The sequence below is a fragment of the Malania oleifera genome, chromosome 10, assembly GCF_029873635.1.
Source record: "Malania oleifera isolate guangnan ecotype guangnan chromosome 10, ASM2987363v1, whole genome shotgun sequence".
Lineage (NCBI taxonomy): Eukaryota > Viridiplantae > Streptophyta > Magnoliopsida > Santalales > Ximeniaceae > Malania > Malania oleifera.
In genome coordinates this window covers 73,143,366-73,215,454 of record NC_080426.1, presented here as the reverse complement: position 1 = coordinate 73,215,454, position 72,089 = coordinate 73,143,366, and the positions used below count along the sequence as shown (strand labels likewise).

Below are 72,089 nucleotides of genomic sequence, written 5' to 3'. Positions count from 1 at the left end.
ATGCCAAGTTCAGTAAATGTGAATTCTGGCTCGAGAAGGTTGTGTTTTTAGGGCATGTCATCTCAGGGGATGGAATTTTTGTGGATCCTAGTAAATTTGAGGCGATAGTGAATTGGGCTAGACCGAGGAACGTCTAGGAGATCAAGGGTTTCTTAGGGCTAGTTGGGTATTACCTTCATTTTGTTGAGGGATTCTCAGTGTTATCAGGGCCTCTGACACAACTTACTAGAAACATAAAGTTTGAATGGGATGACAGTTGTGAACATAGCTTTCAAGAATTGAAGTAAAGGGTTGTCACGGCACCTGTACTGATCATCTCGTCAGGGGTTAAGGGTTATGTTATCTACAGTGATGCGTCCTTGGAGGGACTTGGTTGTATATTGATGCAGTATAGTAGGGTGGTAGCGTATGCTTTCAGATAGTTGAAAGAATATGAAAAGAACTACCCTACCCATGATCTTGAATTGGCTGCAGTAGTACATGCATTGAAGATTTGGAGGCATTACTTGTATGGCGAGCGATGCGAAATCTTCTTCGACCATAAGAGTCTAAAGTACTTTTTTTACTTAGAAGGAACTGAACATGAGGCAGAGAAGGTGGTTAGAACTTATTAAAGATTTTAATTTTACTATTAGTTACCACCCAGGAAAAGCAAACGTCATAGTTGATGCGTTGAGCAAGAAGTATGTGGGACCAGCACTGGCAGTTATGGAGATTCAGTATCCAATCATGATGGATCTGGAGAAACTCGGCATAGAGTTGGTCAAAAGTGGTTCTCAAGTATGTATTTCCAGTTTAGTGGGGCAACCTACTCTTCAGGAAATGATTAAAGCTACTTAGAAAAATGATCCAAAATTAGCAGAGGTGATGGTTAGAGTGCAGAGTGGTCAAGGAGAGGAGTTTAGTATCACAGATGGCGAGGCTTTGCGGTTCCATTCTAGATTATGTGTTCTTGCTGATGGTGATATCAAAAAGACCATCTTAGAAAAGCTCACAAATCTTTATACACAGTTCATCCTGGTAGCACGAAAATGTATAGGGATCTGCAAGAGTCTTATTAGTGGAGTGGTATGAAGAAAGAGATTATGAAATATGTAGCACAATGTTTGACGTGCCAGCTGGTAAAGGTTGAGCACCAGAGGCCGACAAGCCAATTGCAGCCACTTTTTATCCTAGAGTGGAAATGGGATCACATATCTATGGATTTTGTTTCAGGACTTCCATTAGCATTGCATGGCTAGAATGTATTTTAGGTGATAACAGATCGTTTGACTAAGACTGCCCAATTCCTTCCCATCAAGATTAGCCACTCCATTCACAGACTGGCAGATATTTATATTCAGGAAATAGTTCGTTCTCATGGTGTGCTCATGTCTATAGTGTCAGATCAGGACCCGCATTTCACATTACGATTTTGGAGGAGCTTGTAGGAAGCTTTAGGGTCTCAGTTATCTTTTAGCATGACATTCCATCCTTAGTCAGACGGGCAGACTGAGAGGACAATTTAGATATTAGAAGATATGTTTCGAGCATGCGTGTTGGATTTTGGGGGTAGTTGGATTCAGTTCATGCCAGCATTGGCATGGCACCATTTGAGGCTCTCTATGGTAGGAGATGTCGATCTCCTTTATATTGGGATGAGGTGGGTGAGCAGCGAGTTATGGGGCCAGAGTTGGTACAACAAGCATATGATAAGGTTCGACTCATTAGAGATAGAATCAGTGCAGCTAAAAGCCGACAGAAGAGTTATGTCGATAATTGCCAGGACGTTGGAGTTTGATATCGGTGACCATGTGTTTTTGAAAATAGCTCTGTTAAAAGGGGTTCTGAGATTTGGGAAGAAAGGTAAGCTTAGCCCTAGGTTCATTGGCCCGTTTGAGATTTTGGAGAAAGTGGGGCTGGTTGCATACATGCTAACTTTACCACCTGTGTTGTCTAGGATACACAGCGTGTTCCACATTTCCTTGTTGAGGAAAAACATTCCATAATCTTCTCATGTGATCAATTATGGTGAATTAGAGCTCAGTGATTCACTATTTTATGAGGAGGTACCAATACATATTTTGGACAGAAAAGAGTAGGAATTACGTAATAAGAAGATTCCTCTAGTGAAAATTGTGTGGAGAAATCACGTAATAAAAGAAGTTTCTTAGGAACTTGAGGACAAGATAAGATAGAAATACCTGCAATTGTTACATGGGGTTCAGTTATAACCAAGTAAAGTGTGCGTAAATTATATAATGTTTCTTTTGCAGGTTAGTCAGTGTATGTACTAGTTTAGTTAGTAAGTAGTCTTTTGGTTTTGGGAGAATTTTATTTTATATATGTAATCTCCCATAACTCTGAATATAACCACGATATTCCTCTGCCATAAGTGAGGGTAAGTAATTAAATAAGTAGACTGTTTTCTTTAGTGGGATGATGAATCGTATGGCTAGTAAATTTCGAGGACGAAATTTTTATAAAGAGGGGAGAATGTAATGACCCAAAGAATTATAGTATTTAAATAATAAATAAGGGAGGAAAGGAAATTATAAAGGGGGTCACAGCAGGTCCTCGTTGATGAATGCAAAGAGTTCATCGACGAAGTGGCTTATTGGGATCATCAAGAGGGACACGTGTCTCGTCGACGAGAAGATACAGAGAGGTTATATTTAGTTCTAAATTTCATCAACGAGGAATAGGTATTTATTGACGTACTTCCTTCATGGCATCGTCGACGAAGTGACATGTCTCGTCGACGAAGGCTAGTGTATATATAGCCCTAAATCTAGATTTCAACGTAAATTTTTCATGCAAATAGTGTTTCTCTCTCTCCTCTTCGGTTTTTCCTCCTTCTCTCTAAAATTTTGGGCCGGATTCTTACTAGTTCGACGATCTGAGGCCACCACGACACTCTTGGGAAAGTTCTCTTCAAGTCTACTAGAGTGGATCGTTGGTGGGGCTATCTTGAACTTCATCCCAAATTCAGGGTAAGGTTTTTTATTCAATTTTTGGTTTTCCTATAGTTGTAGAAAATATAGTACTCGAAGAAATACTAAAGTTTTGTTCTGGGAGATATTGTTTTCAGGGTGTTGAACGGAGAACCTTGCGGATGTAAGACTAGACATTGTAGGGGTTTTTTAGAAATCAGGTAAGGGAATAAACTAAGTCAGTCTTTTTATGAAAATGTATTTATTATTTACAGAATTTAATTTCAGGAAAATATGTATATTGTAGAATTATATTGGGAGATACTACTATAAATAGGGATATGATTTAAATATGTTTAATGCCTCTTCTGTGTGGCATGATTAATATTTACCATGGAAATTGTGATGATAAAATATTATGTTTATAGAGTAAGCAAGTTTTACTGTTTCTAGAAAAATGTTAAAATGGTTCAGGGATTTTTCAAATTGAGGGTTTTTATATGACATATCGGCGTACGGGTCGAGGTTTTTATATGATATAACGGTGTATGGGCCGAGGTTTTTATATGATATGTCGGCGTACGGGCCGAGGGTTATATATGAAATACCGGAACACGGGCCGAAGGTTTTATGATGTGTAGTACCGGCGTACGGGCTGTGATTTATAAAATACAAAATGCCGGTGTAAGGACCGTAAATTTTTATATGATATGTTATGTAAAGATGTATGAAGATATCATCATGACAAATATGTTTATGTATAGCCATGTATCATTGTTTGGGAATATGTTCTATGTTATCAGAACTTGGTTGGTTTGATTTCAACTTTCATGAAGCACAATACCATTGCTGTATGATCACGATCATGATTATTTTAGTGCTACCGCTTTCCGTACAGGGCAGTGGGAGATTGGCAGTTGATGTGGCTTATTGTAGTACAAGCGTCCCTTTGGTGTCCGGACCAGGAGGGGTAGGCCCATCATACTTACAAACTTTTTATTTGACTCGGCAGTGGTCGGCCAGCCATTGTCAGGTCTCGCCTTTGGGCCGCACAACCCAGTAATGTGGGGGTAAGACATGACACCAGCCAATTAACCATCTATGATGTTTTCTATGTATTGTATATGAGATAATTTGTACATATGGAAATTCTATATGTTATACCATGACGTGATTATATATATGTTTTTCCAAATATGATACAGAAAGTTTTATTAAGTATGTTCATGTAATGTTATATGTATAACACGAAAATACTCATGTTGCCACACACTGATATTAGTTTATTTCCCTTATTGAGAGGTGTCTCACCCCAAATTATATAAACATTTCAGGAGCCCCAGATAGGAGAGCAGAGAAATCTCCGCAACACTTGAGTTTCGTTGTTTTACCCTATCTGAAAGGTAAGTTTTATTACTAGGGTCAGAAGGATTTTTGGGTGACGACCCTAGGACTTGTTTTTGGATGTTTTGGGTTATGTATATGTATATGACAATTATAGTAAACTCTGGTATTGTTTTATATGGTAGTTTGATATGTATATGATTTCACGTTTCCTACTGATTAGGTACTGGTATTGTACTTCAGGTATACCCCTGGTACCCTTGGGTCCAGGTTGATTACGATTTTCCAGGATTATTATGGATATTATTATTTAAAAAATATATGGTAAAATAAGGAGGTCGTTATAGTTTGGTATCAGAGCCTAGGTTGCTAGGTTCTGTAGACTTTAGTGTGTAGCGGAAACGATACCATAGTATAGGAAAAGAATTTTGAGGTGTTGTTCTATAGTCTAGAGGCTGGACTTCCGTGGTGGTTTCTATGTTTTTCTTGGGGTGACAATTTCCGAAAAACCATAGTAAACTATTGTCGGGTTGTGTTCCTAGAATGTAGGACTGGATCTAGAAATAAGATAAAGGATGTTAAGATAGGTAATTACGTTAGACAGGTAAGTTATAAGGATGGGGTCTCTAAATCATGTTTATTGTTTTTCAGAATGGACCCTGGAGGAGGTAGTGCCCATGTGAGCGGTAGTGATGGAGTAGGGTCCTCAAGTGCAGGCGAGACTGATTCTGATGCGGTACTACGCAACGTGGCTCAGTAGGTTATGGCTGAGATCGCCAGTAGCTCTAGAGAGCAGGAAGGCCCATATGCAGGCCAAGGTTGTACGATTGAGAAGTTTACCAAGAATGAATCCTCCGTTATTTTCAGGTGCTGTTGATCCTGCAACTGTCGAGAATTGGATGCAAGAGATCGAGAAACTGTCGACGGTTTGATCTTGTGCCAAACGGATTTCCTTCTTTTCTTTTTCTTTTTCTTTTTCTTTCTATTTTTTGGTCTAGGTTCCTACAACTCAATTTCTTCCATTGAAGTTAATTATACAACCAACATTACCATCCATGATTTACGCAAACCTAATGAGTTCAAAGAACACGACTTTGATACCACTTGTTGGGAAAATTTGATATGAACAATTCCCATAAGTAAATCAATGGAGTAATGCAAATAATAAATAAAATGAGACATGCGAAATTTAACGTGGTTCCCTCAAATATTGAGGTGCATCCACACGGCACGGTAGTCCGAATCCACTATCACCAAAATTGTACAAAATGGGTACAAAAAGCACAAGCCTTACAAATACATGAAACTATATAACAAATAGAGCAAGATGAAAAGATGTCACCAATGTTGTGAACAAAGCTCCCAAGCAACCAACAAAAAGAGCAAATCAGAGATATTACTATATGCTGAAAATAATACGTAGTCGGAGTCACGGGTAGGAGAGACAAGCAGCAGCAGGTTGCTGCTATGGAGAAGACGACCAGTGCTGCAAGCGTGAGGAGCTGGGCGAGGTGCTTCTGTGAGTGGAAAATCAGAATGGAGATTGAAACTCTGGAGCAGCTTACTGCTAATGGTCGAAAATCCGAATAAAGAAAAAAGATTGGGAGGGGCGGCCACTTTCTGCTTTGTTGTGCGCATGATGCACCGCCTGGGAGAAGGAACAGCTGGGCAAGCTTCTGGAGAAGCCAAAACAACAATTAAATATTAACCCACATTTAATGCATTCCCCTACAAAAGGAGGGAAACCCAACAACTTTCACAGGTTTGTCACATGGTAGTGGTAACTACAATGGCGTTAATTATCCTACCAATGTTAGATTTCCATCTTGTGAGTACACCAGATCAAGATTTCTAGCCGTGGGCCAAAGAACAACTTCTGCTTTCCGCTGGAGGCTGTATTCACAACTTTGTTTCTTACATGCAGCCTGGCCTCTTGTGGCTAGCATGTCCAAGTGAGTCGCCATTGATCAGATGTTATCATCTATGGTATCTTATTCCTCATATAATCTGACAGGATATGTTATCAGATTTCTATGCATGGCTTTACATGAACACAGAAAAAGTAGTAGTTTTTGACCTGTTTACTGGGCTACTGAAAGGTGTGCTCATGCCTGTATGTTGCTTGCAATTGTTAATGTTGTTTTCATACCCAAGTATCTATTAATATGCATATTGAATTATTTTTCCTTTTTTTCCTTTTCCCGTGGCAACCGGTTGATTATATATGCTCAAGATAGGCTTCCTGATTGCTATTTCCTTTAGTAAATATTCCCATACCCATGGCTCCTAGGCATTCACACTCAAGAGGTGGACAGGCTGACAGTAAGATATCCTGTATCATCCACGTCAAAATCCTAGTTTGATGCGAAGTATAAACATTATGGATATTCTATTGTGGTCTCTTTTTTTTTTTTTTATCAGTAAAAGGTAAATTATATTGATCAAAGGAATATGTACAGATAAATCCTACACCGAGAAAGGAGGTCAAAGCTCCCAATCAAGAATAAGCAGCAAAAAACTAGGAAGAACCTAGAAACAAGAACAGTCAAACCTTGACATATCCAGGGCACAAAGCTTACAATCAAGTAGCAACAAAATTAGGAAAAAGGAAAAAATGTGCATAAATTTTATAAGATATTGGTTATTTTTATTATAACACGTGAAAAAGATGTTATTTAGTAGGCATCACCATATTATTTATGTAGTTTATTGCAAAGCTTCCTCATTCATGTAGGGTTCATGCAAGTTTATTTAATTCTCATGCAAATTAAAGCTCTTATATTGATTTTCTTTTCATAGCAACTTCATGCTAGTCATGCCTGTTTCGTTTTCACATGGAAAGTCATACTTTTTGTTCTGTCAAACTATACTTTTGTTATTAAATTGGATTATTATTTCAATGATTCTCCAAGAAATATTGTGAGATTATGATAGTTGGCAATATCTTGAACATTCTCAGAGCTTGAATTTGTATTTACCTATGATGGCAGTATCTCAAGATATTAAATTTCCATTGGTTAAGCTTACAATACCATTACAAATCGTGGCATGGCCTGATGGCCGAAAGCTATGTCATCGAATCAAGTGGGTTATCATGACCATAATGTTGTTCTGCTTCGTATCATTGTTTTTGCATGATGGTAATTGAAAGAGAAGTGTATAGCAGATTCACTACTTGAAAATCATCTCAGCAGTATGAGTTATTTGTTAGTGGTTTTATCAGATTTAATTCTCTAGCACTGAAAGCAGCTTAAAATTATTGGCTGAAGAAAAGAAGCGACATGAATGATATCTTCTTGAAATTTGGCCATGCATATTATCTAAAAATTGTTCTCTGAACAGTGTAGGAGAATGGCATGGTCGGAGCAGTGTAGATGGCAGATCAGATCCTCCGACAAATAGCTCCAATGGCAGAACCTGACTAATTAAAGTCATCCGCACTATTCAAATCAAATTGAGTGAAAGAATTGAGGAGATAAGGAAAGGTCTTCCAATGAAATTACTCTTCTTCTTGGTGGGCTTTTACTGTGCAACTGCCTTTCCTACTGTTATTGGGCAAACAGGTGACTCGGACATTCTGTCTGCTGCCTTGTCTGTGGTGGTGGTTGAGGGAATTGGAGCCCTCAAGTATAAAGATTCTTTTCCTATGTTTGAAAATATTAGGAGCCTGATGACCTTATTTGATTATTGGAAGATTGGGCTTTCCCTGGCTCTTGGATTCGTTCAACTACTAAATTGAATAATATTATGGATTATATTAATCCATTCATTTTTTAAATAAATATATTCCCTGCAATATTTTAGCCCTTTATTTTTCTGAATGTTGTTGAAGCGTTGTCATGTCCAAGAATATTTTGTCGGGCCATTTGTGTCAGTACATTGCTGAAATACATTAGAGCAGCATGGTGAGTTAAAACCCAACAAGGACACCAAGACCGAAAAATACATTGGTTGAGGCAGGAAAGGAAGAGCTGATGAGTTGCAGTTTGGCATTGCCATGTGTCACGAGCTGGCTATTTTCACACTTTTGTGAAAGGGTCGTGCGGTGCTAGCTAAAGCACTGTTGCTTAATTAGCCAACCTATCATTTACTAACATTCATTCACGAAACACTTTCATTAGCATTTAATCAAATGACAACGGAAATAGTAAACAATCATGAAAGTAGTGACAAGCAAGCAGTACACATTAAATCTACGCAATTCATTAACAACACCTTCGTTGACAATGTGTGTTTAGCGAGAGAAGCGAGTAAGCTAAATATGTTGACAATAGCTAGTGAGTTTTACAATAACTAATGAACATTCGCCATCCCCTAAAGAGGTTTTTATGTAATTGTCATCTCGATACTAGGAAACATCAAAGTGACCGAGGAGTCATATTTCCTTATTTGGCATACAAAGAAACTACTAGTAGAAAATAACTCTACACTAGTATTTACATGATGGAAACTCATCTCAAGCATACGAGACAAGAGGTCACAGGCAAGCGTAATGCCTTGAACAAGCTTATAGCTCATGACACTCCCCCACTTATGCAGTCAACGTCCTCGTAGGCTTTGGCGGTAGGTATACATGGTTGCATATCTTCCGCAGAAATCCAGTTGATTTCTTTATCACCATGGCCTTTCCACTTCACTAGGAACTCCTGCCGCTTCTTCTTTGAGGATATGAACTTTCTGCCTATAAGGATCTCTTCAACTTCATGTATGTCAGGTGGCACTGTCTTCAACTCTACTATGTTTGGTTGACTTCTGCTTAGATCATCGGTGTTGGCGTTGAATGGCTTAAGGCAACTGACATGAAACACATGATGCACTTTCATCCAATTGAAGTGTTGCAGTCTTCTCCCCTGATATGCCCACTTCTTCATCTGCTTACAAGCTTTCTCCAGATAGGTTCAGGCAAACTCAGCATTATGTCTTCATTCTCTGGTGAAGATGTGCGCCCTAGGACTCTTTCCTCTGTACGACTTGCCCACTGTGTGAGGTAACAGTGGCTGTTGGCTTGTAACAAGCTCAAAAGGGCTCTTGTTGGTTGTTGAGCTCCTTTAGGCATTGCAATAGAACTAAGCCACATCAAGTAGTTGAACCTCATTCTTTTGGTTGTCGTTGAAAAAATGGCACAAGTACTTTTCCAGTAGCTTTCTGAATCTCTCCGTCTTTCCGTTTGTTTGTCGGTGATAACTCGAAGAGATTTCAAGATGTGAACCGAAGAACTTGAAAAATTCATACTTCAAGAAGTTTTCAGTGAATTTTAAGCCTCGGTCACAACCAATAACTTGGGGAACAACCCAATATTTCACAACATTCACAAGGAACAATTATGTCATCTCCTCTGTCAAATAGTACTTTGGTGCGGCCATGAATGTACCATACTTCAAAAACCTGTCTACAACCACAATTATAGACCCTGCATCTCCCACTTTGGGTAGGTTTGTGATGAAGTCCTGTGAAACACTTTCCCACGGTTTGGACAGTATCGGGAAAGACTCTCGCAACCCTACACTCTTCTTCCGCTCCCTTTTGTCTTGTTGGCAAGTGAGACAAGTTCAGGTATACTCAACCACATCATCCCACGTGTGTGGCCAAGAATACCTTTTCTTCAGTAGTCCTGTCATTGGAGTCATTCTCCACAAATACCCTTCAACGAACTTCCTACAATTATTAGTAAGGCCAAGAAAGGAACGCAACTCCTTCACTGTCGTGGGGATCTTCCATTCTTGAATCATCCTTACCTTCTCCATACCCCTCCAGATACGACCTTGTTCAACCACCTGACCAAGGAATTTGTTGCTCCACTGAGCGAAAAAGTACTTCTCTTTCTTCATATACATATCGTTTCCCCTCAGCCTATCAAACATCTTTCGTAGATGCTCTTCATATTTCCTCTTAAACAACACTGATGCTCCCAATGGTTCTTTGGAAGTGTGAACACATCTCGCTTCCAACATATCAAGTTGTTTCCCCAACTCTGCTGACTCTAGAGGTGCCATCTGATATGGCTCTTTAGCAGATAGTTTCTCTACTGTCAATAACTCAATCTCATGCTCCACATTCCATCGTGAAGGCAAATTATGAGGCAGCTTATCCAGAAACGCCTCCTTATACTCATCCGACACCGCTTGAATGGTTGTAGGCACCAGCTTTTGGCCTACTTGTTCATCTACCACCACTGTGGTTAGATGTGTCTGCTTACCCTTTCTCAATCCCTCCTTGAGTTGTATGGCTTAAAGGGACTTCCCATCATCTCCTTTCGTTGTAACGAATTGCATCATGCATGAGTGATCTCCCATCAAACACAGGGAACCAGCCAAAGGCATCAACACTACCCTTGTCCCCCTTAAGAACCCCATTCCTAGAATGACTGGAAAGTCATCTAATGGCACCACTATGAAATTCGCTTCACCTTACCACTACCCAAGCTTTACAGTCAGCCTATCGTTTACCAACATTCATCCACGAAATACTTTCATTAGCATTCAATTAAATGACAATGGAAATAGTACGCAATCATGAAAGCAGTGGCAAGCAAGCAGTAAATATTGAATCTACCCAATTCATTAACTTAACACCTTCATTGGCAATGTATGTTTAGCGAGGGAGGTGAGTAGGCTAAACACGTTGACAATAGCTAGTGAGTTTTACAATGACTGATAACCCTTACCCTCCCCTAAAGAGGTTTTTATGTAATTATCATCCTGACACTAGGAAACATCAAAGTGACCTAGGAATCATATCGTCTTATTTTGTATACAAAGACACTACTAACAGAAAATAACCCTACACTAGTATCTACATGATGGAAACTCATCCCAAGCACACGAGACAAGCGGTCACAGGCAAGCATAATGCCCTGAACAAGCTTAGCTCGTGACATGATGTCATAGCAGTTTGGCATAACCATGTTTAATATATTACCTATATAATTTTAAAAATAATTTCAGTTATTGTGTTACAAAATAAATTGTTCACAGGATGGTAAAAAAAATATTATATTAGGGATGAGAGTGACGGATTATCCGCGCATCCATCACAGATTATCTGATCCAGACCGTCATAAATCTACAACTTAAATGAGTCAGAAATTGATTGTAATATCCTCACCAGATAATTTGCCTAATCCATCACGGATTGGTCAACCTAATTCGCTTTGCCAGGTCTACGATAGGGCAAATGAATTTTTAAAACCACGTAAAGGTCCCGGATAATGTTACATGTAAATTCTATCCGAGTAATGCTATTGCACGAGCCCCATGATTATTGTGGCAACAAAATAGGCACGATAAGTAAATCTTACTCTTTCACTCTGTTTGTCATTACAATGTTGGCCTATGATTGCACGGGCCATGATATTAACATGAAATTATTAGATAGACCAGGTCTACCATGTCATTCATAAATTAATCCAATATGGTGATAACTCATATAGTAGATCACATAAGCAAAATATTATTAACTCTTTTTTCCAAAATAAAAAAAAAAATCCATGATTAATTTCCCTTCCCATAAAAATTACTAAAAAAAAAAAAAAGGTCTGTAAATTCCTTTCAAAAACAAATTACAAAGAAATCCAAGGTAAACTAATGATTAAAAACCATATTTAATTTTCTTTATAAATTGATATTTTTCTATTATTCATTTTTTCCCATTCAACTTTATATTAAAAAATAAAATATGATATTATCTAATGGTTATTTTGTTGAACGTATTATTATTTTTTAGAATGAAATATACTTCTTCTGTATGAAAAGTACAACATTATTATTTATCTATATTTTGTAAAATTTTATGGTTGAGCCAAAGAAAATTTTAGAATATATTTCAAATAATCATATTATCGAATAACTTGATGAATATCTAAAATTAAGTAAATCCATTAATTTGTCTATAAAAAATTAGTTTAGTAATTTTATAGCATTTTGTATTAAATAAAAGATAAATGTTTCTATTCTACAACAATGCATCTACTAAAATGAATGATTAAATTGACACTTGCAACTCAATTCTTTTGTTAAATAACTATACGAATTATGACTTTTTTGTTGTTGTAATTTTTAACCATAAATTAACTATGGATTTCCTTTTAATTTTGTTTCGGGAAGAAAAAATTAATTATGATTTTTTAATAATTTTTATGGAAAGTGAAATTAATCATGAATTTTTTTATTTGTTTTGGAAAGAAAGTTAATTATCTTTTGCTTATGTGGTTGTGTATGAATTGTTACCACTTGAGTTGTTGGTAGGCTCACCAAGGCTTGGGTCCTTAACTACTAAAAATAATATTTATAAAACCTAATTATTCTCAAGTTCAATAGAAAGTGGGGAAGTCAGGTATCGATCCACTCGAATTAGAGTACAGTTATCAACCACTTCCAGATTAGTTTATTAAGGGTTTGTATAAAAAGAAGTGAAAATATGGGATTTTTAAAGATGTTTTCTAACAACTACTTGAAAGCATGTATATCTAGTTTAACTCTACTCATACAAAGTAATGCTCAATCATGAATCTGACCTAAGGTGTCATATGCATAATCTATGTTTGGTCAATTATCTGTAATAGGGTTACACGGTGAAAGGAGTCATTCGATGGCATAGGGTAGCAAGGGTGCAACAATCGTCTGGGGTACGGTCGGGAACCGAAGTATACTATAATGATCATAAAAAAAATAAAAATAAAAATAATAAAAATAAATTAAAATTTTAAAAAATAATAAAATTAATTAATTAAATTACTATTATTATTAATTAAATAATATAATATTATAAGGATAAATGTATGTATATATATATATATATATATATATATATATATATATATATATATATATGTTTATAAAGAAAAGCTTCCTGAAGGTTATCTTCAAGAAGCAACTGAAATTTTTTTTCTAGAGGATGCTGAGCTTTTGCGCCTCCGTTCCTCCATCTCCTCTCTCCCACTCTCCTCCATCTCGTCTTCAATATTTAGTCGATCAAAAATCAAAAAATACCGTTGGACTCTACTCGCCGCCACCGACATTTCTACTGGAGCGGATATGTCATGGGAGCGGCGTAAGCATATCTCCTGGGGTAAGACCAAATCTTAAACTTACCTCAATTTCTCTTAAACTATAAGCCCCATTAACGAACGAAAATTTTTAGGAGACTCGTGGAGAGATTCTCTACAATTTAGTCAGAGCGAGTTTTCAAATTGGAACTCCAGGGTACCAATCCTAAATCGGGGGTAAGTTTGATAATTTAGGCTTTTATTAGGCTATTTAGGGTATTCAAAACTTAGGAAAATTTTAGGAAAAATTACTCTAGGAATTATGATGAATAATATGGTGAAATTTGAATTTCAAGCTTCAGGGATTTTTGAACACCTGGGGTGTAGGACGGGGTGTTATCGGGCTTTTTCAGGAATTGGGTAAGGGGATTAAATTAAGTCAGTAATTTTATGAAATTTGAATCAATTTAATTGTTATGTTTATATAAATAAATACATATATTTATTTATTTATTTATTTATTCATTTGAGGAATTTAAAGGTTATTTTGAAAACCAACCGTTCGAAATGGGTTTTACAAACCTAGGATATATGGTATGGTATTTTTGAATAAAATGAACGGTGGATAGCTTGTTTGTTTATATGGATATGTTAAATATGGAAAATCGTGTGACAGATGATTTAACTTGTATGAATTATTGTATATCTAGATTTGGGATTTTGAAATATTGAATTGTTTAAGAAATACTGGAAATGCTTGTGAAAATACTGGAACTGTTTATGAAATGCAGGAGTTTAAACTAACGGTCAATGGCCGGGTGTTATTGGATTGGCCAAGGGCCAGGATTATTGTTTGATGGCCGAGGGCCGTGTTTTAATTGATGGCTATATGCTAGATTGTATTTTGTGGCTGGGGGACAAATTTTTGGAATAACAGCAAATATATGTGAATTAATGCTTTAAATGGTGATTTCTATTATCTAAATTGTATGATATGCTTTAGGAACCCTGGGGACCAGTGTAATGTGAGCACGGTACCGTTTCTAGTTAGACCATGTGCACCCACACTGTTTGGATAGAAGTGTAGGGGGTCCAGCCGACTACCTACATGAGGTTGAAGTAAGGGCGTCATACTTGCAGCTTTGTTGTGGATGCCTCCAGATGTGTTTGCAGAGGATGTTGTTTTTAAATTTGTTTGGGCTGATCACCCAAACTTAGTCCAGCCTTCGGGCCGCACAACCCATGCCATAGGGATGTAAATGACGTATTTGTCGTAAGGAGTGTCTTATATGCATATCTGTTAATTTATGTGAATACGGTTAATTAATAAGATAACTTACAAGGCTTACTGAGAAAGGTGAGTGCCCTGGTAGGAGTAATGGTACTAGAGCAGAGGGAAGCTACTTGTATAGATGGGTAATCTTCCTTATCCTCGGCTAATTGTATGTGTGAGTGTAAAATAAGAATGTTTTCATAAATGTGTTTATTTGCTTAGTGAATTGGTTATTTTCTATACACTAAATGCATGTTGGCCACACATTGGTATTAACTTAGTCTTTCCCTTACTGAGCTGTGCCTCACCCCTACTTTACAAACTAACTTTTCAAGAAATCCTAGAGATCGGGCCTAGTAGGCTAAAGAAGTCGGGCCAGTGGTGTAAATTTTATGTGGGTGGTGTGTAGATAGAGATTTTATTTTTGTTTAGTTTTATGGGATGTAATTATGTGGAAATGGATATATTTGTGTATAAAGATAGTTAGAACTCTGGAATGTAATTTGAGGATTTTATATTTTATTTCCGCTGCATATGTGTGTTTTATATTTGATGAATAAGTTATCAAGTACACTAACGTCACTAAAGTAGCACTCTGAGCCAACATGGCGGGTCGGAGTCATTACAGGTGGTATCAGAGCCTAGGTTTGCTAGATTCTGTAGACTTTGATGATTGATAATTACCAGAGTATAGGTTGAGATAAGATAAGGATAGGAGTGGGTAGGTTAAGATGGGTTTTGGTCTGGAAGCTTGGAGGTAGAAATTTATGGTCACACTTATGTGATTTTCTGAATCAGTCGTCAGTTTCAGAAAAGCATGATAAATCCATCGATGGTTACGTTTCTCGGTTAAGGGACTTAAACTCAAGAAATTTAGGTTGGAATGTTAGGATGAGTTGGTATGTATGTGAAGTTAATGTTAGGATGGAGGTTTTTACCTCAATGGTCTAGTGATAGAATTGGAATATGAATTATTAAATTAGAACCTATATATTATATCAATTCCATTATTCCATATTTGTATTAATTATGTTAAGGGTATAATTTCTAAGTGGGTCATATTCTATTTACATACTACTAGATAGTGTCATTATATTATTTGATTTAGGTACAACTCACTCGTTTGTGTCTCAATGATTTGTTAAACTATGTGGGTTAGGGGATCAACTGTTAGAGACAGAGTTAGTAGTGGGCACACCGACAAGGTCGGTGTTAATATGTTGCAGGGTGATTAGGGATTATCTAGTAGAGATTCAGAGGAGAGTGCTGCCGGCTAGTTTGATAGTCCTTGATATGCATGGTTTTGACATTATTCTGTGCATAGATTAGATAGCATCCAACTACACGAGCATTGACTGTCGCAAGAAGGAGGTGGTGTTCAGACCACATGGGGAGTAGGAGTTCGTACTTGTTGGGTTGTGCGTACATTCGACACCACGGATCCTTTCGGCTATCCAGGCAAATAGGTTACTTTTGGTGGGATGCCAGGGTTACCTTGCAATGGTGTAAAAAGCACCGGAAGAGGAACTCAAGTTGGAAGATATCCCAGTGGTAAGGGAATTCTCTGATGTTTTTTTAGAGGATTTACAGGGGTTGCCTCCTGATCGTGAGGTGGAATTTGCATTTGATCTGATCCTAGGGATAGCACCAATCTCTAAAGCCCCGTATAGAATGGTCCCAGCTGAACTAAAGGAGTTAAAGGAGCAACTACAAGAGCTTCTAGACAGGGGGTTTATCAGATCGAGTGTATCGCCCTAGCATGCACCGATGTTGTTTGTGAAGAAGAAGGACAGGTCGATGAGGATGTGCATCGACTACCGAGAGATTAATAAAGTAACAATGAAGAACAAGTATCCATTACCCGAATTGACGACTTGTTTGATCAGCTTCAGGGTACGCAAATTTTCTCTAAAATCGATCTGCGATATGGATATCATCAGGTGAAGGTTAGATCAGATAATGTACCAAAAACTGCTTTTCGAACTCAGTATGGCCACTACGAGTTCTTAGTTATGCCATTCGAGTTGACGAATGCTCCAACGGTATTTATGGATCTGATGAACAGGGTATTCCACGAGTACTTAGATCAGTTTGTTATTGTGCTCGTAGATGATATTTTGGTCTATTCGAGAAGCCCTAAGGAAAATAAGTTATTTACTAAACTTAAGAAATGTGAATTCTGGCTAGTGATTTCTGGGTCATGTGGTATCCAAGGAAGGGATTTCGATGGATCCAGGCAAAGTGGAGTTTATAGTTGATTAGGTAAGGTCGAAGAACGTGCAGGAAGTCAGAAGTTTTCTAGGTCTTGTCGGATACTACCGCCGATTCATCAAGGGGTTCTCCAGATTATCAGGGTCTTTGACACGACTCACAAGAAAGAATGTGAAGTTTTACTAGACTGACGAATGTGAGCAAAACTTCTAGGAATTGAAGTAGCGTCTAGTCACTGCCCCAGTGTTGGCCCTACCATCAGGTGAGGGTGGATTTTTAATTTACAGTGATGCATCTCAAAAGGGATTTGGTTGTGTTCTAATGCAGCAGGGGAAAGTCGTTGCACATGTGTCTCACCATTTGAAAGAGTATGAAAAGAACTATCCTACGCACAACTTGGAGTTGGCAGCAGTTGTGTTTGCATTGAAGATCTGGTGACACTACCTTTATGGTGTAAGGTGCGAGATCTTTACTGACCATAAGAGTTTCAAGTACTTCTTCACCCCGAAGGTGTTCAATATGATATAGCACAGATGACTCGATTTGATAAATGATTACGACTGCACCATTAGTTATCACCCAGGAAAGTCAAACGTTGTAGCCGACGCATTGAGCCAGAAATCTGGGGGTACGTTAGCATCAGTAGGTATGGCTTCGCACCAGATCGTGATGGACTTGGAGAGGTTAGGTGTAGAATTGGTAGGAGGGAATCATCAGGCATTCATTTCTAGTCTAGTGGTTCAACCGAATTTACAAGAGAGAATCAGAACAACTCAGTTGAAAGATGCAAAGTTTATGGAGATAGTAGAGAAGATACAGGATGAGCAGCACATAGACTTTAATGTTGCTAAGGATGGAGTTCTTAGATTTCATACTCAATTGTGTGTTCCAGATAACGCAGAGATAAAGAGGATGATTCTCGGGGAAGCTCACTGTTCTCTCTATACTGTTTACCCAAGTAGCACGAAGATGTATAAAGACTTGTGAGAATCATTCTAGTGGAGTAACATGAAGAGGAAAATTACTAAATTTTTGGGTCAGTGTTTGACATGTCAGCAGGTGAAGGCAAAACACCAGAGGCCAGTGGGACCACTTCAACCACTAGACATCCTTACGTGGAAGTGGGAGCATATCTTGATGGACTTTGTATCGAGATTGCCTTCAGCATTACATGGGTAGAATTCTATATGGGTAGTGGTTGACAGATTGACGAAGACTACCCATTTCATTCTGATTAGAACCAGTTACTCCATGGATAAGCTGGTAGAACTCTATGTTCAGGAGATAGTCAGACTACATGGCATACCCGTGTCCATCATTTCAGATCGGGAACCGCGATTCACTTTCTGTTTCTAGAAGAGTTTGCAGGGAGCGTTGGCTTCTCAACTCACTTTTAGTACTACATTTCACCCTCAGACTAATGGACAATCCGAACGAACCATTCAAATTCTTGAGGATATGCTATGGGCATGTGTGTTAGATTTTGGGGGCAGTTAGATCTGATATCTGCCGTTGGTTGAGTTTGCATACAATAACAGTCACCAGGCCAGCATTGGAATGGCACCATATGAGGTTTTGTATGGTCGCCAGTGCCGATCTCCATTGTACTAGGATGAAGTAGGCGAGGGGCATATTTTGAGACCAAAACTTGTTCAGCAAGCCTCTACAAAAGTTAAACTTATCAAGGAAAGGATCAAGGCAGCCCAGAGTCGGCAGAAGAGTTATGTGGATACTTGTCGACGGGAGCTAGAATTCGAAGTAGGTGATATGATATTATTGAAGATTGCTCCGATGAAGGGGATGATGAGGTATGGAAAGAAGGGCAAGCTGAGGCCTAGATACATTGGGTCATATGAGATCTTGGAGAGGATTGGTTCAGCAGTGTACAGGATAGCACTACCCCAAGTGCTCTCCAAGATACATGACGTGTTTAATGTGTTCATGTTGAAGAGGTATGTTCTAGACCCTTCGCATGTGATCAGTTATGAATTGTTGGAGATCAGGGATACTTTGGCATACGAGGAGGTACCAGTTCAGATTTTGGATTGGAAAATACAGGAACTGCGTACTAAGAATATACCATTAGTGAACGTGTTGTGGTGAAATCATGTTGTTGAGGAGGCTTCTTGGGAGTTAGAAACAGAAATACACCAGAAGTACCCACAGCCATTCAGCGAGGGTTAGTGCCAGACGAGTAAGGGTATTGTTATATATGGAGGGATTATAGTAGGTTGTGTAGTTAGTTGTTGGTGGTTTTAATTATGGATAGTCGTTGGGAAAAATTTTTATGGTTACTGTAATTTTCCAAATGCAGTATTATAACCACGGTATTCCTCCACCATAAGTGAGGATAGTTAATAAACATGGGATGGGGCCACTATATGGATGGCTACCGACTCTTCTATAGACGCGGATCGTGAGTTAAGAAGGTGATCAGTAGTAGTTAACAAATTTCGAGGACGAAATTTTTTGTAAGGAGGGGAGAATGTAGTGATCCTAAAAAAAATAAAAATTAAAAAAATTAAAAAATTAAAAAATTAAAATTAAAATTAAAATTTTAAAAAAATAATAAAATTGATTAATTAAATTATTATTAATTAAATAATATAATATTATAAGGATATATATATATATATATATATATTTATAAAGAAAAGCTTCTTGAAGGTTATCTTCACGAAGCAACTGAAATTTTTTTTCCAAAGGATGCTAAGCTTCTGTGCCTCCGTTCCTCCATTTCCTCTCTCCCACTCTCCTCCATCTCGTCTTCGATATTCGATTGATCGAAAATCTAAAAATACTGTTGGATTCTGCTCGTCGCCACCGATATTTCTACTGGAGCGGATATTTCATGGGAGCGGCATAAGCATATCTCCTGGGGTAAGGCCAAATCTTAAACTTACCTAAATTTTTCTTAAACTATAAGCCCCATTAACGAATGGAAATTTCCAAGAAACTCGTGGGGAGATTCTCTACAATCTAATTCAAGCGAGTTTTCAAATTGGAGTTTCGGGGTACCAATCCTAAATCGGGGGTAAGTTTGATAATTTAAACTTTTATTAGGCTATTTAGGGTATTCAAAACTTAGGAAAATTTTAGGGAAAGTTACTCTAAGAATTATGACGAATAATATGGTAAAATTTGAATTTCAGGGTTCAGGGGTTTTTAAACACTTGGGGCATAGGCGGGGGTGTTATCTGGCTATTTTTAGGAATCAGGTAAAGGGATTAAGTTAAGTCAGTAATTTTATGAAATTTGAATCAATTTCATTGTTATGTTTATATAAATATATTTATTTATTTATTTATTTGGGGAATTTAAACGTTATTTTGAAAACCAACCGTTCGAAGTGGATTTTACAAACCTAGGATATATGATATGGTATTTTTGAATAAAATGAAAAGTAAAAAGCTTGTTTGTTTATATGGATATGTTAAATATGGAAAATCATGTGGCAGATGATTTAACTTGTATGAATTATTGTATATTTAGATTTGGGATTTTGAAATACTGAATTGTTTGAGAAATACTGGAAATGCTTGTGAAAATACTAGAACTGTTTATGAAATGCAGGAGTTTAAACTAATGGTAAATGGCTGGGTGTTATTGGATTGGCCAAGGGCCAGGATTATTGTTTGACGGCCGAGGGTCGCATTTTAATTGATGGCTATATGCTGGATTGTATTTTGTGGCCGGGGGCCAAGTTTTTGGAATAACAGGAAATATATGTGAATTAATGTTTTAAATGGTGATTTCTATTATCTAAATTGTATGATATGCTTTAGGAACCCTATGGACCAGTATAATGTGAGCACGGTACCATTTCCAATTAGACCATGTGCACCCACACTATCTGGATAGAAGTGTAGGGGGTCCAGCCGACTACCTGCATAAGGTTGAAGTAAGGGCGTCATACTTGCAACTTTGTTGTGGATGCTTGCAGATGTGTTTGCAGAGGATGTTGTTTTTGAATTTGTTTGGGCTGATCACCCAAACTTAGTCCAGCCTTCGGGCTGCACAACCCGTGCCATGGGGATGTAAATGGCGCGTTTGTCGTAGGGAGTGTCTTATATGCATATCTGTTAATTTATGTGAATACGGTTAATTAATAAGATAACATAGAGGGCTTACTGAGAAAGGTGAGTGCCCTGGTAGCAGTAATGGTACTAGAGCAGAGGGAAGCTACTTGTATGGATAGGTAATCTTTCTTATCCTCGGCTAATTGTACATGTGAGTGTAAAATAAGAATGTTTTCATAAATGTGTTTATCTGCTTAGTGAATTGGTTATTTTTTGTACACTAAATGCATGCTGGCCACACACTAGTATTAACTTAGTCTTTCCCTTACTGAACTGTGCCTCACCCCTACTTTACAAACTAACTTTTCAGGAAATCCTAGAGATCGAGCCTAGCAGGCTAGAGAAGCCGGACCAGTGGTGTAAATTTTATGTGGGTAGTGTGTAGATAGAGATTTTACTTTTGTTTAGTTTTATGGGATGTAATTATGTCGAAATGGATATATTTGTGTATAAATATAGTTAGAACTCTGGTAATGTAATTTGAGAATTTTATATTTTATTTCTACTGCGTATGTATGTTTTATATTTGATTAAATAATGTATCTGGTACATTAACGTCACTAAAGTAGCACTCCGAGCCCACGTGGTGGGTCGGGGTCGTTACATATACCTTATCACAATGATCACGAAACCTTTTTTATATTCGCAGCCTATTACGTATACCTGATTGAATCTATAGAAGTGTTATCCTATCTCTCAGGGCATCAACACAACCAAAGCAATAAATAAAAGTATGTAAAGAGAGCAGTAAAGGAAAGTAGTAAATAGAAAGCATGTAAAATGATCAATCCTCTTGCAACCGAGTATATGTCACTAACACCAAAGAATACAATTGAACGATGATCTAATCTACGAGTAAAGCATGTAAAAATGGCTTCTCATTGCAAATGAATTGTTTGTCACTAACTATTAGAAGTACAAAAGAAAACCAAGACATGAATGTAAAGGAAAGCAATTAAAGCTACTTTAAGGTTGTTTCTCAATGGCATTTTAGGTCTATCAGTAACCCAAAATCGGCTAAAGAGGGACCCAGAGAACATGTTTGTAGCTATCATTTATACCCATTAGGGTTTACAAAGTTTGAAATTTAAAATAGGAAAGTTTACACAAATCTCGTGCAGAAGATCGTCACTGTTGATCACGTCGCTCCCAAGCTTCCCTTGATCGCGCCCTGGTCGAGACTTGCGGGAAATCTGAAATTCGAATCTTCAATGTCGTCGATAATGTCGCGCCAAAGGGTCTTGCTGGTCGAGCTGATGGCCGAGACTTGCCAGATCTTGAACTTCAAAAAATATCAGGAACTCGATATAGTCGCCCTTCAGATCGAGTCTCCCTGGTCGAGCACTTGGTCGAGACTCTCAGTATCTCGAACTCAGTATTCTTTAGGTCACTCAACTTGATCACCCTAGAGGGTCACTTGGTTGGACTCTTGGTCAAAGTTTGCAGAAAATCATCTTCAGCTTGAACCTTGGAGTCTGCAATTGATGACTTGGTTGCCCTTTGTGTTGGCTGGTCGCACCACATGGTTGAGCCTAGTCTTCTTTTCCTTTGATGATCTGAGGCTTTGGGAGTTTGGCTAACCATCTGATTTGAGCTTTTTGCACTCCAATTATTCCTTTAGCTTCTTGTATGCCTAACTCCTTGGTTTTAGCTTGTATTTTCTCGAACACGAACAAACCTTGTATAACTTCGAACTATGTTAACAAAGGGTTACATACTAGATAAAAGAAGATAAACAAAGGTAATTGAGGGCCTAAAATAATGCATTTTAGGGTCTCATCACAACCCCCAACTTACACTTTGCTAGTCCTCGAGTAAAGAAAAAATTAAAAACATTAAGAAAACTAAGTAAATACTATCTACCTCCTTTTTTTTGGGAACATAGTTTCATTTACCATATGCAACAAGGCTTTAAACCCCTAGGTTGATCTTAGTGGACGGGTTCCAATCTTGTGAGGGTTTCCAGGGTGATACCCACAAACACCAAGCTCAGTGAATATAAGATAGGATAACATGCAACACAGTCATACCATTTTATATACAAGAATATAGTCTAGTTACACACAGGATTCTCCATACATAACTCCATTATACACACTAGTCCCAACACTATAAAGCCGTCATGAAAAACACTTCTCAAAGAATATCAACCAGCAATTGCAATTTAGAGTTAATATAGTCATATAACTTCAAGTATGGATTGTAAAAATCACAATGCAAGCGTTGAAGTGAATGACTTGTTACACTTAAGTTTCCCTTGGACACCTACAAAACAGTTGTCTTGACTCAGCCTCACTAGTAATCCCTAAAAATCACTCAAGAAAATAGGTCCACTCTTATATGTGAGGAAGAATTTCATTGTCAAACATCCTACATACTTTAAGGAACAAATGCTAAAAATATGGAGTGGACTAGTCTCATAGGAAAGGAATTCATACATGCAGCAATATGATGTTGTGTCCCTAGCTTGACCTTTTTGTATATATTTGAAGCATGTATTATATATATTATTCATTTATTTTTCTTTTCTTCTGCTCTTACTTTTTATCATTTTTCCTTCATGGTCAGTTAGGACAATTTTCATAACTTTTTATGTCTTCATAATTCCAATGGTTATTAGGCTTGGGAAGAAGTCCATGAACTGGGTCTACCTCTAGGGGTGGCTCAATTTTACGTCTTGAGTAAGTTACTAGACCTAAGTTTATATCTCCCCACTAGACATAACCTTTACTCCAGAAAATGCAAGGACCAAGACTAGTGTACGAGGAATATCTAGAAAAAAAGGAATTTGAGTTCCATAAAATCAGAGTTTAACGTCAATAACTCAAGAAATGAATGAGCAGCTCAACAGTACCTCACAAGGTGTCATAGTCGCCACAATTGTTCTCTTAGTACTCTCAAGGAACCCTAAGTGCTACAAATCACGTGTAAGTGCATTTTTAGCCTCGTTAAATACCATGTGAATACAAGAGTTTACACAACTATATTAAAGCAAATGAATCACTAGTCAACCTTTATAGAGTGGGAAGTAATATACTAGCTATGCTATGTGAAACTATGCATAAATAACCCACTACATTGTTAGTAAGCATAACAAAGTCATATAAGTGGTGGGTCTATGCATGTAACATATAGGTTATATAGAAGTATGTAAAGGGTATAATAGATGTTAACAAGGTATAAAATATGCCGTGTTCACTGAAAAATTGAAAAATTGTGTCATTTTTGTGCTTTGAAATGTGTCATGCACTGTGTTCCTACCCCCTACCCCCAACTTAAAACTTTAGTGTCCTAACTAAAGTGTGGAAAGAAAGAACCTGGAGAAACATGAGAGAGGAAACACTGCATGGTGCATTGAGAACAATCAGTATACCTACATATGTAATAGGCACAAGAAATCTAGAAAAGCACACACAAGCAGTACACTAGAACACAAAAGACATATAGACCAAAAACACCATGTGTAGTCTGTTAATCTCCAAAGGCAATACAAAGTATCAAGAATATGGTAGCACAAGTACAACTTTCCAAAAACATGGTGAAATGTAAGAAAAGAAAAAGCAAAGAAAAGAAAAACAAAAATATGTCGTAGAAGCACAATACATAGCAGAGCAATCCATTAAGTCATCTCAATCCTCCTCTAACTCCGAATCCGTATCAGAAATATGGAATGGGTTTTCAGGAGAATAGTCGAGACCATCATAGTTCGCCACAACTGCTATTATCTTTTGGAGCATTTCCATCATTGCACTCCAAATCACCGGGCTCAAGGTGGAGGGAGGCACACTTGTAGGCATTAGAGGAACCGTAGGGAACACCTATGAAGACGATTCTCCCCTCTAACGTACTTGGTTCTACCGACTCCGAGTAGGAGTTAGTGAGGACTGGCCTTGCTTTGCATTCGTCTTGGTTTCTAAGTGTAGCTCCATTGATATCATATAAAAGAGAAGACGGAAGAGTAGGGTGCTTAGGAGAGCAAAGGGTGAACCCTAGATTGTCAAATAGAGCTCTAAACAACGAGGAGATTGTCGGAGCTGAGTCCAGTGGTTGAGGAGTGACTGAAGGCTCGGGGCTGGTGCTCGGTACTTGAACAACAAAGTTTTAGGGTGGGGCGACGAGAATCAACCAAGGAATGGCAATGGTGGGAGTTGAAGAGTCGTCGGTGAATAGGTGTTTAAACGACTTTTTGACAAACTAGACCCAGTTGCACCAGCTCGTTTGCTGGTCGCCATCCTCATCGATTCTCTTGATATTTTGTAAGCTCAAAGGAGTTAAGGGGATAGACTAGGTCGCGCCAACAAAGTGATGGTCGTACTCCTGGTCAAACTCCACAACACTTTAGGGAATTAGCAAACCTTCATACCTCCAACTGTCCTATGCCTTATTGGAAAAACTCTAAATCCTATTTACACTACCATGTACAACTTACAGACTCAAAAAGAAAAGAAAAACACTTGGGTTGCCTCCTAGAAGCACTAATTTTACAGTCTTCAGACAGACGTACTAAAGGACATTTTGAACTCATCTGAGTTCGAAGTGCAGAGTGATCTCCCTCATTCCTTCATCAAACCCTATGTTGTATACCCTCGCTTGTCCCTCTACCCTAGGGGGCCAAATTCTGAAGTGCTATACTTTGAACGTATGGGTTCTCCAGGTCAGCTATAGATGGGCTCCCGAGCTGAAGAGTCTCTTCCAACGGGTCCTTCCACAGAATTGAGGGAGCCTCTTCCTCAACAATTTTATCAATCATGTCCTCGTCCATGATTTGGACTGCTTTAAGTGGATGTTGGGAAACATGGAATATGTTAAGCTGAAGTTGCTTTTGGCCAAAGGAAATGTCCATAATCCTTGTCCTACATTGAATGCATGCATTGGTCGTGGCTAAGAATGGGCGTCCTAAAGGACAGGGATTGAATTCCTGGAAGGTTCCATATCTAAGATAATGAAATCCACCGAATAGGAAAACCCTTCCACTTTGACCACTACATCCTTTATCACACCCCAGGGTTTTTTTAGTGATCGTTCTACAAAACATAAGGTGATCTGGGTGGGCTTCAACTCTCCTAGATTGAACTGCTGGTAAACCGAGTACGGAAGGATGTTCACACTCAACCCCAAATCTAAAAGAGCCCCATCAATGGTGTAACTGCCAATGGCACACGAAATGGTTGGTGTGCCAAGGTTTTTCAGTTTAGGGGGGAGGTGACCTACTATTATTGAACTTATGTGTTCATCCAGCTTATCCTAAGTTAGCTTTGGTGCAATCCCAAGAGGGGGGGTGAATTGGTATTTAAAATTTATTGTCTTAGGTCAATCATCTAACAATAGTATTACACAAGCTTAAGGTTAATCTAGTGCATGTAAAATGAATCAATGTAACTATACAATAAAATTTAAATGATTAACCAAGCATGTACAATAAAGCAGTAAAGGAGACAACACCCAGAAATGTTATCAAGGTTCGAAAAACTGCCTACGTCCCCGCCTTGGCTAACAAGCACAAGGATTCCACTAATGCTCACTTAAAGGGTGGATCGGCACCGATTACAACCAAGTCAATTACCACAGGGGTGACCTCAACCTTAACCAGGTCAATTAGCGGGGCTGACCTCAACCTACACGCCTTACCAGGATGGCGCACCTAATTTTCCTAACCGGGTCTAAGCCAGTCCGAGACTATTCCAGGGCTAGTCTCCCTTTTCAGGCCCATGCTTGGAAATACGACAGATGTGAATATAATTTTGTGTACAAGGAAATGCTTCTTACACTAAGCTGATTATGTACCACTAAGCACAATGTAATTAATACACTACCAAGAGATAGGATTTGATAAGTTCGATGTAGTCTACGTGTCTACTCTCAAATATTTATGCAAATATAGCAATCAGTGCATGAGAGTGTAAATGATAGGATCTTTGTGTCAAAATAATATTTCAATCACAATGCACCAACAAAGATCACGAGCACACTTCAAATATCTCAACAAATAACATTTATGAATATAAACCACAACAGATATTTAAAAATGGTTTGCAAAATATTTATTTCATCTTTGTATTAAAAAGATAATCTCAAACAAAAGGTGTAGCAACAAAGATCTTTTAGAACTTAATAAAATATCTCAAAATAGATTTCTCAAAGATATGCACAAGAGATATTTTTTAAAATGATGTATAATATTTTTGCAACCAAAACACAAAATGAACTCTTGAGTAATGTAATGAGAATGCAAAACTCAGAAGCCCAAAGAAGTTTCCTACGGAAGGCTTATTTACGAAGCCCCTAGGAGAACTTGTAGCTTACTCTCTATGAAATATAAATCACAAATAGAACAACCAAGAGAGAGTTTAAGCTTGGTGAGATAAGCATGAGAATACTCTTACAAGGAGGTATTTGCCATATTAATGAGTAAGAGTGGGATTTTAAAGCTTGAATATGAAATATAGGCTTTTTGAGATTGAGAGAACATTGGCTAATTATATTTTCTAATCTTATGCTAATTATTCCAAATAAGGGGGTATATATAGACAACCCCTAAAATATAACCGTTAAGGACACATATGGAATTATTAGGAAAGTTTTAATACAATTTAATTATTTTAACCCCATTTAAAAAAGTTAACCATGGTAAAAATTTTGGGCCAACCCGAGAGGTCCGGTTGACCAGAACAAGTTCAGTCAACTGAAGTTCTTAAGGTTTGGTCGATCAGGCAAGAAATGAACTATATGGTCGGTCGACCGAACATCAAGGTTCAGGGGCAATTTTCTCAGTTAGCGTCGTTCGGTCAATCGGGAGTATTTGAATTGCAAAGTTCGATCGACTAGGTAGTTGGGACATCTCCTGAGGACCCTCGGTCGACAAGACAATTGGAGTTCATTTTGGGTTCAGTCGACTAGGTGGTCAACAAGTTGACTAGAAGGGAGTTCGATCGACCGGGCATAAATGAACTATATCAGTTCAGTCGATCTGACTGTGGTCAAACTGTTGACCTGGTCCGGGTTCGGTCAACCGGCAACTTTTGAACTAACAAGTTCGGTCGACCGGACTGTGGTCAAACTATTGACCTAGTCCGGGTTTAGTCGACCCAGGTGTATTTGTACATGGAAGTACGGTCAACCGAAAGTACCTATTTAAAGCATTTCGGTCCTGTTTAAGTATGCAAACACCCTATTCAAATGACTAACACATATAAGTGCAGGGGTGAGTGTCCTAGGGTCATTTCTAGGTCATTTTAAAGACACCGAAAAAATCTAGTATCGGTCGACCGTTCCTTAAGGTCCATCTATGGTCTTGAGCTTATCCATCCTACCATGTAGGTAAGGCATTAATTATTACAGACCATGTTTTCCTAATTACTATTACAGACCTAAATAAATGATTAAGTTACAATACAACATAAACAGGGTCTTCAGGTCTTCACTTCATGTGTCATGTATGTGCACCATATGATACGTTAGATTGGTCCTGTACACAACTTCATCAAACCATTAAATACTAGAGTATTTGTAATAATCAAAATAGGATATGACCCATAGGGTCAACATCTTGGCTATGCATATGCACCCTTGACTTTTGTTTTAGCCTGTATAGGTCCTTGAGAATGTTGGCATATACAGGTGTTTGCTTAATATCATCTAAGAGAGGTGTGTTGACCTTAATTTGTCTAAATGTGTCCAAGATGGGCTCAGTGGTATTCTCCTCCTTAGATGACGAAGGTACACGGAGAGGTGCAGGGTATGATGCTGGGGATACGTAAAATGCCCTGTGAGGGGTGTAGTGTGGCTTGGTTCCTCCAGCAGTGGATGAGGGAATCTCAGGATTCTTCATTAAACTAGAGGAGGAGGTAGTACAAGTTTCAACATAAGAGTCGACTCCTTTCTCCTCCTCATTCTCACCCTTGCTTAACTTCTCATTTACCCTTTCGTTTACCATCCTATCACTCTGAATAGTGATAACTGCCTGGGCCTGCTCGTGATATGACGAGGGACCAACATCTAATTTACATTCTACCTCGTATTGCCCTTTGGGGTTCACTAAAGGTTGACTCGGCAACTTTCCCTCATCTCTCTAACTCAAAGGGGTAGCTAGTTTCTCCATGGTGACTTCCAACTTAGCTATAGATTGGGACTGAGAGTGAAGGAGCTGCCGATCTACTTGACGATCAGCTCAATGCCATTGAGGGCTTTCAACACGGTCTCCTGAAATGTATCATATTTGGGTTGAGAGGGAGATGGTTGCTGAAATGATGAAGGTCGAGGGACAGAATCATGGTGGTTTTGGAAATTTTTATATGAGAGAGGAGGTGGAGCATTAGGGTCTTGTTGAGGCCTTTAGGATTGGAAACCTAGAGCTTGTGGCCTCTAGGAGAAGTTAGGGTGTTGTTTCCACCCAGGATTGTATGTGTTGGAATAGGGGTCGTTTGACGGCCTATCATACCAATTGTGGGTAGCCTTCACTTCTTCCTGTACAAGCTTAGGCTGGGATGATGCGTAGGGGCAATTATAGCTAGAATGGGAAGGATTAGTGCAGATGGCACACACCTCTGCACACGCCACAATTCGCGGTTGTTGTTCTGAGGACAAAGCCCAATCTAACTTCTAAACTTTAGTGTGCAAGGTAGGTGCTAGATCATGGCCTGCAGCCAACTCGTAGACTCCCCTAGGTTTGGAAGTGGAAGGTTGGCATGGTCTTCAAGCGGCAAGTACATGCTGCTAAGAATTTTAGGCGAGGTTCTCAAAGAGAACCTAAACCTCATTCTTGTGTTTAGTAAGGAAAGTACCTTTACATAATGCATCTACCATTGACCTATCTTGTTTATCCAACCCTTCATAGAAGGTTTGAACCAATTGTCACTTAGAGACCTGGTGGTGTGGGCATTTTCGTAAAAGGCCCTTAAAACGTTCCTAGGTCTCGAAGAGTAGTTCCCCATCCAACTGAGAGAAACTAATGATTGCCCTTCGTAGATGGTTAGTCTTCCTAATTGGGAAGTACTTCTTTAAGAATTCGTGCTACATGGTGGCCTAGATGGTTACCGAGTTTAGCTCTAAGGAAGTTAACCAATATTCGGGCTTATCCTTCAGAGAGAATGGGAAAAACCTTAGGCAAAGGGCATCATCATCAAAATTATGGATTCGTATGGTGGAACATATCTCAAGAAATTCATCTAGATTCCAATAAGGATTTTCATTAGAATTCCCATAAAAGTTAGGAAGCATCGAGATGACAGAAGTTTTGATCTCGAATTGCGCCGTCTGAACATACGGGAACCAGATGAAAGACAGCGAGGTGTATGCATTAGGTACAAAGTAGTCCCTAAAAGGCCTAAGTGCTTGCTCTCCCACCACAAGTAGGCGGGGAGCTTGGGGTTCCGAGATTTGGTCAGTGGGAACCGGTGGACCTTCGGCCATTACTTTAAGTTCCAATGACTCCGTAAAATCAGGATTCGACATGGTTTCCTAAGGGCCTTACATGATGTCTCAATCTCGGGGTCTATCGGAACTAATTCAGGATCTAGAGAACGCAAACCCAGTATACACAATTAAAGTACAAAAATCAAGACTTCAGTGCAATAAAAGAAAAAAATAATAATAAAGATAAAAGAAAAGGAGAGCAAAGAAGAAAAAAAAAAAAAGCAATAACATGCTAAAATATAAATTGGTTAATAACTGTGACTTAATCCCAGCAACGATGCAAAAATTTGGTAGGCACACCAAGGCTTGGGTCTTTAACTACCAAAAATAATATTTATAAAACTTAACTATTCCCAAGTTCAGTAGAAAGTGGGGAAGTCGGGTATCGATCCACAGGGATTAGAGTGCAGTTATCAACCACTTCGAGATTAGTTTATTAAGGTTTTGTGTAAAAATAAGTGAAAAGATAGGATTTTTAAAGAAGTTTTCTAATAACTACTTGATAGCATGTAAATCTAAATTAACTATACTCCTACAAAACAATGCTCAATCATGAATCTAACCTAGGATGTCATGTGCGTAATTTATGTTTGGTCAATTATCCATAATAGGGTTACACAATGAAGGGAGCCTTTCGATGGCATAGGGTAGCAAGGGTACTAACCGTCTAGAGTACGATCGGAAACCAGAGTATATCCTATCACAATGATTACGAGAACCTTTTTAGATCCGCAACCTATTACGTATACCTGATTGAATCGATAGAAGTGCTATCCTATTTCTCAGGGCATTAACACAACCAAAGCAATAAATCAAAGCAGTAAATCAGAGCATGTAAAGAAAGCAGTAAATATAAAGCATGCAAAATGATTAATCCTTTTGCAACTGAGTGTTTGTCACTAACACCAAAGAATACAATCGAACGATCATCTAATCTACGAGGAAAACATGTAAAAATAGCTTCTCATTGCAAACAAATTGTTTGTTACTAACAATCAGAAGTACAAAAGAAAACCAAGACAAGAATGTAAAGGAAAACAATTAAATCTACTCTAAGGTTGGTTCTCAATGGCGTTTTAGGTCTGTCACTAACCCAAAATCGGCCAAAGAGGAACCGAGAGAACATCTTCATAGCTATTCTTTATACCCATTAGGGTTTAAAAAGTTTGAAATTCAAATTAGGAAAGTTTGCACAAATCTCGCGCAGAAGATTGACGTTGTCGACCAAGTCGCTCCCATGGTTCCCTTAATTGCACCTTGGTCAAGACTTGCGAAAAATCTGGAAATCGAATCTTCAGTGTTGTCGACTATGTCACACCAAAGGGTCTTGCTGGTTGAGCTGATGTCGAAACTTGCAGGATCTCGAACTTCAGGAAATCTCAGGAACTTGACATGGTCGCCCTGGAGGGTCACTTGGTTGAACCCTTAGTCGAATCTTGCAGAAAATCATCTTCAATCTGAACCTTAGAGTCTACAGTTGATGACTTGGTCGCCCCTTGTGTTGACTGATCACACCACATGATTGAGTCTAGTCTTCTTTTCCTTTGATGATTTGAGGCTTTGGGAGTTTGGCTGAACATTTGATTTGAACTTTTTGTACTCCAATGACTCCTTTAGCTTCTTGTACGCCTAACTCCTTGGTTTTAACTTGTATTTCTTGGAACACGAACAAATCTTATATAACTCCGAACTATGTTAACAAATGAGTTACATACCAGATAAAAGAGGAGAAAGAAAGGTAATTAAGGGCCTAAAATCATACATTTTAGGAACTCATCAGTTGTCATTGTCTTGTTTGATTAGTCTATAAATGACGTGATAGACTCGGTCAATCTAATAATCTCTTCATTAACGGTTTATTTAGTTGTATAAAATATTATTCATTTTATATTTTATTTTTATTTTTTTTTTTTCAAAGAACTGTAAATAATTTAATTTAGTTTTAGTTTTTAAAGATTTATATTAAAAAAAAATATAGAATACAAATTTGTTGAATCTCCAAAATAACTTTTCAATTTTTGTTTTAAATTTCAAAATAATGACTACAAAAAAGTTAATTTATTTTTAAATTTTTCAAAAAATGTATATACTTATATTTAAAATTATAAATTTTTATTCTTGAATTTAAATTTGTATGATAGAAAAAACTATATGCATAATCAACTAAATTAAAATTAAAGATCTAAATTCTATGCTCTTATATGCAGAGTTAGAAATCAAGAAAAATAGTTAATTCTTCCAAATTAAAAAAAGGGCATTGGAGAATGATATTTTGGACCATTTAAATACTTCCTAATGCACATCAAGCTTGGAAGAGTAGTACAATCCGCACTAAGTACAATCCCTTCTCAGCTGTCCATGGGAGCAGTTCAAATATCATTTTTCCAGTGGGTCAGTCAATGAATGACTTCCCTCTCAACCCAAGGAATTTGGACACGTCGTTCCGTTCCTTGCTTTTTCTGAGCTTAATACTGCATGGCAGCAGCATGACTGCGAATTACGTGCTTGAATTTTATTTTATTTTATTTTACTTTATTTTACTTTACAAAAGGCTCCTGTAAATCCTTGTAAAATCACTATATATTCAGAATTCTTGGGGTGAAGATGCATAATTACAGAGAAAAAATATTGATTGAGCCTAATAATTGAGATGCATCGGTCAAAGGCAAAAGCGCACTGTTCGGAGCTGTACATTGAATCTATTTGGTTGGTGGTGACGCTTGATGATGGGAGGTTCAATCACAAATTCTCTCCAAGATGGATATAAATGTAACCCCGGTGTCAGGCATCAATGCCGGGGCCGGGATATGCAGGCAGGCTCATTATCCGTTTGTCCACGACTGGGCCTCCCACAGTAAAATGATAGAGACTCTGAAAGTCTGATCCTCTCAAGCCAAGAAGCTCATGTACTGCAAAAAGAACAAAAGGGAAACTTAGTACAGTGCAGCAGATTGCTGATATAGTGGTCCACTTTTGCTACAAAGTTGCACGCTTGCAAAATCGATTGATAAGGAAACACATTCAACACATATGATAAAAGGTGGAATATAATTGAAAGATTTGGCGGGGAGGGTGACACATGGTCCAATGATTCAAGCGAGAACTACAGTATAGGCAAGAATACAGACATTCATGGCCACATAATCGACAAATTGACAAACAAGGTTGTGGCAATTCATGTTTCCACTTTGTTTGGCTCCCACTTCCTTTTGGGTAGTTTTACCATGCCACATTGCCACCCATTTGTTCCAACTATTGGCACCATCACAAGATTCCAACTCATTTGCCGCCTATGTTTCCAAAAAAATAAAAAGAGAAAAATTTATGCTTGCTGCAAACTTAAGTTGTTATCCTACCTCATGCTGAATTTATTTTCTAGCCAAGAAAAAAAAAAAATTCAACATGAACCGAGCCTGAGAGTCCTGAAAATTGCTGGAATCTAAAAATCATCTATACAAAATAAATTGGATTAAGTTCCAATACACTACTTCTGCTAAGGTTATCCTGAGAAGTGAACCCTATTTCAGAAGTTGTGATGCCACATCACAAGAAGTAAACATACCATTCCCCCTGTAAATCTTTTTCCTCCTACTTGACTCATGGCTCTACAGTGCATCCTTTTGTTTGGAAAGCTAAAGCTCCCTCGAAGATAAAAGCTTTTTATTGGACTGATACTTCAAATAATTAATACCAATGATTTGCTTCAGAAAAGAAGACCTAATAAGACCATTTGTGTCCTTTGCTTGAGGGACCGATAGACTTGCACACACCGGCTTCTTTATTGTCCATTTATGTTGGCTATTTAGAATGAACTATTTGGTATTTTTGGTGAAAACTGGGTTTGTCCATCCACATTGAAGGCCTTTTGTACCATTATATTAATGAGTTTTTGAGTCATTGGCAAAGGAAAGGATAAGAAGCCTTTATGGCGATGCACTGTTATGGCTATAAGTTGATGTGTTCGGTTGGAGAGGAATGCTAGAATATTCAAATGTTTGGCTACTTCTAAAAAGTTTCTTTGGAGTAGAGTGGTTTATCTTGCATTGTTCTGGGTGTCAGAAAATGGATTTTATTTTCATCATGTTTCTGGAATACCTGCAGCAGGATTGGTTGGCTATAGTACATTGCATTGGTTCTCGGTTTTTGCTGTGGTCTTTGTAACTAGTTTCTATTGACGTAAATGGATGATTTATTAAATTTCAAATCCATCTCTGTATAATCATCAACATTGCGACGGTTGGCAATGATGCCTGTCTATGGGAGTGGTCGCAGAGTGGGTGAACCACATCCCTATATTTTATTAGAAAGAAACCATATTATTCATCACAACTACATTCTATTTTCACATTAAACCCCATTCAATTTTTAGTCACCAATAAATCAACCAAGGCTCTACTATATATATTTGAAAAATATGAAGAGCATCTGCACCTATGGAAATAATGATAACTAGCTTCTGAAGAAGATTCTCTCTCTACATGATGGCCCACCATTGTCTCAATAAAATTAGCTCCAAACGAAAGTTACGTAGCATGTTCTCAATTAATTTGGCAATCCATAGTTCATAGTTTAATTAGCCTCAATTCAGGCTAAGGCTTTGGTTTTAAAGATTCAGCCTACATGTAAAACATGTATCTTCAACATTAAAACTCTCCTACTTGTATGAACTATGCATTTGAGAATCCAAGGAACAAGTGGGAACACATTAAAAAAATAAACATACCAGGATCATCAAAGTAACAACCAATCCCAGTAGCAGAGATGCCAACTGCATGTGCTTCAAGATACAGCACCTGGCCAAGGACTCCAGTCTCCCAGAATAACCGAGGATACATCCACACACTCTTATTGTGCAAGGTGGGCTCAAAATGAGCCACCATGCCAAGGCTGAAGCAGCCATCACCAGCAATATCCTACAGTAAGGTACAATTTTTTTATCAAGCATTGCTATTTTGTGGCCATACAAGATTGGCAAATTATCTTAAAAAACCAAAAAACAGGGTGTTGTCATACAGGACTGAAAACTAAAATTGTTAAATGTTGAATTCAAAGAATAAAAATTACTCAGGTCTGGGTAAAGGAGAGAGCCTGAGTCAAGAGAACCTGACACACTGGAAATTTCCATCGTCTCCAGCATTCTTCCTCCTCTGTTTCTGTCTATGACTAGTATTCAATTTTTTTCTGGGGGGAGGGGGGGGGGGGGGGGGGAGTCTTTTTACTAAGAGGAATTTCTTTGAAAGAGAGATGGATGCACAGTGAGTGTACCAATTGAAGAGCAGTGAGTGGGGCAGTAGAGACAGACGGGAAGGAGGACTTCATGGCACCATCTTCATCCATCAAAACAGAAAGGAAAGCATTTCAATTTGAGAAATATGATGGGTCTAATATTCTGTGAATCACAGAGAAGTCTGGGGGAAGGACATCTCTCTTGGTTTTTGAAGTGAATGAGTATTGTTGGGTGTAAGACAAACTTCATCAGTTTTGGTCAGAAAAATCAGCATTTCCATGGGTTATCTTTCAGCATGGGGTCATCTTATGAGAATTTTGGAAAATAAATTTGCTAAATTAATTTCTATTGAGAAATTGTTTGACTCAGACAGAAGCGCTTCACTGAGAATCTCTGATGAAGATAAAGCTTCATCAGATTATTGGATGGAATCTAGAAAGGGCAAGGTTTGGTCACTTGGTATGGGAAGAGGACATCTGATGCATAGGAATTGTGGATATTTAAAGGTCCAACAATGTATATCAAGTTTTAACACACCCCCGCATGTGCAGCCTGAAAGCATGTGGAGAGTAGGGGTGTTCAACAACTTGCCCAAACTGACCAATTTGACCACTCCAAACCGAACCAATCCAAATCAATTTCGAATGGATTACAGGTTGGTTGGTTGTTTTCCATTTGGCATTGTCAATTAGTGGATTTAGTGTCTGACCTACCCGACCCGCCTCTAATGCATATATGTCAAAAAATATAAATAAGGACCTAAAACTACTTGGAACCTATGAAAGAATGCATATGATGGATTGTGAAATTGGCACATTTGAAGTGTTTAATTTTATATTTTAGGTTTTATTTCTATTGTGGTGAAGTTTATGAATGACATTTTGGCCATTTTGGAAGACAATGGGCATAATTTGAATTATACAATTTAATGTGGTTGATAGCACGTATGTTGAAAACAAATATAATATTTTCTTTGATTATTTTCAGAACCTTGTTTAAATTGTGTTATCGGTGAAAAATTAAAAATTTTCAAACACTTATTATGTTGCATCACACATTGTTACATTGATACTATTTTTTTTTATGGAGAAATATACCAATCTAATATATTTAACTTGAATGAAAAATGCTTTTTAATTAAAATATAACAAATATAATAATGTTTGGCAAAACTCTCTCACATATATTCTTTTGTGAGTGTGTGTGTGTGTGCTTTTTTTTTTTTTTTTTTCTCCCTCCTTTTTTCTCTTCTTCTTTGCCTTTAAACAAGTTAAACAACCATACCGATCCAACCCACCCGATAATCAAACCAACCCATATCATTCCATAACGGATCCCCACCTATACCCATGAATACCCCTAGTGGAGAGATAAATGATATATAACGCCCATTACAGGGAATACAATAATTTTTAAATACTACACAATAAACACGGGCAACAAGGCTAGAACTCAGGACCTCCTGACAACCAGCTCTGATACCATAGTAGATTAGCACTTGACCTAAAAGCTTAAGTTGTTAGGTTGTGAGCCAACAATTAATATAAAGCTTTAACATTCAATATTATGGAAGCTCATAAGTCATCTGTCTATCAGAGCAAGTTCTGCAGGGATTGCATGAGAGTTGTAGACTTGTAAGGCAAGAATCTCAGGAGAAGAATAATTCAAATTTTTCAAAGATTTGTTGAAGAAAAGGGATTTCAATTTGAAGGGGGATGTTGGGCTGGCTAGTAGGCCTCTTGAGAGTTCATAGAGAGTACACTTGGGAAGAAGAGATGGGGTCATGAGCTGAAATTGGGTCTGTGAAAGGCACTAGTAAGTCCGGCTTTACTAAGTTGGGCCCAACAAGTGCTGGCGCAGGAGTTAAGAAAGATTCATCTTTTGGTGCCGACAAAAGCCCACTTTCAAAGCTCCAGTTGCTGCAAAGAAGTTCGTCCAGCAGGAATGGAAGGAGATGAACCACAGCAGATTCAAAGGATTCTTTAGGCTCTTTCATGGGAGTTTCAGTGGTGTGGAGTAAGGGAAGTGAATTGACAGCCAAAAACACTTGAACTGAATAGTAATAGTGACAATACTATTTGTGACAGTACTATTTTTCCTGATGATAGGCTCCAGCATCCAAGTATGAATGCAACAAAGGGACTGTGCAGGGGATGTTTCTGAGAATGGTGGTGGTCCCCGAAGCTCTGATCAGAATATTACCAGAAATATGGAAGGCATGATGGGTGAGCTCATGAGGAAAGGATTATCTGAGGTGAACAGTAAGGATGAGGAGGTGGTGATGGAGGTTGATGAGTCTAATTCTCCTTCATCCCAGGGGTTTAGTTAAGAGGAGGAAGAGGAGTATGAAAGTATGAGTGAATCTGAAAAGAGGTTTCTGCAGGAACAGTTAATTGAATTGCATGGTTTCTGGGATGAATTTGACAGTAATGCAAATATTAAATCTAATGAGGCGTCAGACTCCATGGGCTTGGGGGAATGTGGCCTATCTTTGCAGTGAGGGGTGACTTTGGAGGAACTCTGAGGATTGCAGGCTAGTGTGTGCCATTTAGAGGAAGCTTCATGCTTTCAAAACACTGAAATTGACGAAGGATTTTAAACTATTATTCCATTTAACTCAGATTCTGCTTTCACAGGTCCCGAGTATAGTTATGACGAATTCCTGTGTAAACCTCAAATGATCTCTGATATAACTGCTCATGGGGATTCTAAATCACTCAAAGGTATTCTTCCCATTCCAGGTGATCTGCCTAAGTCATCAAAAATTTCTTTGCACCAAAGGAGCTAAAGGGGAGGAGGGAGACAACTATTTGTCCTTTAGGAGGTGAGAAAGACAAACGAGATCTGCAAGCCCTTATGGAGGACATGGGATTTAAATTGTTGAAGGGACAGTTTCGCCTAAGACCTATGACAGAAAAAATAAAATAAAGAGGTTCAAAAAGTGTTGAAAATTTTAGAATCTTCAATTAATTATGGGGAGGGAAGGTGTTGGGTAAAGGGGATAATATTCTTTTCCCTTTTTTTTTCGGATGAGAAAAATGTATTAACAGTTATCCAAAAGGGTACAATAGGAGGGATAACACGGAGTCCTCAAAGAACAAAAGTTGAGAAAACAAAATAAACAGAGAATTAAAATAATGCTGCCTCCCAATCCATCACCAGCTAAGGCAGCCGCACACCCTGAAAAACCCCAAAAAAAAGGACCCAGAAAGAGGCCAAGTATACTGCTCTATCCATCAACAAACAAGGAGCGGTAGTACAATCCTTGAAAATTCTTGCATTCCTCTCAATCCATAAGACTTCATGCCAAAGAAGTCCTCCCTTCCTACTCTTTCTGAAACCCCAAGCTGAAATCGCCCATCACCAGCAGAGACACCCAAGCTTCACCAAAACAGGAAATAGAGCACTCCAGAGCTAAAACAGGAAATACAGCACTCCAGAGATGAGCATGACCTTGCAATGAAGGAAGAGATGAGCATTCGTTTTCAAAAGACTCATGGCACATCACAATGTCAGGGTTGAGGGCCTTGAAGGGCCTTCTAATCTGTAACAATCATGTGTTAGTCATGTTTAGAGTAACCGTCCAAATCAAAGTCTGAACCTTGAAAGGAACTGATTGAACTGTAGCCTAACAAATGATGTGGCTCCAAGGGAAGATGCTGGGAAAGGAGATTTAATGGGTGAAGGAAGATGGGTTTAGTGGAAAAGAGGCCTGATGAGACACCCTCCCAAACCCTCGCATCTCCAAGGAACAAACTGGTCCAAGAAGAAAAGTAGGATGGAAATATCGAAGTCCCAAGAAAGACAGCTTCCTCGAAAGAAAAAAAAAAAGGTGCTGATAGGTTAATGAGCTGGAATGTTAAGGGGTTAGGTGATAGGCAAAAAACAGAGTTTGGAGGGAAGTGGTGTCAACTGTCAAGGCTTTCTTTGGATGTGCTGCTCCTTTGGAAAACTAAAATAGAGTGCATACTGCATAGATGGGGGTATTAGGGTGATCTAACCCAGCAGAGGAAAATATGGGTATTGTATATCCTCTTGAGTGGCTTATGGAGGTATAGACACTCAGATGGCAACCTTGGAGGACTTTATTAGGGGGCTCTTTCCTTGCAGCAGGTGAGAGGGAGAGGACATTGGTGGGTAACCTCTGTTATGGTCCTTCTATACGACTATACCTACCTTTAGGTCCCAGTTTTCGAAGGAGTTAGGGGCCATGTATGCGTTGTGTTATCCTTAGAGATGGGTAGTGAGGGGTACGATTTCTTCTAGCATGCAGTCTTTAGATAGCTTCATTAAGGACTTTGGATTGAGAGAGATTATAGTACAAAATGCTTTAGTTACTTTGATCAATTTTTCATGGGGATGGGGAGATTAGTAGCCAATCAGCTAGATCATTCTCCATTTAGTGATGAGTGGGGGGAGAAGTTTCATGATCTTACTCGAGATTCTAGCTAGACCAGTTTCTAATCGTTTTCCTGTGTGTTTGGAGTCTAGAAAGGTTAGTGGTGGTCTCAATTCAAAAATATGTGGATGGATCACAATGACTTTCATAATTTAATTAAGTATACTTGGAGTAGGTGTGATGTTGTTGGCTGGGAGGGTTTTAGATTTATGAAAAGCTTTAAGGTACTAAAGAGGTGTTGAAAGCCGGAACTTAAAAGCATTTGGAGATGTTAAGAGTGAAGAATATGAGTATTTTGAGTGAGTTGAGTGCCTTAGATAGGGAGTAGATTGAGCAAGGACTTTCAAGAGAAGAGGAAGGTAAGCAATTTAATTGGAAGAGTGAGTTTGAGAGTGTTCTTTTGAAGGAGGTTAGGTGTTGGAGGGAAAAAACTAAGTTTCAGTGCATTAATTAGGGGGTTTTAATTCTAAGTTTTTTCACAAGGTAGAAAATAAATAGGTAAGATACAATTATGTTAGAGAATTGAAGTTGATGTCTGGGGTGATACCCAATGATGTTATGTTGATAGCAAAAGAGGACTGCGTTTTTTTAGAAATCAGCTTGCTGAAAGGCCAACAATTAAGGGACTGGAGTGGAATCCTATTTCAGGCACACATTTTTCTTGGTTCGAGATGCCTTTTGAGGACGAGGAAGGAGGTTAGGGCGGTAGTGTTTAGTTTGGAGAGAGATGAGACTCTTTGGCTGGATGGTTTAACATAGATTTTTTTTCAAGTGTTGGGACATGGTGAAGAGGAACTTAAATGAGGGTATTGTATAAGTTTCATGGAAGCAGTAGGTTGGGGAAATTCATCAACTATACTGTCATTACTTTAGTGCCTAAGAAAAATAGGTCTATCAAGTGTTGGAGTTTCAGCCTATTAGTTTAGTTTCTAGCATGTACATGATCATTTCTGAGGTTCTTGCTAATAGGTTGAGTTCTGTCCTTAATGATACTATTTCTTTGGCACAAAATGCTGTTGTGGGAGGGCAGATCATGGCTATTTTGGTAGCTAGTGAGGTGATGGAGGTTGTTCATCATCAAATAAAGAATGGCATTGTGTTCAAGTGTAAACGAGATGAGACCATTTGGTTAATTAGGAGGTGGTATATAGGTCGAAGGACAGGACTCTGGGTCTTGGTAATGCGGTGTCTAAAAACACTGCCTGGTAAGTAGTTATGGTGATTTCCCCTGGTGGTGATTTCCTTTAGGCCCAAAGTTATTAACCCTATGTTTGGGGGAGGCTTTGAATTCGGATTGTGTGGATTTAGATAAAATGTATTACAAAACTATATTGAATTTTGTCCAAATCCACCCAAATCCAAATCCAAGGCCATGCTCCCAAACACTACCTAAGAGTAAATTTGGAATTCAAGAAAATGGTTGAGACACTAAGTTGTGCTTTAGAAGTTCTTCTGGGAGCTGTTGGAGTTTATTTTGCAGGCTTACCCTCTGTTTCTTCCTCAAACAAAGTTTCAACTGGTATAGGCAATCATATTAGGTTTTGCAAAGATGTTTGGGTCGGGGGGGGAGAGGGGGGGGGGGGGCATTATCCTGTCCCTTTGTGCATATTGTCTTTCTTCTCATCACAATGATGTGATTTTCTCATTTCTCATTTTTGAGAGGGATTCCTTTTCTTGGGACATTCACTTCAGAAGAGATTTAGATGATAGAGAGGTGGATCAATTGCCTTTTTTACTCATTAATTGTGTTCAAGGGTTGCCATGTCTCTAATGGGAGTGATGGTAGGGTTTTTCAGGAGATTTTTTTTGCAAATCCTTCTTTGCTCACCTTCTCAAGGCTGATGCAGTTTTTACTCTCTAACAGGGAATACGGGAGGGTAAGGTTCTATTGGCAGAGTAGGAGGCCTTCTAAAGTATTGTCTCTCAATATGTTTGTGTGGAAACACTCTGAAGATGAGTCTAATTTGTTTCTTCATGGTCCTTTGGCTTGAGGCCAGAGGAATTCACCTTTTAGAAATCTTGAGAGTGCCTGTCCAAAGTCAGCGGAGGAGTTCTTGCTTATTTCTTTTATGGGTTTTGGAAAGGTGATGGGAGGCTGTGGACTTGCTATATGTGCTGTGCTTTGGGGAATTTGGCTAGGGAGGGGTACGCTAGAATTTTTTTTTCTAGGATGAGGTTGTCATTGTGGCTTCTCTGGGATAGAATGCTTTATCTGGCTTCACTTTGGGCTTACAGTGCTGGCTATTTTAAGAGCAATTGCTTTCAGGATGTCATCTGAGATTGGGTGCATTTATTTGTTGATGTAGTTTTTCTTTTTCCTTGTTCTCTTGTGTGAGTACTTCTGCCTCTCTGCTATTGAAACTGTGCTTTGCTTGGTTTAATAAAGTTTTTCTTTTAAACCCAAAAAAAAAAAAAAAGTACTAAGGTCTGTTAAAGGTTATTTATGTCTTTTAGTATTATTATTAAATGTGTTAGTATGTTAATTAGTGAGACTTAGTAAGGATATTATTGTGATTAGAATGTATTCAATTTGTATTACAAATTGAGGGAGAAACCTATCTTCAAGCTAAGTCATTCATTTTAATCAAATCTTAACATGGTATCAAAGCTGGTTACCAGGAGGTCCTGGGTTCTAGTCTCGTTGCCCACGTTTATTATGCGGTGTTTAATTGGTGTTATTTATCGTGTGTACATCTCTCCACGTGCTGTCAGGCTGCACGTGCAGGGGAATGTTAAACCTTTATATACATTGTTGGCCCACAACCTAAGAGCCTAAGCTTTTAGATAAAGTGGTAATCTAACATGATATTAGAGCATGATCCAACCTAAACCCTATTCCCTCAGCCATTGCTGGAAAACACCACTCCCGCAGCTCTCCTTCCCAGATCCACCTCCATCCCTTATTATTTCACAAAACCAACCATGCACCCATAAATATAACCCCTCAAAGCCTAGCCTCAAAAAACCCCATTGCCAGGGGAACCCCCATGTGCAGGCCAAATGCCGGCAGGGCCAACCCCATGCTCTGGCGCATGAGTGAAGTTCCGACCACTTTTTTTCTTTTCTTTTCCTCTGGCATATTCTGATTCCTTCTGTAGACTATAATATCAAGCTATTAGGCCTGTTTTTTGCTAAAAAATTCAACCTTTTCAACCATGCACTCGCAGCATTCCGTTAATCTCTGTTCAGGGTTTGTGAAGGCTCCTTTGTGAGTTTTTTGGAGCCGTGTCAGCATTCGTATGTTCAGTTGTGAGGTTATGGCAATGCTATATCCACTGATGAGTTGTTCACCTTGTCCGTGGTTGTATCGGTGCTTCACATAGTTTGTGATTGTCCTGATTAGTTTTGATTGCTCTTCTTGTTTTGGTGTAGTTGCTGGTTTGTGAGTGTTAGGATGGAATCTATGAATCCCAAAAATTTGTTTCCTACATTGCTGCCACAAATAATGACTCAAAAGTTGGATGGAAAGAACTATGTTCAACTGTCTAAAGTTGTTTGGATTTATTTAGTAGGATTAGGGAAATCTGATCACTTGCTCCAATCTGATCCTTTTGATGAGAAGAGAAAAGACGTGTGGGTCCAAGAAGATGCGTTGATTGTTTCCCTCTTATGTAATACAATGGGGCCACAAATTGCAAGGATGAGTATGCATCTAGATACGTGCAAGAAGATTTGGGATTATGTCAAACTTCTATACTCTAGTAACATTACACGTTTGTATGAAAATCTCAAGAGTACTTTCAATTACAACAAATAGATCAGAGTCTTGCAGATTATTTTGGAAAGATGAAGCGTATTCATGAGGAGTTTAACGTCATGCAACCTATAACTGCCAATGTTTTTGAGATGTAGAGGAGGGAGTGGATGTCAATTCTTTGTGTTCTAGTAGGCTTGAGACCTGAGTTTAAGGCAGTCTGGTCCTAGATACTCAGTACTGTCGAGCTGCCATCATTTGCCAATGTTTATTCTCGTGTCCTTCGTGCTTCCTTTAGCACGCATTCTCCTACTCTTACATCTGGCTCTGAGAGGGCAACCTTCGCTACACAGGGTAATTCTAGTTCTCTACCAAATAATCGCAAAAGTTATCAAGTTGGTTCGAGTGGTAGAGATGGGTGAGGTAGAGGTACTTCTCGCAAGTGCACTCATTGTTCGAGTGGTAGAGATGGGCGAGGTAGAGGTACTTCTCACAAGTGCACTCATTGTGGACGGAGTAATCATACTATTAAGCAGTGTTGGGATCTTCATAGTAGACCTTCATGTGTTGTCAATGCAGCCACCACTGACTTCACACTTTTGGGGGCAGCCAATGCAGCCACCACTGGCTCCTCACCTTTGGGGCCGAGTGGGACTTTGGGGGGGGGGGATCCTAGTCCATGGGTTATAGACTCAGTTGCCGCTAACTATATCACAGGTATACCTAGCTTCTTCTCCACTCTATAATATCACACAAATTTACCTTGTGTTACTCTTGCTGATGGATCCACCTTTGCAATCAAGGGAATTGGGACTGCAAATCCCACTTTTTTCTATTTCTCTTGCTTCAGTTTTATATATTCCCAAATTTTCTCTCAATCTTACATCCATTAGCAAAATTACTAAATCCATGAATTGTTCAGTGACATTTTTACCTGATTCTGTGGTTATTCGGGATATGAGACAAGAAAGACAATTGGTGGAGGGCGTGAAGCTAACGGACTCTATCACTTTGAGCTGCTATCTCCTTCCACTGCCTACACTACTACTTCCACACATTTCCAAATTCATTGTTGCCTTGGTCATCCTTCATTGGAAAAGTTAAAATGTATTGTTTCTAATTTGAGTTCTATGTCTAGTCTCGATTGTGAGTCTTGTCAATTGGGAAAGCACCATTGTGTTCCTTTCACTTCCCGAGTCAATAAACGGGTTGCAAGCCCTTTTATGTTAGTTCATTATGATGTTTGGGGTCCCAGAAGGACTATGTCCAAATTGGGTTTCCAATACTTGGTAACCTTTGTGAATGATTATTCAAAAATGACTTGATTATATTTAATAAAAGATCGTTCTAAGTTATTTCATGAATTTCGTGCCTTTTGTTTTGAAATAAAGACTCAATTTGGTTTGCCAGTTTGAAAACTTTGAAGTGATAATGCTAAAGAGTTTTTTAGTGCACAATTCACTACTTATATGACTTAGTTTGGCATTGTTCATCAATCGTCATGTGCCCACATTTCTCAACAAAATGGGGTGTAGAGAGGAAAAATAGACATCTTCTTGAAGTCTCTTGCACCTTACTTTATCAAATGCATGTACCGAAAGTGTTTTGGAGTGATGCTGTACTTATTGCTTGTTATCTTATCAACAGTATTAAAATTCCCTACTCCATCTTTTTTAATTCACCTATATTTTCTCTTCCTCCGCGTATATTTGGGTGTGTCCTTTGTTCATCAACTAACTCCTGAGGTGGATAAGTTGGATCCTCATGCTATAAAATGTGTCATTCTGGGATACTCATATACTCAAAAGGGATATCATTATTATAGTCTTGTGCTGCATCGCTTCTTTATTTCTGCCAATCTTATCTTCTTTGAGTCTATAGTTTACTACACCCAGTCACTGAGCGCTTCTGAGCTCAATGAGTCTCTTCCTATGCCTAATCTTCTAGATTCTATGTTGTTTTCTTTGCCCAACCAACCATCTAAGTCTCCATGTAGTTCAAGTCCTTATTGTCTTGATCATCTTAATTTGCAAGTGTATTCATGACGGTGGCCCCAAGGAAGAGAGCCCCTCTAGCTTCTACTACCATGTCTTTAGTTTTCTCGTCTGATGATCATACTTTCCATGATGTTGGTCCTCCTATCACTATTCGGAAAGGTAAACGCACATGTACTTAACACCCCATTTCCAACTATATTTGTTGTGACTCCTTATCACCCTCCTATTATTGTTTTGTTACTGCTCTATCATCTACCACCCTTCCTAAATCTGTTTTGGAAGTCTTAGCACATTCTGGTTGGAGGGATGCTATGGTTGAAGAGATGAATGCTTTACATAACAATGGTACTTGGTATTTGGGACTTGGTACCTCTTCCTCTTGACAAGTCTATGGTTGGTTATTGTTGAGTTTAGACTGTGAAAGTCAACCTTGATGGTTTTGTGGCTCGTCTAAAGGTCCATCTTGTTGCTAAGGGATACATTCAGGTGTATGGTCTAGATTATTCTAATAATTTTTCTCCAATTGGCAAACTTACATCAGTATGTCTATTCATTTCCTTGGCTACTACAGTACTACTTTTCACTGACCTCTACATTAGATGTGAAATTTGTCTTCTTGCATGTGACCTTGAGGAGGAGGTTTATATGGAGCAACCACTTGGGTTTGTTGCTCAGGGGGAGTCAGGCTTGATGTGTCGACTCAATAAGGCTTTATATGGTTTAAAATAGTCTCCCAAAGCATGGTTTGGTCGTTTCAATGTTGTAGTACTTGAGTTTGGTCTTTGATAGTGTTGTGGATCATTCCATGTTTTATCGTCATACTTCATCAGGTAGGATCCTTCTTGTGGTTTATGTGGATGATATTATTATTACAGGTGATGATGATAAAGGTATTCAAAGTCTCAAACTTTTTTTGTGGACTAAGTTTCAGACCAAAGATTTGGGACAGCTGAAATACTTCTTGGGTATAGAAGTATCTAGATCTCGTATGATAACTACTTTGTCACAGTCACAGATAAAGTATGTTCTTGATCTGTTGGATGAAAGTGGCTTGTTGAGATCTAAACCGGTTGATATAGATCCTAAAAGCAAGTTAGTGTCAGATATAGGTGATTGGCTACCTAGTCTTGGATAATATCGGAGACTTGTTGGAAAGTTGAATTATCTCACAATCACTTGGTAAGATATATATTTTGCAATAAGTGTTGTGAGTTAATTTCTAGATTCTCCAAGGACAAGTCATTGGGATGCAGTAAGTATCTCAAAGGTGCACCCGGAAGAGGTCTTTTATATCATGATTAGGGTCACACTTATATCCATGGATATACAAATGCGGATTGGGCTAGATCGCTTTCCAACTGAAGATCCATAACCAGGTATTATATCTTGATTGATGGTAATTTGATTTCTTGAAAGAGTAAGAAACAAACTATGGTGAGAAGGTCAAGTGCTGCATTAGAATATAGAGTTATGACTCACACTACTTGTGAACTTATCTGACTGAAGAATATGTTGGAATAATTGGGTATTTCTCATTCTCAACCTATGAAGTTGATGTGTGACAATCAAGTTGTTCTTCATATTGCCTCCAACCTGGTCTTTCATGAGTAGACGAAGCACATTGAAGTCGATTGCCACTTTGTTCGAGAGAAACTTGTGCAGAAACTCATTACTATTGCTTGAAGTATAATATGCAGCTTACTGATTTGTTTACCAAAGCATTGGGGGATGCTCGTGTTAAAGTCATTTGTAATAAGGTAGGAGCATATGACATTTATGCTCTAGCTTGAGGGGGAGTGTTAAGAGGTTATTTATGTCTTTTAGTATTATTATTATTATTATTATTATTATTACTATTATTATTATTATTATTATTATTATTAAGTGTGTTAGTATGTTAATTAGTGAGAGTTAGTAAGGGTATTATTGTCATTAGAATGTATTTAATTTGTATTATAAATAGAGGGAGAGACCTATCTTCAAATTAGGTCATTCATTTTAATCACCATTTGATTCAACGAAAAGTTGTTGCAACTCTATCTGTTATTGTGTTCCTTGAAAGCTGTGCACTGCAATAGATTAGCTCACCTTTTGAAAATTTGCCATTATGCTTATGGCCAAAATTATTGCCATTATAATTCATTGCATGAATCATGTTTGACAAGCAGTTGTGTCAAAATAAAGTGAGAGCACAAGAGCTTGTTTTAGTGTTCCAAAATCTATAAAATAAAAAGAACTACGGAAGGAAAAAGCAGCATTAATATTCATCTTTCTTCCTGACAATTTTCGTCCAATAGTTATTTCAACTCTAAAGTTATGAACTAGGATATCATTGAGAGTATCTATTTCCTAATCATGAATATAATTTTATTGCACAAAAATGTTAATGACTTGAATCATATAAAATTTGACATGATCATCAACAAAGATAATAATTGACAAACCTGATGGCACGAAAGCTGCTTGGCTAGCTGCCGACAGTCACCTCTAGCAAGTTCATACAGGGGAAGATCATCAGGGCACCCCTCTGGATTTTCCCACCTAAAATCATGATTCATAGCCTTTTTAAGTTCATCAAAATGATCATCATTCCTCACCAAGAAATACAAACCCTTCTGCAATCCTGCAACCCTATGGACAAATAGAGCAGCATGCACTTCGGAATCCCATGGAAGAGCCCGAAATGGCAATGCTAGCTGCCTCCCCTGCTTCCTCCCACTTCTAGAACCAGAGGGGAGACAATGTAACAGAATTTGATAAAAAGTTGCTCTCTCCATTACATGAACCCCATCCATATCAACCGCACTCCTGCGCTTTCGAACAACTTCCCTCACTGTCAAACCCTTGTATGAACCTTCACTAGAGAGAAGACTACTCTGAAATGGATCAATGGAAAGTCTACCGCTTAATGTTGTTGGCTTTTTCACTGCTTCTGCAGTTCTATAAATTATATCCCAACAAACATGCTCTTTGCTAAGAGAATTAGGCACTCCTTTCCACTCCAATTTTGAGAACTCTGATATTGCCAAACTCAAATCTTCATAGTTCACATCAAATTTCCCAACCCCATTAGGAAAAAGCAAAAGAACGCAATCAGGGTGCTCAAGTTCAATCCCCGGAAGATTCCCTTTTACAGGCTGCAAGGGAATTTTGAATTCACCGTAGCATCCAAGCCCCATAAGGTTCTCCAAATCCTTGTAACCCAAACCATCAAGAATTTTCACGTCCCAACCAAGCCCCGCCGCGGCAACAGCCACGGCTGCAATGGCATGACCCACGTCATGATTACAATACCGAAACGCGCGCTCGCCATACTTCCAGGCCTCGCGCCAGAAAATTGAAGAAATCCCAATGAGGAACGAATTCTCAGGGAAGAATTTGGGAAAGAACCCAGGCGGGATTCGAGCTCGAACCTCAAGCGAATGCTCCTTGGGGGCGTAATGCGCGACGAAAGGCGAGTCGAAGATGGATTCGATTGGTGGGGCGATGAGGTATGCTTCCGTAGGGTGGAGATTGCCGCTGCTAGGGTTTACGCGAAGCGACCACTGCGAATACCCGGTGGTTTTCCAAGCGGAAAGCGCAAGAGAATCGTAGAAGAGTTGGGAGATGGTGGATTTGGAAATGGGTTTCGGAGGGGGAAGAGAATGGTACAGTGAGGAGTACAGAGGAGGGTTTTGGGCGGACGAGGGGTTGTCAACTTCACTTTCTGGAGGAAAGTGCAGGAGAGGTAGGAGCGGGGCAGAAGTGAATCTGCGGAAGGGGTTGGGTTGGTTAGCCCAGTCGAGACCGCGAGGACCTCGGGCGTAGTTGGTGAAGGAGTGTTTAGTCTGGCGATGGTACTTCAGCACCTGGTTGAGCGAGAGCTTCTGCAAGTCAGGGTCTTCTTTGGGCTTAGCTATGGAAGATGAAGAGGATGAATAAGGAGAAGAAGACATGGTGAGAATGAATGTTTGAGTGGTGGTAGCGGAATGAGTGGCGGTGGCGATTCTTGGGAGAAGAATGGAGGAGGGGAGGAGGAGGGGATTGTGACTGTAAATTGGGGAGAGAGGAAGATGAAACCTGCAATGGAGGAATGTCATATTTCTGACTCGGGGGGGTGTTCCTTTTCTTTTGCTTTCGTGTTTTCATATTTCAGTGTGGAGCGGTCCTGGAATCTGGGAGTTTCTGGACCCAGCGTCCCAGCACCAGCACCAGCACCGGAGCAGTTCTGGAATTTGAGCAGTCCTGTCTTGCAGTCTCTGCATTTTCTGCGTAAATTTGTTTAGTATTAAGAACGTCAAGCAAGCTAGCATGGTATGGTAAATTGGTAATGTAGGATTTTTCTTTGAAAAAAAATTTTCATAGTGTAAAACTGTCAAATGCGTAAATCCCTTACCCCCTTTCTAAAATTATTTTTATATAACTAAAGTTACGCACAAACCAAGTTACTCAGAAATTTGACTCGTTAAATTTTGTTCGCTCGCACTAGTTCATCATAAAAATGAAGGATTTTCAAGTTTAATTTTCGGATTTATTAAGAAATGATTTGAGCTTAAACATAAACGGACTTGACTCATGAATAGCTCTTAAAAGTTCAATTAAGCTTAATAATAAGCTTGGATTATCCATGACACATGCCGATATTATGCACAAGCATAGGCCCAAAATAAAACGAGTAGCTATGACTCTTTACTATGTAATAATGTCAATAATTTGCATATTAAAATTTAAGGCTTAATAAATAAAAAACCTCATTTAAATTATATATGATGATGATAGTAATTATTCTTATATTGTGTTTGGTAACATAGATTTTGAACCTTAGATTTGAATACAGACAAATTTAGACAAATTTCAATATAATTTTATATTATATTTTCTTTAAATTTAATATAAATTTATATTTAAAATCTCTCCAAATATAGAATTAACATTATTGAGAATTAATAATAGTAAATAAATTTAGACAATATTTTCTTTTCAAAACCCTCTTCGCATTTCAGTACTCAAAAATTAAGATGCAGTTCATTGCTTTCCTATATCATAGTAAGCACTTGGCCATTTGTTAAATTAAATTATATTAATATTATTGACAAAAAAATTATTTTAAAATTTATAAGAAATAAGTTATTGTTATTTTCATCACATTTAGAGTTTGGCTCAATTGGTTTCAATGCATATGTGAAGGTATAGAATGGCCTGACATAGGCACGAAGCACTAATTGGCGCAAAACAAAAAATAAAATAAAACAAAAATAAAAATAAAACCAAAAAAAAAACTCCAAACCCCCATAGTAGCATCTAGTTAGTTTGATATAAACATTGTGAATTGGGAATTAATCGACATAATGTGTTGATGATTTATTATTTTCCATTTGAGCCTTGGTGGCCTTGATGTCATCAAATCTTTAGTTGACAAAGACAAGGACGACTTCGTGGAAGTGGGGGCTAATCCATGACTATTCTTCTAGCTCGAGGGCATCTAGCTTGGCAATTCCGTTTCTTCTTTCTTTTTCTTCCGTCTTCCCTTCATTCTTGCTCTTTTTTGTATTTTGTTGATGATCCAATTCCCTTTCACATGTTGAACATCTAATCTCCATCATGGCTACACGCAGCCAACTTAAGAGAAAATAAAGAGAGAGAATGTCTACCTGCACTACTAAATAGTCATACTCATGGGTTGTGGGCTTAGGCTTCATCCGCTCTAATAGAATTGGCCCGCGGGGGGAACTTATGATTCCAATTTTTACATTAGCTAATAAAGATTAAAGTATTTATAATCAGTTAAAAATGAGTCAAGCTTGAGCTCGAGCTCGAGCTTGAGCTTATGGATCAATTCTTGAGTCAAGCTCAAGCATATATTTTTTTAGTTCGCTCTTGTCCAAGCTCGAGCTTGAGTTGAGCCTTTAGCCTACCAAGTCAAAATAGGACATGTTAAAGCTCAGTTTGACTTATGTGCAGCCCTATATATAACTACTTTTAAGTATTTATAATACTGAATGTTGTCTTTCCTCATTAATTGTTATATTTTTTTAATGAATGAAGCCTTTACCCAAAAATGCATTTATGCTAATATATATGGATAAAGTTCTCCTATTTGAAAAAGTCACTATAACACACTAAATTCTCTTTTATTTTTGGCTAAAAAAAAAAATAAATTGACGCCAACAATAATGTAGATAAGTCAATAACGACATGAAATGACTAGTACTGAAAATTAATGATTTGTCATTGCATGTTGCCACTACTAATTGTGGCATGTGGTAACTTCAAGCTCCCAAGCATTAAAGTTGTCTCCCTTCCCCTTCTACAATGCTCTATTGTTCCTTCAATGCAGACCACAAAGCTAATGTATCCCATTCAACTATTGTAGCTCTCTTTTTTGTAATAGCTTTGGTGGCACTCATCCAATCACCTTACCCAAATTCACCCTTACCAATGACTATTTCTACATCAACTTGGTCAATGGTTACAACCTACCTACCAATAGTCATTTTTTTTTTTACTTTCCAAAACAAAGGTCCATTTGAATATATGAAAAAGATGAAGCAAATAAAAAAGAAGAAAATTCTACTTAAGGCAGTCAACCAACCCTTTTGGGTGGTCGACTAGGCTTCCCTCCAAAAAACGACCATTGGTGCCAACCATATGCAACTAACCAGGCTCTGAGGTGGTCCACTAGTCCTGCCAATTTTTGAGTTTTTGAGCGGTCAAACTCTAATTGATTGGGGATTTTGGGGTTGTCACGTGCTCTTTTGATGCCACCTATCATCTATCAATAATGGCAATTGATAGTTAATAGTTTTCGGTAGTTAAATTTTCAATTTGAATTTTTAGAATTCAAATTCAAAAAGGTTTCTCTCCACTCCATGAGTGGTCTATAGAATGATCCCTTGTGGGAGAGTTAAGGACACTCGAAATAAGGGCAAGGTGAAGATTTTCTAAGGAAAAAGGGGTTTTAAAATGGATTTTTATTTGAAATAATTAAAAAGGAAATCGTTATTCCTTCAATCTTGAAAAGTCTTTTGGGAAGTGTTCTTATAAGCAAGTAGTACTCCCTTGACCTATAGATAACTTATGCATCACAAAGTCAGTGTCTAACCCTTCCCTTTATTGATTTTCTTTGTCTCATATGAATGTGGTATGCATGTTCCTTAGAAGCAAATACTTAGGTTTTGATGTGATCTACATTGTTGACTTTTTAAGTCCTATCCCGTTTTGATAATGACAAAGCATAGCATCTCATTTGTGTGCTTAGTATATGAACATGTTTATCTTTCTAAATGCACAAATGATGATGCAATATGAAAGCCTTGAAATTACTTAATCAACAACATCATGAAGCGTATTCCATGGACTTGTGAAGAGCAAAAGCTTGAAGACTTTACACTTTTTTTTTCAATTGTATTGTAATAAGGTTTAATTTGTGCATGCATATCTTATGATTTAAATTGAAGTTCATCACCGACCTTAGATTGACCTTAGAAAACCCAATTCTGATGAAAAACCTTTCATTCAAAAAGCCAAATTTTATTAAGGCCCGGCAAACTGAATAGAACAAACGAACATAAAACTCATTTTTACAAGGGCCCAGTTGACCGACTCTTAAAGCCCAGTCGACCGGCTTTCATGACAAAGATGATCTAACAGATCGGATCATATGCTCGGCGGACCGTACCTCGCAAAAAAGGAAAATTGCCTTTGGTCGGTAGACTAGACCTTGGGCAAGTTGACCACACCTCTCGGGTTGAAGTCATTTTGAGCTTTCAATAGTCATAAAAATTTAAATTAAATTATTATTAAAATGCCCAACGGTCATATAACAGTCATATTTTGAAATTGCCTATATAAACCTTGTGCAATCACTTTGAAAATGTTAAAGAAACATATTGAAATTGTATTTGATTATTATTTGATTCTTTCTCACATTTTAAACTCCATTTTCAAGATCAAATTCTTACTTCTCCAAATTCTTACTTATCCAAATTCATATATAATACTTGAAAGCCTTTTTATTCTTGTGATTTTTTCAAAGAACAAATTTCTCCTATTCTCTTCATTGTGAAAATTTTCTTTGGAGAAAATCTTTGAGTTAATTAAGAGAGCTTTGAGCATATATTCATTTAATATATACTTGCTTGAAAGGTTCCTCACTCTTGATATTTAAAAGGTCAATCACTTGAGGAAAATCATTTTCCATACTCTTAGTTTTACTTGAAAAATATTTTTGAGAGGAAAAACCTAACTCTACCGAACTTCATTTTTAAAATCATTTGAGAGTGTATTTAGTTTTTCAATTGTACAAATCAACTCTTGAAGGAGTATGTCATTGCACGAAAAATTATTTTTCCAAACAAAGCTCTTCGCGGTTCGGGTTGTGAACCATGACCAAGTGAGGGTACAACACTTGGAGAGTTAGCTTCACCTAGAAGAAGTGGTTTACAGTGTGATATGTACTAAGCGAGGGTACATTACTCAGAGAGGTGTCTCCGCCTGTAAGGAGGGAATACGGTTCGGATTGTGAATCGTACCGAGCGTGGGGTATTGCTTGGAGAGGGGGGGCTCCACCCTATTTGAAGGAGTGTGTAAGTGGTTTGCTCTGTCCGGTTAAAAGGAGTGGTTTAGTGGAAATTCTTGAGTGGTTGGCTCAAAGTGAGGACGTAGGCGGGTATAGTTGAACCTCGTTAAAGTCTCGGTGTCACTCTTTTTCTCTTATCTCATTTATATTTTTTAGCACGTGTATGATTGTATGTTTACTACTGTGATTGTTTTACATATACTTATTTAATTTTATTTAGGATATTCTTTGGTAAATTGGTTTAATAATCAATAAAAGTTTTTTAAATTCCAATTCACCTCCCTTTTGGGATTACACCATTCCTCTCAATCGGTATCAGAGCTCGATTGCAATAAGTTTAACCCTTTTTGCAAAAAAATTGCATGACTCATTTTGGTGTATCTCAGTTTAGTGAGGGTTGTTCCTTTACAAAGCCTCCAATGTTTTGCGATGTAGATTACACTGCTTGGAAACAAAGGATATTATTTTTATTCAAAATGTTGATTGGAGAGCTTGGAAAGTAATTGATTAAGGGAACTATATCCCACAAAAAATTATTCATAATGTAGAGCTTCCCAAACTTGTAAATGAAATGGATGAGCATGATTTAAATTTAATGCAAATCAATTCTAGTGCCATGAACATGCTATATTGTGCCTTAGATGCTAACATTTTTAAAGAGATCATGGCATGTCAAAGTGCTAAGGCTATTTGGGAAGAACTCGAAAAAAGATATGGAGAAACCGAGAAAGAGAAGGAAACCACCACTATGGATGCCTCGAGCTCAAATGTTCAATGAGGATGTTGGCCTCACAAGGCTTAGGATCTTATTTTGATGATAACAAATCAAAGAGACTTAACATATTTGGTTAAGTGAAGTTTTAGGACTCAAGTGTGTTGATAAAATATCAAGATCAAGTTCTTGAAAAGTCTATTGAAAGTTTGTACTTAAAGCTAGAAGAACTTGATGAAGTATGTACTTAAGTCAATGAGCTATGAAAGAAGTCAAAGAAAATACATGAAGACATTGAAAGCAAAGCAAATACATGAAGACATTGAGAGCAAAGCAAATACATGAAGACTTAGTGATTAGAAAGTCATAGTCCTTAAGAAGTGTCATGTAAGTACTTCAAACAATTCAATATTGATGCATGAAACTCTTACGAATTAATATGGACTTAGAGACCTATGTTTGAAAACCTCAAAAAATATTTTTGAAAGTTTCAATTCAATATGACAAGTATAAAAGCTAAAAAGAGTTTTGGAAACAAAGTTATTAAAATCATATGTTTTGCACGATCAGGCAACTGATGCTTCAGCATCATGTGACTGACATTTTATGTTGATAAAAATTAAACAAACAGAATAAAATCTAGAGACTGACCTCTCAAGATTAGGCGACTGACCCCACTCTGTGTTTGATAATACGTTGTACTTAAAAGGCACATGCAACTGACCCCGATATTTCAGTTGACTGACCTTCTTTATTTTAAATTTATAACAGCGAGGGAAAGTTTCCAAATTTGATTGCTTGGCCCCCAAACTTTCAGAAAACTTGGGAAATACTACAAGTAACTTGGGCAACACGAAAATTTACTTTTTTACTCTATAAATCCACGTTATTCACATGAATTAATCACAACTAGCAAGCACATACGAAAGTAAAATTTAGAATACTACTACTGAAATTCTGCTGAAGCATTATTGTGCTATTGCTGACAAAGCCACGATTTTTCTGATTTATTTGTACTGAGAATTTCAATTCTAAATTAGAAATCTGGTAACAATCATCTGAGCTTCATCTTTCTATATTGATTATTAATTGAAGTATATTGTTATTCAACTGTACTAATCTGCTCTTGTTGAGAGCTTTTCTTGTACACAAGTTGTTTCTAGTTTCTCTTATTGTTTGATGATTTAGGGTTATTGAATCATTGGATAATGAGAAAGGATATTCTTGTTAGAGAGGCGTTTCCACCTGATAAGGAGAGGTTGTAACTTTGCCTAGTAAGAAAGTTGGAAAGGAAAATCCTTAAAGTGGTTGCTTGATGCAATGACGTAGTGTAATGACCTGCCTAATTTACCATATTATTATTATTTTTAATATAATAATCTTGATATCCTGTTTAACTGAATAACATATTCAACATGGACCCATGGGTACCAAGGATATACCCAAAGTACAACTCTGATACCTAAGCAGCAGGAAACGTAATTTACAACATACCATACAACCAATCACAATACCAGAATCCTATTAAAATTGTTGTATATATATACAATCATCCACAAAAGATCAAAAGTAGCTTAGAGTCACTTCCCAAAAATAAATCCAACCTTGACTCTACAACTCACCCTTTTGAAGCGTAGCTCAGTTGGACTCTATTGTCGTGGAGCTCTATCTGCTCCTCTACCTAGATTTCCTGAAATATTTATATAACTGGGGTGAGACACCTCTCAGTAAGGGAAATAAACTAATATCAGTGTGTGACAACATGAGTATTTTCATGTTAGACATAGAACAGTACATAAATCATATTTAGTAAAATTGTATGTATCATATCTGTTCAAAACATAGTTTATCATAACATGATATAACATACTAAGTTTCTATACATGAAATCATCATATATAACTATTCATGAAATAATACACTTGATGGATAATTGGCTGGTGTCATGTCTTACCCCCATATGACTAGGTTGTGCAGCCCGAAAGCGGGGCCTAATAATGGCTAACCAACTATGCTAGATCAATATAAGTCTGTAAGTACATTGGGTTTGCCCCTCTTGGTCTGGACACGAGAGGGACGCCTACACTACCATAAAACTACATCGACGGCCGATCTCCCACTGCCCCTTATGACAAGTGGTAACACTAATATATACATGATCGTGATCATATAGCTACGACACCGTGTGTAACAACCCAAAAAAAATTTAAAAAAATTTAATTATAAAAATTATTATTAATTAATTATTATTAAGAAAATTAATTAAATTAAGAAATTTAAGGATTGTGGGTATATATATATATATATATGTGTATATTTAATTATATATAAGGATAAATTTTATATATATATGTATATAAAAGTATATATAAAGTTATTATATAATAAAGCAAAGTAAAGGATAAAGGAAAGAAAAAAAAACTTAGTGGCTAAGTTTTCTGGAGCAAACAGAGAAGGAAAGAAAGAAAAAAAAAAGGATTCACGCAGAACAGGAATGAAAGGGAAAGAAAGAAAGGAAAAAAAAAAAAACTCTCTCAGCTCACACTCTCCACTCCTCCTCTTTTTACGATTTCGTGGTGGATTTTCGCCCAATTGAAAATCCGAAAATACCATTAGACTCCATTCTCCGCCACCGTCCTATCTACTGAAGTGGATTTGTCGTAGGAGCAACGTGGGCATATTTCCTGAGATAAGACAAATTCTCATTTTTGTCTTAATTTTTCTTAAATTTTAAGCCAAATGGGCGATCGAACACCACCACGAGAATTTAGGGATGATTCTTTACAAATCTAGCGGAGCGGATTTCTTGTGGGATCGTTGTAGGAAAAGCCTCAAAACTAGGATAAATGAGTTATTTAGAAATTAATTGTTATTTAATTATTGTAAATTAGGAAAGGTTAAAATAATATTTTATTGGGGTTGATTTGATTGAATCAGGGTTCGGGTGAGCACTGCAGGTATAATTTTGGGAGCCCTGCAGGCGTGATTTAGGGAATCAGGTAAGGGGGAATAAAATTATATCAGTATTTTATTAAGACAAACCAGTTATTTACGAGCATATGAAATTTATTTTTTATCTATATGATTTTCAGAATAGCCTAATTACTGGAAAAAAAAATGATGATTTTGTTTAAGGTTTATATTTAGGATAATTACATATGATATTAAATTCGTGTGACATAGGAACAATTTTTCCTAATAAATTGAATATGAATTACTATGGTATTTGGGTTTGCATTTGGGAATGTTTGGAATGATTATGACATGATGAATGAATTGCTATTTTGACTTATATGTGAAAATGTATTGATCTGTTGGAGTACTGTGTGGGTATGTGGATATGTTGGATACCTGTGTGGTAATGCATTGATGTGTCTTTGTGAACTAACTGGTGTGGTTATTCGTATGCATCTCAATATAACGTTGGCATGAGGAGGTTGTTATATTGCTTAGATATAAATCATGATATGACGTTGGCAGGTTGAGGAGCTCGTTATACTATCATTTATATGTGGTACGACATTGGCAGGTCGAGGAGCTTGTTCTACTGATGTTCGACGGGTAGGTCATGGGGATTGGATACTGGTAAATAGTGGTGCCTGTGTGGGCCACGTGTCACGGAAGTTGGAGTGGTGTCTGTGTGGGCCACGTGTTGCGGAAGCTGGAGTGGCGCCTATGTGGGCAACGTTATATCCTGTGTGGATAATGGCGCCTGTGTGGGCCATGTTATGTATCCTGTGTGGATGGTGGTGCCTGTATGTGCTATGTTATATATCTTGTGTGGATAATGGCGCCTGTATGGGCCATGTTATGTATCCTGTGTGAATAGTGGCACTTGTGTGGGCTATGTTATGTACCCTGTGTGGGTAGTGGTGCCTGTGTGGGCCACGTGTAGATAAGAAGTACATAGGTGCCTTTGTGGGCCACGTACTGAGGACATTGGAAGATGAAGTGTGAGATGCATGATTCCTGTGTGGATGTGTTGTGCGCATGTGAATTTAATTATAGCATAAAAATAATGGTATAGCATATTGTGAATTCATGTGTGTGCATGCAGCGAGGTAAACATACCCCTAGGGGCTTGTTGAGAAAGGCGAGTGCTCTGTTAGGTAGTTTCTTGGTATCAGTGCAAAGTGATGCTACTTGTATGGGCAGGTAGACATCCCGATCCTCGGAAACCTTCGCCTTTAAAATAATAAAGATGTTTGTACTGGCGGTGAGGTAATACTTCAACTGAGGGATTACTGAGTAAGGTGAGTGCTCTGGTAGGTTATTTTAGTACCAGAGCATAGGGAAGCTACTTGTATGGGCGAGTAATCTTCCTTATCCTTGGGGACTTTTGCTTGCATAAAAATTATGTACTTGTGCATATTGGATGTGTGTATGATATTAGATGTCAGAGATGTTATTAATAGTACATTTTTTCAGTTGTTATTGATATTATGTGAGAAGCAACTTATTTTGACATGTAAATATTAAAACTCAGTTGTCACACACTGTTATCATTTATTCCACCCTTACTAAGAAGTGTTTCACCCTAATGGATTAACAATTTTTCAGGTTCTTCTGAAGACTGGGTTTGAAGGCTTAGACTGGAATTGTATTTAGTGGTTTCTTTTTGGGGTATTGTGAGATACTGGTATATATATATATATATATACAGATGTATTTGTACTGAGTTATGTTTTAAATATTGGTTGTGGATATGGATATCTTGATGTTGTAGTGTTCATCTTTTGGGTTGTTATATAGAACTCTAGTATTTATTTGAGGTTATTTATTTATGTTCCGCTACGTGCATGTTAATTATGGTATCAGATACAGGTGATTGGAACATGTGGCACCCGGGCCCCACTTGGCGGGTTTCGGGGCGTCATATTGTGGTATCAGAGCATTAGGTTATAGATTCTGCAAACTTTAGGATTGATTAATACCAGAGTATAGGTACGAATAAGGATAAGAATAGGAATGGGTAGATTAGGATGTTGATAGGAGATTTTGAGTTTTTTTTTCGTAACTTAGAGGCAAAAATCCCTTGATGGACTTTTGTGAGTTTTTGAATTCGGCCAGTTTCAGAAAACCACGGTAAATCCGTTGATGGTGATGTTTTCGAGCAGAGAGACTGGAACTCGGAATTAGAACTTGAGGGTTAGGTTGATTTGGGGATAAGCTAGTTGTTTGATGTTTCAATTGAGGATTTAAATGTTAAACTGATTCATTGTTCTATAATTTGTTAGCGAATTTCAAGGACGAAATTCTTTTAAGGAGGATAGAATGTAACGACCCAAAAAAAATTAAAAAAATTAATTAAAAAAATTATTATTAATAATTAATTATTATTAAGAAAATTAATTAAATTAAGAAATTTGAGGATTGTGGGTATATATATATATATATATATGTATTTAATTACATATAAGGATAAATTTTATATATATATATATATATATGTATATAAAAGTATATATAAAGTTATTATATAATAAAGTAAAGTAAAGGATAAAGGAAAGAAAAAAAAAACTTAGTGGCTAAGTTTTCTGGAGCAAACAGAGAAGGAAAGAAAAAAAAAAAAGGATTCACGCAGAACAGGAAGGAAAGGGAAAGAAAGAAAGAAAGGAAAAAAAAAAAAACTCTCTCAGCTCACACTCTCCACTCCTTCTCTTTCTATGATTTCGTGACGGATTTTCGCCCAATTGAAAATCTAAAAATATCAGTAGACTCCATTCTCCGCAATCGATATATCTACCGAAGTGGATTTGTCGTAGGAGCAACATGGGCATATCTCCTGGGATAAGGCAAAATCTCATTCTTATTTCAATTTTTCTTAAATTTTAAGTCAAATGGGCAATCGAACACCACCACGAGAATCTAGGGATGATTCTCTACAAATCTAGTGGAGCAGATTTCTCGTGGGATCGTTGTAGGAATAGCCCCAAAACTAGGATAAATGGATTATTTGGAATTAATTGTTATTTAATTATTGTAAATTAAGAAAGGTTAAAATAATATTTTATTGGGGTTGATTTGATTGAATCAGGGTTCGGGTGAGCGCTGCGGGTATAATTTTGGGAGCCCTGCAGGCGTGATTCAGGGAATCAAGTAAGGGGGAATAAAATTATATCAGTATTTTATTAAGGCAAACCGATTATTTACGAGCATATGAAATTTATTATTTATCTATATGATTTTCAAAATAGCCTAGTTACTAGAAAAAAATTATGATTTTGTTTAAGGTTTATATTTGAGATAATTGCATATGATATTAAATTCGTGTGACATGGGACAATTTTTCCTAATAAATTGAATATGAATTACTATGGTATTTGGGTTTGCATGTGGGGATGTTTGGAATGATTATGACATGATGAATGAATTGCTATGTTTGACTCATGTGTGGAAATGTATTGATTTGTTTGAGTACTGTGTGGGTATGTGGATATGTTGGATACCTGTGTGGTAATGCATTGATGTATCTTTGTGAACTAACTGGTGTGGTTATTCGTATGCATCTCAATATAACATTGGCATGAGGAGGTTATTATATTGCCTAGATATAAATCATGATATGACGTTGGCAGGTTAAGGAGCTCATCATACTGTCATTTATAGGGGGTAGGACATTAGCAGGTCGAGGAGCTTGTTCTACTAATGTACGACGGGTAGGTCATGGGGATTAGATACTGGTGAATAGTGGTGTCTGTGTGGGTCACATGTCGCAAAAGCTGGAGTGGTGCCTATGTGGGCCACGTTATATCCTGTGTGAATAATGGCGCCTGTGTGGGTCATGTTATGTATCTTATGTGGATGGTGGCACCTGTATGGCCATGTTATACATCCTGTGTGGATAATGGCGCATGTGTGGGTCATGTTATGTATCCTGTGTGAATGGTGGCACTTGTGTGGGTCATGTTATGTACCCTGTATGGGTAGTGGTGCTTATGGGCCATGTGTAGATAAGAAGTACGTAGGTGTCTGTGTGGGCCCACGTACTGACATGTATGCAGTTGCTCTATGTGAGCCACATGCTGAGGATATTGGAAGATGAAGTGTGAGATGCATGATTCCTGTATGGATATGCTGTGCGAATGTGAATTTAATTATAGCATAAAAATAATGGTATACCATATTGTGAATGCATGTGTGTGCATGCAGTGAGGTAAACATACCACCGGGGGCTTGTTGAGAAAGGCGAGTGCTCTGTTAGGTAGTTTCTTGGTATCAGTGCAAAGTGATGCTACTTGTATGGGCGGGTAGACATCCCGATCCTTGGAAACCTTCGCCTTTAAAATAATAAAGATGTGTGTATTGGCGGTGAGGTAATACTTCACTCGAGGGCTTACCAAGTAAAGTGAGTACTCTGGTAGGTAGTTTTAGTACCAGAGTAGAGGGAAGCTACTTGTTTGGGCGGGTAATCTTCCCTATCCTTGGGGACTTTCGCCTATATAAAAATTATGTACTTGTGCATATTGGATGTGTGTATGATATTAGATGTCAGAGATGTTATTAATGATACATTTTTTCAGTTGTTATTGATATTATGTGAGAAACAGTTTATTTTGATATGTAAATATTAAAATTCAATTGTCACACACTGTTATAATTTATTCTACCCTTACTGAGAAGTGTCACCCTAGTGGATTAACAAGTTTTCAGGTTCTTCTGGAGACCGGGTTTGAAGGCCTAGGCTAGGATTGTATTTGGTGGTTTCTTTTTGGGGTATTGTGAGATACTGGTGTATATATATACAGATATATTTGTACTAGGTTATGTTTTAAATACTCGTTGTGGATATGGATATCTGGATGTTGTAGTATTCATTTTTCGGGTTGTTATATAGAACTCTAGTATTTATTTGAGGTTATGTATTTATGTTCCGCTACGTGCATGTTAATTATAGTATCAGATACCGGTGATTGGAACATGTGGCACCCGGGCCCCACTTGGCAGGTTTCGAGCGTCACACTGTGCTTTGTGAAAGCCTAAACCATGTCATCTGGGTTCTAATAACATATAGTATATCCCCAAATAATGGTACATGACTATTTGATAATAATATCTGTCATTATAATATTTTCATAAAATCTTGCATAACATATCATATAAAATTCACGGCCCTTACGCCGACATATATTATATATAAAACCCTCGGCCCTTACGCCTGCAAATCATATAAAACCGCGGCCCTTTCGTTGGCATATCATATATAATCACGGCCCTTACGCCGACATATCATATAAAATCTCTGTACTATTTATCATAATATTTGGAACATAATTCCTGTACTATTTTAGGGTTTTTCTTGAAAACTGGTAGTACATGAATATTCTGGGAAAACATAATATTTTATTATCATTATTTTCATGGTAAATATTACTCATGCCACACAGAAAGGGGTGACATTCAAAACATAAAATCTGTTCTAAAAATTATGTTTCTAATTTTATACATGAAAATCATATTTCTGATCTATAGCATTATTCCCAACATAATTCTACAATATACATATTTACCTAAAATTAAATGCTGTAAAATAATAAATATATTTCATAAGAAGGCTGACTTAGTTTATCCCCATAAATGGCTTACTGGGAAGCCCACAAAACACCCAAAATCACACCCGTATGTTCCACAGCTCAACACCCTGAAATTGATATTTTCCCAACACAACTTCAGTATTATCCTCCCTAACATATTCTCCTCAGTCTAGATACACCAAAAACCTAATAAAACTGAAATTAACTAACTTACCCAAAATTTGGGATGGTTCCCAAGTTGGCCCAACCAATGATCTACTCCAGTAGATATGAAAAGAAACTTCTCAAGAATACTGTGGCAGTTTCGGATCATCAAACCGGCGTGAAATCAGCCCAGAATCCTAAAAAGAAGGGGTGGAGGACGAAGAGAGTTCATCAACGAACACTTATTTATCGTTGAGGAATTTAGATCCTACAATAGCCCTCTCGGTAATTCCTCATCGATGAGACACGTGGCATGCGACGAATTTAATAGGGTGTTTATCAACGAAACCGGAGGGTTCGTTGACGAACCCTGCTTTTTCCTTTTCTTTCTTTTTTGAATTTCCTTTTCTTCCCATCTCGTATTATTTAAATACTATAATTATTCGGGTCTCTACATGTAGGCTTCTAGCTGAACCTTGTAAAAAATCTTGTCTTCAGCTCTTCTCCCTACTCTCTTTTATTTACTACAAGTATATATAACCTACGTGTAGGATTATTTAACACTTGTTGAATATTGGGAGTTGCTGAACCTTGATTTTGATCCATATTTGAAATCAACATTCTATAATAGTGATTGATTGATTTGATATATTCAATAACAGTAGCTGAAAGGTATTTTGAGCTACAAGTTTCACAAAATTAAATTTTTGAAATTTTATTTCATTAAATCTGAGTTTTACTTCAAAAGATTCTGAGATTTGTTTCTTACAATCATAAATTAATACTTATAATTTATCAGCGGTTTTAACATCAACGAATTGAATCTAGATTTAAAAAATTAGATTACTTGGATACTAAATTATTAAATGTTGAGAGTTTACTAAAATCCTAATCTTAATTGGTATTTGAATCAAGTAATTAATTGATTGGTAAAATTTTGAATATTGAAGTTCTTGAAATATAACTGAGACATATCTTGTGAATTTGAATATCTCATTGAAGTTATATTACAGGGAAATTAAGATCAATCTTTGAGAATTCTATATTGATACTTTCAATTGAAATCTAAGTTGATATAAATCTTATGTGATTACCTTGTCTATTTTACAAGACACTTCAGATTGGTATATTGAAGTTATATATTAAAGCTATCATTGTTCATAACTGAGAAGAATTATTGATTAGAAATTTGGTTATATAATGAAGCATTAGATTCAAATACTGAAGTGCTGAATATTAAAACTGAGTTTAATACATCATTCTATTAAAACAAAATTGCAAGGACACATAACATAATTTTTTGAAATTAAAATTGTCTTTAGTATATAAATCTGATCTGATATTTTATCTGTTGAAATTCTAAAAGCTGAAGCAACATAATATTTTCATTGGTTTATATAAATAAGTTATTTTGATAAGAATTGTGTTGCTGACTAAGGAGTGTAGTTGCAATCAACAAGGATTAAACTAAAGTTCTAAAGAAGTTTTAAAAACCCAATCCACGCCCCCTTGTGGGAGTTCACCTTACTTTTTGATTACGTGCCTAAATTGCTTAATTAGGTGTGTTAATTCATGCATTAAGGATTATATTTTTAATTAAATACCTAATTACTCTCAATATTTTAACATTTTATTCTATTTATAATATTTGAGTTTTATTGAGTAATTTATGAATTTTTGGTATTTTTTATTGCAGGGCAACTATTGGAAGCTAAAAACCAATAGAACTTCGTAATCTAGGTGTAACTTTCTCGTTCGAGTTCCGATTGAGACGATTCAAATTGTTGTCGAAAATCAAGAAAGAGCTCTACGACTTTTGTGTTTCGAACTTTGAGAGATATAGGCTTTATGATGGTAAAAATTGGGCTTGTTTGCTTGGAAACAAAAAGAAAAAAAAAAAAAAAAAATAAACAAGAAACAAAAAGAAAAAAAAAATTACTATACCATGATTTGACCCGGCCATGCAGCCGAGTCCTCTCCAAATGTGCGCTGGGTAGGTCTTGGGGGGAAGCCATATATATATATATATATTCTTTTCTTTCTTCCAACCCAGCAACTCCCTCTTTCACTCTCTCTACTATCCTTCTCTTCCTTTCTATCCCTCTTCCTTTTCTTTGTCTCTTTCCCTTTCTCTGTCTCTCCTTCTCCTCTTTTCTATTCCCTAAAAAACTCTCGGCCTCCCTCCGTCTCTCTCCCTTACTCTTCTCTCTTCTCTCCCCTTTCTCCGTACTTTCCTCTTCCTCATGCTGCAACCCGAACCCCTGTTGCTGCCCTACTCTTCTCTTTGCTATTCATTTTTTTTTTTGGATTACGCATCGGGTATCCACGCGTCCGTTTTAAGGTCCACGTAACTAATCCTGCGCCCCTTGAAGTTGACCCCACAACTCCAAAGGGAGGGTAAATTCAGGAGTCCAAGGGCAGAAACGAGCTCAAGAGGGTTTGAACACCTGACCTCGTGAAAGGCACTCTTGCAACCCGTACTACCACCTGAACCACACCCTGGGGGTTCTCTTTGCTATTCATTGCTGCAACCCGAGGTTGTCCTCCATAGCCAACCACGCCTTAGTGCTACCTCTTCTACCTTCGTGTGCTACTGTCAAGGACCACTTGAAGACACCCCAGCCAAAGTTGCTGTGCTGCCTAGCTGAAAATACCCCAGCCGAAGCCCCTCACCCCTACGACTGCTACTGCTGCTCTGTTCTTCAGCACATGGGCAGCCAACCACAACTCTCTCTCTCTCTCTCTCTCTCTCTCTCTCTCTCTCTCTCTCTCTCTCTCTCTCTCTCTCCCTCTCTCACTCTCTCTCGCTCTCTCTCCCTCTCTCTCTCTCTCTCTCTCTTTCTCTCTCTCTCTCTCTCTCTCATGTTACTTTAATATTGGAGCATTGTTAATTTCAAGTTGCCTTTTTTTTTTTATTCTTTAAATTAATTATTGAGTTTAAATCCTTGTTTGGAATATTTACATTATTAAGTTCAGCTTGTTCTTTTTAAAATCTTGCTTTAAAATTTAAATATTTTGTTGAGTTCTATTTATCTTGAGTTTGGTTTAGTTGAAGTGTTGGTTATTATGGTATTTTAATTTATTATTTAAATTGTAGCAGAGCCAAATTTTTTTTTGATGAAACCATTGTCGGATTAGATTTAAATTTTTTGTTTACGTTATTGATTGAGTTAAGTTTAGTTTTTAAGTAGGCGTTTAATTGAGTTTTTATTTTTTATGGTTGAATGCTTAAGTTCATTAATAAAGTTTTTTATCTTTAGGCTTTTGTCCAAAATTTTCAACGTAGGATATGTTTCCTATCTGAATGGTTTAACATAAGAGTTTTTTTCCACATTCAGTTGAGTAATATAACTTATCTTTTGCTTCATTTTAATTTATTCACAAAATTTCAAACATCCCAGGAACTGATTCTAAACTGTGTTTAATTTTTTCTTTTCTTATTTTCTTTTCGAATTACACAAAATTTGGAACTAAACTGCATTCCTTGAGGAGATGATCTGGCCTTTGGGTTAAGTATTACACGACTGAACTCCTATACTTGGGATAGCTTCCGAATTGCTCGTTTTTCGAGTGAGTCAAGTTTTTGGCACCGTTGCCGGAGAATGTCAGTTTTAGTTTCAAACTAGTGTTTTTCCGTTATTTTAATTTTTCTCATGAAAAAGAAAAAGAAAAAAAAAAGAAGAAAAAAAAAAAGTTTTAAAGAAAATATGGTTGCACCTGCACCACGCACGCTTATGGATTTTTTACAGTCCACATGAACCACACAACCATCTTGCATCATATTGTCCGAGAATGCATAGAACTTTAACATTAAGCCTGGAATAATATCTATGATACCTCAATTTTATGGGATGGAGTGTAAAACTTCGTATCAGCATTTAACTGATTTTGAGCTTGCATGTGTTACATTCATAAATGGGATTGTTACTAATCAGGCAATTAGATTGCGTCTATTTCCTTTTTCATTGAAAGATAAGGCTAAGACGTGGTTTAATTCTCTTAGGCCTAATTTTATCTCTAGTTTGGTTGATATGCAAAACGAATTTCTGCATAAATTTTTTCCCTTACAGAGAACAAAATTTTTACATGAACATATCAGTTGATTCATGCAAGGAGTTGATGAGACATTTCATGAAAACTGTGAGAGATTTAGAGATCTGGTTAATATGTATCCCCATCATGATTTGAATCATGGTGCCTGGTCAACTATTTTTACACTGCGTTGACTCCTAAGTCGAAATAGTTCGTTCATACTATGTGCTCAGAATATTTCTTCGACAAGGAGCCTGATAAGACATTGAATTTTTTGGATCATTTAGCTAACTATGCTCAGTAGTGGAACACTAGGATTGATAGAAGACTGATTGCAGTTCAACCATTAAGAGCAATACATGGTGGAAAGTGGAATGAACTGAAAGATGATTTTTGTGTTGAAGCACGTATGGCTGAACTCACAAGAAGAGTGGAGGCTATGGAGATGGAAAAAGAAAATAGTACAGAGCAACTTTGGAATCAAACTTCCTAGTCCTATGCACCCCTTTATCAGCCATCATATCGTTAGGCTGCCCTTCAGCATCAGTATCAGCCACAACAGATCTCTCAGAGCTATGCACTTTTAGGATTTCAATCTAATGCAGCACCTACACCGCTAGAAAAGTCTCTTGAGGATGCTCTTTAGCAGTTCATGCAAATTCAAGTCACAACTAACAAGCAGGACACTTATGCCATACATGAATTGCGGGACACCATTAATGAGATGAGCAAGCAGTTGAATATCTTAGAAAAAAGGAAATTTCTAGTAGAACCTCAACCTAATCTTCAAGAATACTAGCACCAATAACAACAAATACATAATGTTTCTCTTGAGGCAGCGGAGGTCGTTATTACTTTGAGAAGTGAAAAATAAGTTTCCCAACCTGAGATACTCATCGACTAAAAATAGTTGTCCCAGCACCTGAAGTTACAACTGAGATAGATGAGGTTAAAGAAAAATCAAAGGAAGTGAGCTCAGAATTGAAGAAGTAAGTTAACATGGAGACTGAGACCAGTGAGGAGTACCAACCTGTGGTACCTTACCCTCAGAGATTGACAGTCATGGGACCATCACTCCCTACTGGAATAAATGTCAAGGAGTGCAATGCTGAATCAAATCCTTGTAGTGGTAAGGTGATGGGTACACCCGATAAAGAGGGTGAGCAAACTGGCGAGAATTTAACTTTCAAGGAACCAGGTAAAATTTTTAATGTTGATGCTTCTAAAGAACCAAAGGTAACTACTTTGACAACTTTGCCTCAAAGACTGGTTCTTGAAGAAATGAAATTCTTGGAAAATATACTGAATAAAGATCCTTTCTTGTTAAAACAAGGAAAACAGTCTGCACATGTTTTGTCTGGTACCTTAGAACATATTGGTTTATTTGAGGCTAACTTTTGTGTAGGTAATAAGACGGATTCATTATGGTGACTAAAATTTGGAGACTCGCCGGTTCAATTTATAAACTTGCACCCATCAGATGAAATTCCTCTAGAGCCTCCACTAGATAGACTGTGATGTTTTTCTTTCCTTTTTTTCATTTTGTTTTACCTTGTTTCATTTTTAGTTAATTTTATAGTACATTTTTCTTTAGTTTCAATTTTTCTTTTCCCTTACTTCTCCACCCAGGTACGCTCTACTTCCTCTATGCTTTCACATTGAGGACAATATTCCACTTTAGTTTTTTTGTTGGGGGGGGGGGGGGAATGCGACATTACATAAAAAAAGTTGAATATGGATGATTAGGCCATGATTAACACTGACTTATAGCCTTTACATACTTGCATATAACCTAAGAGTTACACACTCGAGTTATTTATGTGTAGTTTCTCTTTATATGGCTAATCTAGGAATTGTAACTCTATGTGGGTTGACTAGTAGTTCATTCATGTTAATCTGGCTATATAAACTTTTGTATTTAAATGGTATCTCATGAGGCTGAAAATACACATTCATGTGACTTGTAGCACTTAGGATTCCTTGTGAGCATTGAGAGAGCGCCCATGATGACTATGACACCTTGTGAGATATTGTTGAGCCATTTATTGTTCTTTTGAGTTTTGACGTCAGCTCAGAGTTCATGAAACTCAACTTTCCTTTTTTTTCTTTTTTTGTTGATATTCTTTGTACATTAGTCTTGGCTTTTGACTTGCTAGCCTAGAGGTGACATCTAGTGGGGAGATAGAAACCTAGGTCTTGTAGCCTACTCAAGTTGTGAAGGCCGAGTCACCCCTAGAAATAGACTTATTTCATGGACTACTGTTCGAATTTAATTCACATTTATGGTATAAAGAAAACAAAAGAAGTGTAATGATTGTCCTAATTGATCATGAAAAGAAAGAATTGAGAAATGAGTAGAAGAAAGAAAAAGGAAAAATAGAAGCGCACATGAAGTGAAAGGTTAATATCGCTCCACATAAATACCACAAAAAGTCAGGGACATGGCACATGTTCTCCACATATGATGACTCTTCAAATGCTTAATGCCTTAGATGTATTCACGTCTGGTTTGTGAATAAGTTAATATAAGGTGGTTTTGGTTGGATATGGAGAGTAGGGGAGAAGATGCTAGGGTGGATGCTAGGGTGAAGGACCCGACACCTCACAAATAGATTAGATCCTTTTTAGATTAGTCCACTTCATACATTTAGCTTTTGTTCCTTGCAATATGTTGGATGCTTGATCGTGACACTCCTCCTCACATATGAGAAGTGAACTCATCCTTTTTGAGTGTTTTTGAGGGTATACCAGTTAGGTCGAGTCAAAATGACTGTTTTGTAGGTGTCCACCGGTATCCTGGGTCTAACGAGTCATACACATTACACATGCCTCGAGATTTTGCCTATTTATACTTGAATTTATATGGCTACGTTAACACTGAACTATAATTTCTGGTTAACTTTATATGAGTATACTGTTCTTAATGGCTATATAATGATGAAACTTGCATGAGTGACATGCATTAAAGTTGCGTGAATTATGTATGAACGAGCTGGTGTGTAATCTGGTTATATTCCTGTATGTGAAATGGTATGGTTGTGTCCCATGTGCATTCATTTCATGTTTGTTGAAATTAGTATATATGGGTACCGCTTTGGATTTCATTCACGTTATTTGCTAGAAATTAGCAAAACGTTAGTTGAGGGTGTGTGATTATGTGCCTAAATTGTGTAATTAGGTGTGTAAATTCATGCATTAATGATTATATTTTTAATTAAATGCCTAATTACTATTAATATTTTAAAATTTTGTTTTATTTATAATATTTGGGTTTTATTGAGTAATTTATGAATTTTTGGTATTTTTTATTGCAGAATAACTATTGGAAGCTAAAAACCGACGAAATTTCGTAATTTGGGCATAACTTTCTCGTTCGAGTTTCGATTGAGACGATTCAAAATGTTATGGAAAGATAAAAAAGAGCTCTAGTTCTTTTTTGTCTTGAGCTTTAAGATATATGGGCTATAGGATGGTCAAAATTGGGCTTGTTCGCTGGGAAATAAAAAGAAAAAAAAAAAAGAACAAGAAACAAAAGGAAAAAAAAAATCTAGTATACCATGATTTGACTCGGCTATGCAGTCGGGTCCTCTCTAAATGTGCACTGGGTAGGTCTTGGGGGGAAGTATATATATATATATATATTTTTTTTTCTTTTCTTTCTTCCAACCCAGCAGCTCCCTCTCTCACTCTCTCTACTCTCTCCCTTTTCCTTTCTCTCCCTCTCTTCCTTTCCTTTGTTTTTTTTCCTTTTATATGTCTCTCCTTCTCCTCTTCTCTATTCCCCTAAAAAATCTCGGCCTCCCTCCATATCTCTCCCTTACTCTTCTCTCTTCTCTCCCATTTCTCCTTACTTTCTGTTATCTTTGGTGCAATCCCAAGAGGGGGTGAATTGGGTATTTAAAAATATTCGCCTAGGTCAATCAATTTAACAATAGTATTACACTTCCTAGGGTTAGTTTATGCAATTAATAAAGAAACATACACATGAAGAAAAGTAAAGTGTAGAAAAAGTAAACGATACACGCGATATGTTATCGAGGTTCAACCAAAGTGCCTACGTCCTCGCCTTGGCTACACCAGCACAAGGATTCCACTATGGTTCACTTAAACGAGGTGGAGCGGCACTTAATACAACACACCTTACCAAAGTGGCGCACTTAGCTTTCCTAATCGGGTCTAAACCAATCTAGGACTATTCCACAAGACTAGTCTCCCTCTTCAGGCCCAAGAATAGAATACAATAAATGATATGAAATTTTTGTATAAGGAAATACGCTTCTTCACAAGCAGATATGTACACCAATATAACTCAAGCAATAATGCAAGCACATATGATATGTAAATATGCTCAGTACTCTAATGTGTGCTAAACACTCAATCAAGTATGATAATCAATCAAGATCTAGAGTGTGAAGCTAAGCAAGATTTGAAACACAATATTTGAATATCACAATATCATATCAAGATTTCAAATATGCTAGCAAGTTGATTCAAACAAACTCAACAAGATGTTCTCAATATACTAAGCACAAGGAGTTTGAATGCAAGCTTTGAAAATGATTTTTGCACACAAAAATATA

At 37.5% G+C, this 72,089-nt stretch overlaps 1 protein-coding gene across 1 annotated transcript; it reads right to left on the bottom strand.

Annotated features, from left to right (window-relative positions):
- Window positions 1–32,715: 32,715 nt before the first annotated feature.
- Window positions 32,716–49,800, bottom strand: LOC131165778 (uncharacterized). Its single transcript, XM_058123829.1, has 3 exons — window positions 47,975–49,800; window positions 34,937–35,126; window positions 32,716–33,122 (listed from the first exon to the last, which is right to left on the bottom strand). Exons 1-3 carry the CDS (start codon window positions 49,607–49,609, stop codon window positions 32,995–32,997), a joined length of 1,953 nt encoding a protein of 650 aa, XP_057979812.1. The 5' UTR covers window positions 49,610–49,800; the 3' UTR covers window positions 32,716–32,994.
- Between the last annotated feature and the right edge of the window lie 22,289 nt (window positions 49,801–72,089).

What these genes read in the sequence shown, in the direction of transcription:
- LOC131165778 (XM_058123829.1), bottom strand. Translation starts at nt 49,609, where the DNA reads ATGACATTCCTCCATTGCAGGTTTCATCTTCCTCTCTCCCCAATTTAC. An exon ending in AGCAGCTTTCGTGCCATCAG is followed by an intron (nt 35,127 to 47,974) that starts GTTTGTCAATTA and finishes ACCTTACTGTAG; the next exon opens with GATATTGCTGGTGATGGCTG. An exon ending in TTGTTACTTTGATGATCCTG is followed by an intron (nt 33,123 to 34,936) that starts GTATGTTTATTT and finishes TTCTTTTTGCAG; the next exon opens with TACATGAGCTTCTTGGCTTG.